This window comes from Haliotis rubra, unplaced genomic scaffold, assembly GCF_003918875.1.
Source record: "Haliotis rubra isolate DU_JTF1 unplaced genomic scaffold, ASM391887v1 Scf476, whole genome shotgun sequence".
Taxonomy (NCBI): domain Eukaryota; kingdom Metazoa; phylum Mollusca; class Gastropoda; order Lepetellida; family Haliotidae; genus Haliotis; species Haliotis rubra.
The window spans coordinates 430,535-502,623 of NW_025767164.1; the positions used below are offsets into that span (position 1 = coordinate 430,535).

At 39.7% G+C, this 72,089-nt stretch overlaps 3 protein-coding genes across 4 annotated transcripts; all 3 read left to right on the plus strand.

The window, feature by feature from the left end:
- The first annotated feature begins 21,910 nt into the window (after positions 1–21,910).
- On the plus strand, positions 21,911–25,824 carry LOC124290842. 2 transcript variants are annotated; one of them, XM_046727687.1, is made up of 2 exons: positions 21,911–22,218; positions 25,450–25,824. In XM_046727687.1, the coding sequence occupies exons 1-2, from the start codon at positions 22,182–22,184 to the stop codon at positions 25,728–25,730; spliced, it is 318 nt and encodes a 105-aa protein (XP_046583643.1). In that variant the 5' UTR covers positions 21,911–22,181; the 3' UTR covers positions 25,731–25,824. The 2 variants fall into 2 exon arrangements, 1 of the variants encoding a protein (XP_046583643.1); XR_006902053.1 differs by lacking the exon at positions 21,911–22,218 and adding an exon at positions 24,097–24,124.
- Positions 25,825–41,908: 16,084 nt separating this feature from the next.
- Positions 41,909–42,826, plus strand: LOC124290833. Its single transcript, XM_046727661.1, has one exon. It carries the CDS (start codon positions 41,909–41,911, stop codon positions 42,824–42,826), a length of 918 nt encoding a protein of 305 aa, XP_046583617.1.
- Positions 42,827–64,344: 21,518 nt separating this feature from the next.
- Positions 64,345–66,205, plus strand: LOC124290834 (adhesive plaque matrix protein-like). The gene is made up of 2 exons (XM_046727662.1): positions 64,345–64,775; positions 64,876–66,205. Exons 1-2 carry the CDS (start codon positions 64,345–64,347, stop codon positions 66,203–66,205), a joined length of 1,761 nt encoding a protein of 586 aa, XP_046583618.1.
- The last annotated feature ends 5,884 nt before the right edge of the window (positions 66,206–72,089 follow it).

Genomic DNA, 72,089 nt, shown 5'->3' on the forward strand with positions numbered 1-72,089 from the left:
GAACGTACTTTGACGTACTGAAATACTTCAGAATTCCGTGAACGTGGGTTAAAAATTCAAAATACATGCATTATGATCCTTGGTAAGTCGACTCCAACAGACTATCAACAAAATAGTAAAACCATCATTGACAAACCATTTTGTTGGGGAAGCCTGGTATCTAGGTGTCTTACAATCAATTAATGTTTTAGAGCCTCTTCCTGACGAGAGGGGGCGGTGAGGTAGCCTAGTTGTTAAAGCGTTGGCTCGTCACGCCGAGGACCCGGGTTCGATTCCCCACATCGGTGCAATGTGTGGAGCCCATTTCTGGTGTGCCCCGCTGTGATATTGCTGGAATATTGCTCAAAACGCGGCGTAAAATCAAACTCACTCACTCACTCATTCAATCTAAGTAAACATTATGAATGAGTTAGTATCAATCAAGTAATAAACATAGATTTTGGAAATTGCGCAAAAAGCAGGAAGTAGAAGACGATTACCATTTTGCAGTACTAGTATATCTCCATATTATATAATGTCAATAAAGTTAGAAATTAAAAACCTTTTAATTATATTAAAAACCTTTTGACAAAGAACAGTAAAATTAATAGTGTATCACAGATATCCATTTAAAACTAGTAATTAAATATTAAATATTGGAACTATAAATGACAATACAATAAAAAGAACAGGGTATAGATTGCCAACAACTAAAGGTAGATCACCATACTAGGGACCATTGGGACGTACAGTACATTTGCTTCCTGCATGGACCCTAGCTGGATTTACACCATCTGTTCAGCCGTTAGCAACGTAGACAAATCTAGCCATACATTTAAAAACACACATATTCTACGATTAAAACTAGTGGAGAGTTTCAATTTCCTTTGAATGTTTGTGGACTTACGTATCCTCTCAGGAGGACAATAATTCTTCAATACTTTAACCCCCTTTGAGGATACAGCCACTAACAATGTGAGTTACTAAATTAAACTTCCAATCATAAAATATTTATCTATTTACAAATCATTTAACAAATCTAGCTAACAAGTCATTAATTAAATGAGAGCTTATATTATTAAAAAGATCCTTCATAGTTCGTGATTTGAAATAGTTATCCCTTGTGATGGAATATTCAATACAGTCAAGCAAGACATGCTTGACCGTGATTCCTTCATCACAAGGGCTGCACAACGGATGATCCTCACCTTTTAATAGGTATTCATGAGTATATCTTGTGTGGCCGATGCGACATCGTCGTTGCGTATTGGATATCACCAAACATTAAGTTTATTACACTAGCTACTTTTTAAAATGTCAAGGCTTCAAAGCGCATGACATCAAATATATTCCATGTAAAGAGTTATAGAAAAGTGTATGCGAGAGATTTATCTATAATATACTCTTCAAAATGTTGGGGAACGTCATTTTTAATTTACGATTGAAACAATTGGGAGATATATCGGAGTCCGTCTATGTTGATTTGATAATAATAAATATCTTGAGAGTGCATTACCACTTGCACTTCTTTATGACAATAGTTGTTTGTACAGCATTCGCTCTTGAAAGATGATTGGTGTATGACGTGAAATTTTCATGTTTACGGTTTTCATTTTTAAACAAAAACCCGGCTTGAAACACTCACGACTGTGTGATGCAAGATGATTGTCAAAATTAATCGTCTACAGTTTAAAATAAAATCAAGAATAACATCCCAAGCACGTGTAAGGGGCTACTGCGTTGTGCACGTGCATCCCATGCGTTGTATTTAGGGGTGGTGATAAAGAGAAATGGTGGTGCGTTCATAAGATGTCTGTCTTTGAAAAGTTTGTTAACGCTATACTTCCTATCCAAATTGAAAGTTCAGGTTCCCCTACTTTTTTATAGGAGGACATTTTTATTCAAAGCAAAACGTTATTCTGACATGGGCGTTTTTTTATTGGTAATCATGGGAATGAACCTTTGGATTGGAATCAGAGACAAAGTATGTCAATATCATCCACGAAACAGAACCAAGCAGTTGTTCGAATTTTGGAAGAAGCAGGACATATTTGATGATGATAATACCCGTGAAGATCCGGGTCAGAATTGGTCTTCAGCAACCCATGCTTGTCGTAAGAGGCGACAAACCTGCTCGGGTGGTCAGGCTCGCTGACTTGATTGATACATGTCATCCTGTTCATACTGCATAGATCGAATCAACAAACAAACAATGAGGATGATTATTTGGAGATTTTACATGCGCCTTCCGATATAATGTATATATCGCATACGATCCCTCCGGGTCATTTATTGTTTGAACGAACAGCATGAAAACCAGAAAGAGGAGTTAGGATTGCATAATTGATTTTCGTATGAATTTTGAATTTGGTAATTTCCCAGAAGTTGTAGGGGAGCTGAACTATTGTTGGTATTGCTTTTGTTTTTGTTATCTATTGGGCTATACTGGGACTGGTTCTATATGTCGATTATACATGGGATTATACCTAGAAGGCCGGTTGTGGTTAAGAATATACATAATTGTGTAGCAGCACATATACAAGGGGAGGGAGTACCCAAACCAGCATAACCTACTACTGATCCTTTAATTACATTTGTTTTCATCATTTACTGGGGATATCCATGCAGCAGCAGCACAAGATAACATTATCAGTCCATATAACGGTCAGTTGGCAATAACAAATAATTGCATTGAAACAAACTGATATCGTTCAATCTATTTGAGTCATTTGTATCGCTAACCACAAATGCCAGTGTTCCAAACACGCAGTGTCTTCTTCCCCTTTCCTTGATTTGTACTCACATTAGTGGCATAATGATTCAGACTCCATGTTAAATGTATGGCATAGTGTTAGTATGTTCGTCCTAACTGTCATCTGTGAACCATTCCTGTGTTAAATATATAAACATCATTACATAAGGGTTGATCAAAGGGCTTGGTATACGTGACGCTTGGCTCTTAAACATAAAGAAAGGTCCATTCCTCCTTTGTACAGTAACTGGATTCCAAAACAACAATAAAACTCTGCACAAGGAGAGATATAGTTGTGGTTCCACCAAATGTACCACCCAATCCCTGTCTCAAAGATTACCCATAACTCTTAATACTATTAAGGAAGGATTTGTTTGATATTCACAGAAAGTTTTTGAGGCAAGCGGAATGAATACAATGTGGATTCTCAAAACCTCAAAGGATTTGCTTACATGTTTACAATATATCAGAAACGGACCGAGTTCCGTTCTGTCAAAACATTACATTTTCAACATTGTATACCATTAATCCACATTACAAACGTAAGAAAAAACTTCATTCCTTGATCCATGAATTGATCCATTGGTAAACAAACGTGGTGATCAAAGATGTGCTTTAATATCTGTTTTCAGAGGTTCAGGACGATCTGTCCAAAAGACAGCAAATGTCATTTGAAGTTTACCGAGAAAACAATGTGTGAAATGCAAAACTTTCTCATTGATAACATCTTTGTGAAATTTGGTGGTAAAACATTTCGCCAAGTAGGTGGTGGGTGAGGTGAAATTGGGTTTAACGTCGTCCTTGAGTCGCCAAGTAGGCATCCCCATGGACACTATTTGTGATCTGTCTCTTCATTCACATGAATAAGAATTTATACATGGGTTGGCAAATTCAAGACAAGGTAATCTGGCCAACAAGTTTCACTTAAGCATCCGGTACTTCCATGATCCAATATCGTTCAATAACCATCATATATCCAATTGCCTTCCGCTGATTTACCCACCTGAACTTGAAATAAAGGAGACAAGTGAGACCACCTCAACATATTTAGACACATCCTATCACCAAAAGAGTATTAATACAGATTTCCGTAACTGTTCCGTAGTCTCATTTTTTAATCTGGGCCAGATTCAGTTGTGTCGCTATCTAATGCAGAAATAGTTAGGGGATCTGCTCAGGACAATGCACAATCTACCAAGGATGAACAAGTCATACGCTGCAGTACATGGTTTTATCATCTATGTGGTGTTATCGGTGCAATAAAGCAATCTGATAAACTTGGTATCAAAATCTGATAACTATGCAAATTACGTCAATCCACGAACTACTTTCTCAAAACTCCATACGTGTCATGCTAATCCTAAAACGTTTTAACATTTCATTGATGACGTCGTCGCGAGTTTACATTGGGAGTTACATTGTTTGTAAACAAACATGGCTGTCCGCATTATCAAACTTGGTGATACTGTAAGAATTGATGACAGAGGTTCTGGAGTCGTTACTGCAGTAATTGACTTTGGAAAACATGAAACGGAGAACTCCGTTCAATTTGAAGGTACGGATTATTAGGCACGAATGACAGGCGATCGTCTAAAACAGGTATTTACCAAGGATTTCGATCTATCGATCACAACAAAGAATACGACGAATCGATTCTGTCAGGTATGAGAAACTGATATTGATGAGCTGATTACCCGCAATGAAAATAGACACACTGCCAGGAAAACCCTGCCTGGATTTGTTGCTCTTTTTAGACAGAAAGATCTTATTGTAGGCATGAGTTATGTTTGGAGTGTTTTAGCGACTAGTCACAACCATATGCCGCCGTCATGAACGACCTTCACCTTGGTGTACCGCTAAGTATTCTAACGCGAATGCTCGATTCTCTTGATATAAAAAACGTACGATTTGCTGCTTTTTTTAGAGTAATTTTAAGAATGACATTATATGATAAAGAGATTATTAACCTCGTGTGTTTCCGTATCATTAATATCATATATTAGGAATAAAAAATAATCTCTATGTCCCTTCTGATCCACATCCATCTGGTTGGCACTTAATGTTATATAGTTGCTCATGATTTGTGGCTTCAAGGGTAGTTGGGGAGTGTTGCCGTGGGTACAACTTCTTACCAGAAGGTGAAAAACAGAGGAGATGCTGACAGAGTGAGTGAGTGAGTTTAGTTTTACGCCGCACTCAGCAATATTCCACCGATAAGGCGGCGGTCTGTAAATAATCGAGTCTGGACCAGACAATCCAGTGATGAACAGCATGATCTGCGCAATTGGGAACCGATGACATGTGTCAACCAAGTCAGCGAGACTGACCACCCGATCCCGTTACTCGGCTCTTACGACAAGCATAGTCGCCTTTTATGGAAAGCATGGGTTGCTGAAGACCTGTTCTACCCCGGATCTTCACAGGTCAGATACTGACAGAAGGTGGATGGAAGTTGATTGAAGTTTCTGATCCTAAATATTGTTCTTGCCTCTCTCTCCAAACCAAAGTACATTTTAGTGAAGCATAGTTTTCCTTGCCATACATGGCTCCTCCCGCAAGCTGATTGGTTGTGAAAAAGGATCTATTCAATAAGAAGCCCAACTGAAACAGATCTGGATCCTGCATCATGTATTGATAGGCAGTATGGTTTCGATGTCCAAAAAACAGAGCTGACAGTGTCACATTCAGTCAGTCAATAGACTAATTGTAGCATCTTCTGTTGATCCATGCTGAGCAGATCATATAGCGTTTGTTTTACATGTGAGGGGGTATGGATAAGTAATTATCACTTTCTCAAATACATCCCGATAAGGTCGTGACCGAACACACGCACACACGAATGCACTCACACTCACGCGCACGCACACACACACATACATACATACACACAATGGCGTACTTTACCTGCTAGGGGGTAGGGAGAAGAAATTAGCACTTTCTCAAATACATACTGATGATTTCGTTTTGAAGCACACATAACGGCGTATTTTACTTGCCTCAGATCTGGGTGTTATTTAGTAGGCTGTAGGAGTGTTTGTAATGCTAGATATGTGTCAGCGTCCAGCGAACTCTGGAGCACCATTCTGTGTTTTTGGTTGTGTGTGCAGTGTTCTAGGATATGTTCGGGCGTTTCTGTTTCGTTGCAGAGTGTTCATTCGCCTGTTTGGTGTGGTTTGTTTTATTTTATGTTAATCGGGATTTAATTTTGCGTGACCAGGGTATCGCCCTGTCAGTATTTTTAGATTTATGGCAGATCTTTAGTTTTTTAGTGATTTTGTAATCGTGTTTTTAGTTTAGAATTTTTTAATTTGGTAGTTACTTTGAAAAGTTTTAGAAGATGTTTTGTTTCCATAGGCCTTGATTTCGTAGTTTTTAGATAATGGTATGTGTGTTAACTTCTGAGAGTTTCAGTACCGTTTTGGCTGCTTGGTCGGCGTGTTCGAGAATAGAAGGGCGGTGGGGTAGCCTAGTGGTTAAACGCGTTCGCTCGTCACACCGAAGACCTAGGTTCGATTCCCTACATGGGTACAATATGTGAAGCCCATTTCCAGCGTCCCCCGCCGCGATATTGCTGGAATATTAATAAAAGCGGCGTAAAACTAAATGGCAGCTATATGCGTTCTGTCGTGACACCACCCGTGTCCGGGTTAGAATCGACCCTCAATAATACATGCTTGTCGAAACGGGCGACTAGCGGGATCGGGCGGTCAGGTTCGCGGACTTGGTTGACACATGCCATCATATCCCAATTGCGTCGATCGGTGCTGTTGATCCCTGGATTGTCCGATCCAGACTCGATTATTTACAGGCCGCCGCAATTTGGCTGGCATTTTGCTGAGTGCGGCGTAAAACTAACCTCACTCACTTTCATGACACACGGAAAAGATGAAGATGAAGATGAAGAGATAAAGGTGTGCTTCATACCTTGCTGCGTGGCGTTACTTGTAGGACTGCGCAATATAACGGGTTTACCTGTATTTACCGGTTCAGACATGAAAACTATACGTATAACGATACACTGATCGAAAACCGGTATTTTGACTTGCATTCGGAAAACTTCGTAACACTCGGAAATCTTCGGATATGTCTTTGTTTCATTTGTGTCAAATATTATTCATATTTTTATTTTATAATGATTAAAAGTTGTTATTAAAGCTTAATCAAGCCTAGAGATTTTGTTGTGTTTTTGCTCTATAAATCAAGAATTAACTCGATTATAAGTAGTTTTTGTTTAAAATAGTTCATGCAATATATTGCAATACATATCGCAATACATGCTTTCGCATCGCAATATATCGCAATAAGAGAATTCTCTGCAAAACCAACCCCTAGTCACTCACCCATCCAACGTCCATGGAAGTTTGGAATTGGCAATTTTGTTGACAACTTGTTTGAGACTCAGAGGCATTAAAGAAGTTCGAGCAGTAAGGAATGATAACAATAGATGGATGAACATCTTCATTACAGTGAGAGCGACGTTTCGGTGTAGGTTCTAACACCATTATCAAGCAAGTGATGAACAAAATGAGGGTGGAGAGGTATATGTACAAGCGTGAGGAGATGATTGTGCAATGGGGATTATAATGCAAAAGCAGGGAAGCCAGTTAACAATAATCACACATAGCCCTTGGTAGATGGAAACGTTGACACATGAAGCCTGTTGTATATCGAAATGATAGTGACACGCATGTAGTGTACACCAAGGGATTATAAATGATGGGGATATTTGATTAATTGGTAGTGAGTGAGTGAGTGAGTGAGTATTGTTTTACGCCGCTTTTAGCAATATTCCAGCAATATCACGGCGGGGGACACCAGAAATGGGCTTCACACATTGTACCCATGTGGGGATTCGAACCCGGGTCTTCGGCGTGACGAGCGGACGCTTTAACCACTAGGCTACCCCACTGCCCTGATTAGTTGGTAGTAAGCAGGAAGTATGTAATAGCATTTGTCACGGTTGATTGATGGTTAGAGTTTTCTTAATGTAGACAGCTTCTTGCACTTTCCTGATTTTAAATCCATCCTCAAAGACTTTAAAATCAGGAAACTCCAAGAAGCTCTCCTTCCTTAATTATGTTGACTTTTTCAGCCAAAGAATCAAGTTTCAGACTGTCCCGCAGTGGCCTCCCACCACTAACAACACTGTATCTTTCTTGTAAATATGGGGCGGTGGGGTAGTCTAGTGGTTAAAGCGTTGGCTCGTCACGCCGAAGACCCGGGTTCGAATCCCCACATGGGTACAATGAGTGAAGCCCATTTCTGGTGTCCCCCGCCGTGATATTGCTGGAATATTGCTAAAAGCGGCGTAAAACCAAACTCAGTCAGTCAGTCAGTTCTTGTAAATATAAATATGTATTACACTTACATGTAAGGTTAATATATGTTGTGCAATGACATAATGTTCACTTTATCAGCCATATGTGATGTACAATCGGGGTGATGTGTGCATACTTCCATCACAAACGAAAATAATTTAACAGAATATATGTAAATGGTACACTGCCTGTATTTAGTATTTAAACAATGTCATCAAACATACATATAGTTTAACCAAGTATACATACCAAACAATTATGTGAAGTTCCTGTTATTTTCATATGGCCGAGTAGGTCAGAATCGTTTCATCTATAATCTGTTTCATTTTGGGGGAGACAAGAAAAGATTTCGCAGCAGTGAGATGTGAGTGCGGAAACTATCTTATAGATTGTCTTTGTTTGTAGGCTTGTTGATCAACGTTGCATACCGCAAAAATCCTAACATTCTCCATCAGATATCGAATGGTTCTTATGATATTATGACCAACGGACCCGCGCAGGTCCGTGTAAGAATTGGTCTTCATTAACCCATACTTGTCGAAACAGGCGACTAACTGGATCGGGCGGTCAGGCTCGCTGACTTGGCTGACACATGCCATCATATCCAAATTGCCTAGATCGATCAATTGCCTATATCATAAGAAGTCTCCTTGTGAACATTTACGTATAAGTGCTTACAAAACATTTCTAATTACAGCAAGTCTGACACAGTCGAAGTAATCTTCCGATTTTTCTAAGCAATTTCACCTATTCCATGTTTCAGCGTTAATAAACATGTCAAGTGATTCTCAGAAGTCTTTTTTGAATCAAAATAGATGAGTATGAAGTAATCCGTCAATGTCAAAAAGAATATATGTTAATTGAACATATTTTCACAGACCTACTCATAGATCTTAAGATGGTAATATTGATCCACTCCAGGGCAAATAATCGTTAACTGATGGGGTACCATAAAGCTGTCAAACGTTTAAAAAGTGGGACCAAAAGATGTAACCTGAGCGTATATAAGATGATAACAAGTTGCCATTCTTCACCTTCGTCACTTCGGCGCAAATCTGGTAAGTCTGGATTTCTTTCAATCAATTTCAGTATTGAAGTTAGTCTGCTTATTTCACAGAGAAATATCACATCATTGACATTCGTGTTTCATATATACAGCATGGTTTGCTGAAGGCCATTTCTAACCCGGATCTTCGCGGGTTTCAAAGATACCGGATATTTTGGGATTTTCTGCTACAGTTTCACAGCAATCTATACTAATAAGCATTTGTTTTATACTGTATGTATAGAGGAAACTAAACGACCTTCCGTGTAATACCAATTTTATTAAACGAGTTAATGATTTCACTTTCACGAGTTCAATAAAATTGGTATTTCACGGAATCGAGTTTAGTATTCTGTTTATTACACTCCAACATAAATTGAGAGAAACTGTCTGCAGCGTGATGACTCTCATATCCATTTTCCGCAAGTCAAGCAAGGTCTAATACCATTGCGACAGAGGTATTAGCATTGTGACGCCATAATTGTAAACATTATGATATATCTAGCGGTATGAACACCAGTGTAATATTGCCGTAAAATATTACACTGCAGTATTTTCTACGGTCGAGTAATAATAGGCTTTATTAGATAAGCATGAAGGTTTTAATGAACAATCAGCACTGTTATTTCCAATATCATTGACAGTATTTCCGTATTTCATATGTATTTAAAGTATTTCCAAAACCATCCTATCAAGGTTGTTATTATTTTTGCGTATGTGTTTCAATTAATATGTACCACTATAGAAATTACAAGAAAACGCGGGTGTTGGGTCAAATAGTTAGAGTGTTATGGATTATAGTTGCAGTTGGGAGATTTGGGATGAACATATGTCTCGAACAGAACACAACTGATCCATTTGAGGTGAGGTGAGGTGAAATTGGGTTTAACGTCGTGCTTGAGAATATTTCGCTCATATGACGACGCGCATGCGTGTGTATGTGTATGTGCGGCTGCTTGTACTAGCCCAGACTGAAGCTGGTTTTATAGTGCTAGCCCACTGAGATACCATGCTGCAGTGAAGCATGAATACCCCACTCAGACACAGTATACTGACTCCGAGCCGACCAGTCCTTGTTGTACCCATTAATGCCGAACGCCAGGCAGGGACCAACAAGTACCATATTTTAACGTCTTTTGGTATGACGCGGTCGGGGATCGAACCCACGACCTTCCGCTCTCCGGGCGGACGCTCTAACCACTACACCACGGAGGCGGTCGCTATTCGTAAGAGGTGACTAACGACATCGGGTGGCCAGGGTTGTTGTTTGACACATGTTCCGCTCTCCTCCATTTGAGAAAAGGGTTAAAATGTGTGATGAGTTGAACTTAACTGAAAGTATGGTATTTACTTGAAAGTATTTATTTTCTTTGACGCAGAAATATCAACCATGAAAAGCTTTGCTGTAGCAGTCTGTTTGGTCCTGCTGGTGGCGATGGCCTCAGCCACATATCCACAGCAACCATACGGTAGAGGCTCCGGAAGTTCATACTATCCAGGAAGCGCCTATGGAGGAAATGACGTATGGAACAACCAAGACTTCAGACAGTATGCCAACATTAATCAACAACAAGACAACAGGCAAGCCGTCGACCAAGATTTCTATGGTCGTCGACGTGGTGGATTCTACTACGGCGGCAAGGGCTATTGAGGATAATACGATTGTCCATGCACATTGTCCATAATGCAGGACTATAATCTTTGCTTATGTGACTAATATGACCCAAATAAAAAAGTATCGCAAATGTTTGGGATGTTTTGTTGTATCTGATTTTCTAAGATTTTAGATCCGACAAAACATAACTATGAGTTTTGTGAAATTGATCCGATATCTTCAGCTAAAATCCACTGGTAAGCAAATTCTTATTTGGTGTCACATCCACGAAATCAAGAATATCGACCCTCCCCATTGGCTGTATCAGACGATGAGTTTGACGTTGAGGTATTGCGTTTCATTCTGGATGGATGACTTGATCCACTACATCAAAATTTCGTAGTTGAGGATGTTGGATTCTGCAATCCATAATGTCCTAAACATGCTCTATGGACTGACATTTGGACTCAAGGTAATGTTTCTATCGTCTCACGACGTAGGAAATCACCAAGGGCACGTGCACGATGTGTCCTGGAATTGTTGTTCAGTAGGTGGTCGAAATATGGTGCAACAACCCTGTCAATAATGTCAGCGATGTCAGATTGTGTCTGAGAGGAGGGGCACCCCCACACCATCAATAAATCTCCGCCAAATGGTACTTGCTCTAATATATTCTGTTATGCATCTGCAGTGTTTGTGAAGAAATCAACTTTCGTCCGACCAGTGGACTCTTCCTGATGACCTGGGGCTCCTTTCGCGAAGCAACCTTTACTAAGGTTAACCTTAACTCCCATTCTTTAACATTGCACTAAGGTTACCTTAGTGCCTTACGATCACCTTAGTGCTTCTTGAAAGGGGCCCCAGCTTGAAACCAAGCTGATCGGTCCGCTTTATGCTCCGCCGGTAACAACGGACGAATGACAGGTCGTCCGGCTCTATGCCCGGCCGATTGAAGGCGATATCGGTGGACAAACGACGATGTGGAGCCGCTCTGTTATTTCACACGCCACTTGACATCAACGGGTGAAGTCTTATGGTTCTGAGAAGTGCTGTATCCTCCCTTGGACTTCTTACTCATGGTCTACCTGAACCCCAACGATCTCTAACGTCATGAGTTCACCGATATTTGTCTATCCAATCGACTGCTCGTCGATGGATGGCAGCCAACATCTCTTAAAGCAGGCGTTCATTTTTTTAAATAAAAAAGTCAATTGCCACAGGGCAAGTGACTTTAAGAAAGTAACTTTTCCTGACTAATTTTCCACTTGCCCTGATTTTATGACATAATCATGATCATGTAATTATGAAAGAATAACTCAACATGGTATTTGATGTTAATGTTAACAGAACTATTTATTAAAAAGTGATAAATAGCAAAGCAAGATAACTGTACTTTATTATCATTGCGAAATTTAATAGCGACATTTTGAGCAGATATGAAATTAAATCCAAGTTTATTTGCAGTTTTAAACCATAAGTGGAAATTATCTAGTAGCCCACGGTCAAGTAGGATAACATAATTTGATTGCCCGAAATGAAGACTGACTTGTCCGGGCGTCGGGCGATGGGATTTTTTAACCCCTGCCTTGCTATGGCCCATAAGAACATGCCAGCAAACCGCATACAAATAACTTCCCATCTTTGATCAGTTGTCGGTTGAGTAGGCCCCAGATTTGTTTATCAATCGAACTGTAATCAGTTTAATAAAACTTGATATTTCCTTTTTGACAGGTGTGCGTATTGCACGTGATGCTCGCCTTTGACCGTAGCAAATGCATTTCTAAAATCAATGTATTTTGAAACCGATGTCTCACAATAATGATACACACAAACATAATTATGATATGGATATATTTGAGTGGTTGGGGACTTAAAACAATAGGTGTGGCGATATTTTTGTCATTGTGTATAATTTGACATTCTCTGTATGATTACGCATTACTATGTCTAAATGTTAGCATGTTCAAGTGCTATACTGGCTAATCTGTTCATAGCCTCTTTGATAGCATGTTTTCATGCTTCAACTTTGGGAGGTATTCTAACACCAAATATTAAGCCACCAGTAACGAAGATCGATGTATATAATGCCAATCACTAGATGGTATGGTCCAGACTCGATTACTTACAGACCGCCATCATACAGCTGGAACATTGCTGAGTGCTATGTTGAACGACAAACTAATAAACATAAGATCTCCAAGCACTCTATGACCAACTTCCCAACTCCTGTTTCACCATCGGTCATTTAGAATGGCCACAACCCCATCTGGGCAGGTACACATATAAGCAATAAACGGAAAGTACTGGAGGGCTTTATTTCTAATAACAATACATTATCTATGATGATAATTCCCACACCTATTTACATCCTGGTACAGGGACATACTCTTCCCTTGATTTATCCGTCACTGTAATCTGTAATCTGCTGGTCAATAATGTTAATAAATTCAAAATCATAAAGGCTAAAGCGCGGCGTACATTTTAACAAAGTAAACGCCAGTGTGTGCAAAAGTATGGATCCAAAATAAATTCACGAACTCCCATGTCCAAGGTATGGAACATGGTACAGAGAAATATAGGTAAGGGTACTATATCAAACGTCCACCATCTTAAACATGGAAATCAATTACTTACCGATAAATCAGACATTGCAAATAAACTGGGTGAAACTCTTGCTAAACACTCGTCCACCAATAATTATGTACCTAAATTCCAAAAATATCAAAACAGCAAGAAAGGAAAACTATTGATTTCAATTCCGATAATGGGGAAGAGTACAATATAATATTTTTCCATTAATGAGCTTCATACTGCCCTTGACGACGGCCACAAGACTGCTATAGGAGCTGATGTCATACATTATCAACCCCTTAAGCACTTACCAGAATCCTGTTTAGGGACTTTTTTACATAGTTTTTCATGATATTTGGACGTCGGGGAAGTTCCCTTCGTTGTGCCATGACGTTATACTAGTGCTAATACCTAAACCTGAACGTAATCATACAGATCCGTCAAATTACCGATAAACTGGCAAAACTATGATGAATAATTGCCTGGTTTGGTACTTAGAGAGCAATAACCTGTTAAGAGATATTCATCGTGGTTTCCGTAACAACGGAAGTACCATAGATCACTTCGTGGGTTTAGGTTAATTTGTAAAAACGCCATAAATAGTAAACAAAATGCAGGGTCGATGTGTATCGATCTAAAAACATACATCAGAAGGTTGTGGCAGTACTTTTAAGAAACGAAGCAACTGTGCAGGGCCCTTATTCTCGAAACGTTCTTAGCCCTAAGAATTCTTAACTTTGATCGCAGCCAATGTGTTAAGAATGGGCTGAAGAAGTTCGTAGGGATACGAACGTTTCGAGAACAGCTAGCCAGGTGAGCACTCTTCTTTCTCAAAAGACTGTTCGGTTTGGAATGGATGAGTGAGCGAGTTCAGATTTACAGTCACATCGGCAATATGTCAGCCATATCGTGACTTACACAAGTTTTAAATACATGATAGATACAGAGTTGAAGTATATACACCAATCAACGAAGGACAATAAATACCACTAGAAGATCACAGATATGAATATAAAACTAGCTTGCAAATCTAGAATTGTCTTACTATTAATACAATACAATATAAAAACAGGATATAGATCGGCAACAATTGAAGGTAGATGAATACCTTCCAGTACCTTTAATACCATCCTGGACCCTAGCTGGAATTACATTTACATTAGAAATTATTGAATTATATAATGTTCGTGCTAATGGCCAATGCGACATCGTCTGTTGTTGCTTACCCAGTCATGTTGGGATTTCTGGTAACAGAATGACTGATTTTGCTGCTAATCTGTGACACCACTTCTAATTCCATGCTCTGATTATAAAGCTATCATCAGATCTTATATTCGTGATCTGATTGAGAATATGTGGGACACCCAAGTAGGTATCAAATGAAACGGTTACACCTACTTGGGTTGTCAGTCCAGATTAAATTTTCATTTAATATTATTGTTTTTTTTAAAAGAAGTAGTTTAGATTACCAACTGGGGGTTTTCAGGGCTGTATCCTCAAAGGTGTTAATGGACTGTAAAATTGTTTTTCTCCTGAGAGGGTACGTAAGTCCCAAAATGTTCAAAGGAAATTTTAACTTACTTCTTTTTTAACCGCAGTATATATGTCATATAATTTATGGCTAGTTTGTCTAAACTTGCACATAGCTGAAAGATGGTGTAAACCCAGCTAGGGTCCATGCAGGAAGCAAATGCACTGTAAGTCAGCATTGTAATCTTTCCCATAATCTGAATTCATTTCTTGCTGTTTTTGATATTTTTGGAATTCAGGTACATAATTTGATGAGGAAGAATGTTTGGCCAACGTCTCACCAAGTTTATTCGTCAATTATTGGTTCTCATCTCTCAGATGGTGAATGTTAGATTAAGAGTCCTCAACTTTGATTTACTGGATTATCAACATTGAAAAAAGGTTTATATGAAAGTTTGTTAGACGTAGATATACGACGTGGAATCAACGTTGAAGTTTGACCTATTATCAACATTGAAAAAAGGTTTATATGAAAGTTTGTTAGACGGAGATAACCGACGTGGAATCAACGTTGAAGTTTGACATATTATTGACGTGGAAAATGGGTTGTTCCGTGGTTGTGTATGGGAGGTATTTTATATATAGAAATCTAGCGTAAACACGTGAAAATTTAACCAAGAATACAACACGGATATTCCGTATTCCTTAAATAACCTCGCATGTCAACTTTAAACTACACTAAGGTAGCACTAAACTCCTGCATCCAACTAAAATACCAAAAAAAGCTACCTGCAATAAACAGTGAAACAGAAAATTACGGTCAAAATATTTACCTCATAAAATACTTTCACGTTCAATACAGTGTTCATTTAAGTTTTATGTCAGTTGGAAGTACAATTTCAACAAAGTATGAATGTATTCCAAATTAAGAAAAACTATTTACTGTTGTATTGTTACCTTGAAAAGGTGGAAATTGTCCCGAGAAGACTATTTTTCTGAATTTCAGCTAGTAGACAGACCCCTGAATAAACACAATGCAATTACTTTCACCATGAAAGGAATCCAAGATGACCAGGAACTATACCTGAAGACAGCACATAAAACAAGTCACTTTTCATGAAATCTTCATACATGACATTCTGTAGGTGATCTCTGTTGGTGATGATAACACAATATCATCTGCGTTTAGCATTAAACTGACATTCACTCCACCAATTTCAATGCCAAAGTTCAGATCTTTAAACACAATAATAACTCCACAAACACAATTATTAACTCCTCTTCTTTCTGCCACCCCCACCCTGAGGGTCAAGTGCATACTTCAGAAAGTTTCCTAACTCTTTTGCTCTTTTGAAATTTGCTTCGGTTGCATTCCCATCCTGAGATAGGACCCATTCTGAAAAGTCCTTTTATAATGTAAACAATTTATATTTTCAACTATATGAATGGAAGAAAATCCTCAATTGCAAACTGATTATTCAATTAGACTATGAATTATAATGAATGACACGATGCTTACTGTCATATATTGTTTGCTATGGTCATGGTGAAAATGCTGACAAAGGGCATTTGGTAAATAACTTACCAGAGATGATTGAATACCACCTTGTATTTTTAAAAGAAAACTTGCCGTTTCGCCCATCAACATTCATTCTTGACATCAAATTGTTTGACATTGTCCTGCATAACAATCGCAGTTTGTTGTTACTCTGTCAGATTTTGTTTTCTTTAGAGATTCCCGGAAATGATTAGTTAAAATTAGATAGGTGTTGTACTGAAGTACAGGAGTCATAAATTGTAACAAAAGCCATTTATTACATTAGATGATGAGAAAACAAAGTGTGTGGTTTTATAAGTGCATCATCATCTTTCTCTTAATCTTTGTGATGGAGATGACTGGTAAACAAGGGAAATGTTAAAAACTTGTTACCTTAGCATTGTTCTTTTCATGTGATCCACAAAATTGATGCCACCCAATCTTCGAAGATTAGATTCCTGCAAACTCAATTAAAGATAAATCGTATTTTTCATAATTAAATGTTCCTTTATATATTATTTCTTTTATATGTAACATTTTAACCATTAAGGAATGTAAATCATCAAATCCATTCCAAATCAGTGTAAGAATTAAAGTCTATGGGTGCAGTTTTGTTAATTGTCCAATCAAAGAATCATTAGTGAAGTTACATATTTTGTAAATAAATAAAAGTTTTAAAAACTTATATACAATTTCACCCTTCACAAAGACATGCACAAATATTTTGTTGAGAATTTTCGTTGCATGATCTGAGAAAGATTTCCTTTCGCCATTCTCCATCCTCATCCCCACCCCCAAACCTACAATTACTATACATACGCTGACAGGGTTCAGAGCGTGCACTGGTCAATGCACAATTTACTGTTAGATTTATTCAAAGGAACATATTTTCATAATAATGTGATATATTATAAAATATTAAAGGATTCTATTTGATTTTGTATAGATTTATCTAATAAAATGTCAAATAAATGCATGCAAATATTTTGAAAAATAACAAAACAAGTTCATGGAAAACATGGGCTTCCACGAAAGTGAGAAACACGTACGCGACATACCGGTAACCTTCCGAGATAAACATGAACCCTAACTCGGAGCTTCCTGCTACATTAACATGATAGATTTAGACATGCTTACGTTTTCATTATACATGAATGAAATACTTACCGAATAAACACCAGCATTCCGAGAAGCTGTTGAAAATAAAACGATATTGCGGTGAACTTCGCCAAAGTGAAACGACGAACTGACAACGATCTACTGCCTTTGCGCATGTCCGGATATGATCAAACGAGGCGATCGAAAGTTTCAACATCTGGCGTTTGACAACAAATTGTCGGGAATTATAAGATTTTGACTTTTTATGGGAAAATATGAAATTTAATGCAGTAGGAAGACTGATGACATTATACCTAAAATCATTGATTTTTCATTTTCAGTTACGATTTATGCAACATTTCCGTCCGTTGATCGACGCACAATCATACAATATATTATATCATATCTGGGCCTAGGTCGATCTGGATCTTTTATCAAATTAATGTTCAGAAATGATAGTTGCTAAGTTGGATACCTATTGCCAATATATGGAACAAATGTACCCAGGAAACAATGGGTTGACATTTTGTTGGTTCCTTACGTTGAAACAACGTTGACAAGTGAACGAATCTCGACTAATTTTCTTTGGTCGCATGATAAACGTTGAATCAACGTTTATGAAAGGTTGATCAGCCAAACAACCAAACGTCCGTTGACTCAACGTTGTGTGTCCGCTGGGATACCTTTGATATTGAAGTGAATTAATGTTTGATACGTAGTTTCGCCAAGATTGGACCATTCAAATTCACTCAACAGGTTGAAGTCAGTAATTGACTAATCAAGAGCAGAATATGTGCCTTTTTCATGGTGTAAATATGTGTTTGAACAATCATTACTGATGCATAAATAATTATTTGAAAGTCCTTCAGCATTATACCTTTAGCGTTCATAGTTGCACCATCCGGCCAGAGTTGGTTGTGAAATTGTCTGTCTGCTTTAGATACGTGTCATACACGCAGAATATGATGAGTCAAGACAGAAAAACGTGTTATTTCAGCTTAAGTCGTAGCACCAAAACCCTGTGTCAACGGCTGGATCTCAGATGGAAAATCGTCACGATCGTCTAACAAACACACGGACATGGCTAGTCGGTAAAAAGAGAAACGAAAAAACAGACAACTACCGTCCCTTATCCTTCAGCGGTTACTTTAGAGAACCATTTGAACCTCTACACATGGGCAGATAAGAAGAGATATACTCACGAATACCTGTTAAAAGGCGAGGATCCTTCGTTTTGCATCCTTTGTGATGAAAGAATCACGGTCAAGCATGCACTGCTTGACTGTACTGACTTTTCCATCACAAGGGGTAACTTTTTCAATGTAAAAACGATGAAGAATCTTTTTAATAATGTACAAGTTCATTTAATTATTGACTTTTAAAACGAAATCGAATTAATTAATAATTTTTGTATATGTATTGTAAATAGAGTATGAATTTTCATTTGTGATAATGAATGAATGACTTTGACTGTTAGTGGCATTACCTTCAAAGGGTGTTGAAGTAGCGTAAAGTTATTGTCCCCCTGAGAAGGTATGTAAGTCCAATTTCATTCAAAGCCTTTTTTCATACCATGTGCTTTTAATCGTAGAATACGTGTTAGTTTAAAGTATGGCTAATTTTGACGACAACCGCCAACGGAGGGATGATGTATATCCAGCTAGGGTCCAAGTAGGCAGGTAACAAAGGTACTGTAAGTCAACATGTTCGCTACTATGGTGACCTGCCTTCAGTTGTTGGCGATCTATAGCCCGTTTTTTGTACTGTATTGCATTTCATATTTAAGATGTTTTTGATTTTCATCCTAGTTTTACAATTATATATCTGTTTACCAATAGTTTAATTACAAATATTCAGTCTGGTTTCCAGAAAAATCGAAGTACTATTGATCATGTAGTACGATTAGAATCCGATGTTAAAAATGCTATTATAAATAAACAACACGTACTATAAATTTTCTTCGATCTTGAGAAAGCATATGATACTACAACATGATCTTGGTTTAAGAGATCCTTTACCGCAATATATCACAGCTTTTAACCGACAGACAATTTCAAGTTGTCAAGTGTCAAAAAATTATAATCAGAGCGTTCCACAAGGCAGTAATTTGTCTGTAACATTATTTAGTATTTATATTCATCTTTCAAATGTTTCAACTGATTCAGTTGATGGATCCCATTTCGTGGAATATTTTAATGATTCTTGTCATGGTAAAAATATGCATGCAAATCTGTCTCAACAGAATTTACAAGAGTCAGTGTTAAAAAGGTTATTAAATTTTCTGAATCAGAAACTATTTCTGTGGAAAATATAAACCGTACAAAGACCCATAACATTTTAAAATGACACACCCATCAAAGCTGTAAAGGAGGCCAAGGTCCTGGGTCTTATTTTTGACTCCCAATTAACATTCTTACCGCACATTTATTAAATGCTTGAAAAGGAAATGCCTGAAGATAGTCGATTTGGTGAAAGTCGTTTCAAATTCTAAGGGGGGAGGGGACTTATGCAGATCACTCATTCGCTCAAAACTTGATTACGGCTCAATTGTATATGGAGGAGCCTGTGAATGAAACATTAAGAAACTTGATTCTATCCACAACCAATGTCTAAAATACTTTGTCTTGGGGCTTTCCATGATGTCTCCTATTGACAGTATTTACATTGAGGCAGACGAACCTTCTATTAACCAACTCAGTATTAAACTATCTTTGCAGTATGTTACAAAATATTATTGAAATGAGCTCAACCCTGCATACTAATGCGTGTTTATTGCCTTCAATAATTATCTCTGTGATAAAAAAAAATGTTCACTTTCTCCACCTCTCTGAATACCTATAAACAGCTAACACTGAGCTGGAAAATATATTTCTGTTCCGCCTGCTTTCGTCTCCTCCTTGGCACATAGTAAGGCCACAAGTCGACCTTACATTGTCCACATTAAAAAGATCAGAAACAAACGACTTACATTTTAGGCAAGAGTTTAATCAATTAAGACATGAATATAATACGTACAAATCCGTATTTACAGTTAGGTCCAAGAACAGTTGCTTGTGTCAATGGATCATGAAAAATATCCTCATGATTTTGTTGTAATCTTCCCCATTATCTGAAGAGAAATTAATAGTTTTCATTTCTGGGAGTTTTTGATGTTTTGTGGAATTAAGGTACATATTTAATGAGGAAAAATGTTTGGCCAACGTTTCACCACGATTATTGGCAATATTTATTAGTCAATAATTGATTTATTAGTCAATAATTGGTTTCCATCTTTCAGATGGTGGATGCTAGCTCTAGAGCTTTTACATATGATTTTCTGGATCAAGTACCATATTTTTTATGTCGGCGTCCCCGAATTGATTTTTGATAAATACAGTCGCCAATAATGGCGCCCAGACGGCATTCTCAAGACCAGACATGTCTTGTAATACGTGTTACGGCGTCATCTGGGGTGACGGGTTAGCCAAGTCGTATCGGCGAAAAACTCGGTTCCACACATGTATACAATAGGTGAAGCCCATGTCTGGTGTCCCACGATGTGAATATATTTCGAAAAGCGGCGTAAAACTAAACTCAATCACCCGTGAAGATCCGGGTTAGAATTGATCTCATCGTACCCCAATTGCGTAGGTCGATGCTCATGCTGTTGATCACTGGATGGTCTGGTCCAGACTCGATTAGTTACAGGTCCCTGCCATAAAACTGGAATATTGCTGAGTGCGGCGTAAAACTAATCTCAACCTTGAGGTTCAAATGTGTATATAATAATATTGCTTTCAGCTGTGGTTTTGTGTTTATACGGAATCGTTAATACACTCACCAACCAAAATCATAAATCTTTTCACAATATTACAAACATAAATATAGTTAATAATCCATAAATCGAGTCATTAACTGGCAGAGTAATTGCAGTTGTTTTAATGTGGTAATTCACTTATTTCGTAACAATGAAATCTGAGGCCAATTTCTTGGCCTCAAACTTCATCTTCGAGTTCCATTGCTTTATCATGTCACATAACATTGCTTCATCTTTAGATAAAAACACAGATAATCTAATTCAATTTTTTTCGATTAATTTGCATATAGAATAAGATATATGAGGGGATATCAAAAGTTCTAATTATCACAAAGTCTTATTCAGGGTACGAACTTTATTTTGCTTTCTTGTCCTTAGGACTTCCCAACATAGTCACCATCCCGAGTTACAATTTTCTCCCACCGTTTCTTGACTTTGCGCAGACCGGCTGAGTAGAAGTCCCCTGATTTAATAGAAAACCAACCCTCCACTTCTTGAATGACCTCGTTCTTCTTGTCAAAACGACGTCCACGAAATGGGTTCTTCATCCTGGGAACAAGAAAAAGTCACTTGGTGTGCCCATGGGTACAAGACGTCTGAAGAAATCTTCTTCATCCCTTCCAGAATCTCCAATGCCTGTCGTGACATGTCCCGTCGAGTCTGTCTTTGAAGAGGAGTCAGTAAGTGAGGATCCCAGCGTGCTGACACTTTTGACATGTGCAGCTGTTTATGAAAGATGCTCCATGCACTGCCATAGCTCAAGTCGGTCTCATGCATAACCATTGGTATTGTTAAACGGCGATCTTCCTGAACCAGCGCCTCGACTTTGTTCACTGTGTCCATATCATCAGTAAGTGAGGGGCGTCCACTTCTTGGCTCATCTGTGAGAGACATGTTACCGGTTTGGAAATTCCTTTTCCATCTCACAACAGTGTCATAGAAGGGACTATCATCACCATCAACAGATTTCATCTCATCGTGAATTTGTCTTGCAGTGCAGCCCTTCAAGTGAAAGAACCTAATGACACTGCGCGCTTCAGTCTTCTTCATACTTGGAGGTACTGGTGTGTATGATCAACTAGCACAAGACTGAATTTAATGAAGTAGATTGTTCTTGGTCCATTAACTAGTTATGGATTACTGATGTTACAGTCAAACTTTTATCCTGATTACTCAGTATCTTCTTGGTGATACTTGAAACTTCCCCTCGTATATTGTGTTTAAACTCCTTGATGCATTCGGGATCTTCATGTAATGTGTTGACCTCACACTTCATTTTCCGTCTTGTTAAAACTTGTTTTACACATCTTTTAGTTTTCAGTTTATATATATATGGAATAAGAATCAAATTGTTTTACCTATTACATTAAAAACGAAGAGAGACACAGTTACTGCCGAATCGCATTTAGGATATCTATATATTGTACAAGATTTCTGATCTTCTTACCCTCGACGATACGGGTTAGACTTGATCTTCAGTTACCCATGCTTGTCGCAAGAGGCGACTGAGGGAATCGTCAGACTTGGTTGACACATGTCATCGTATCTCAATTGCGGAGATCCATGCTCATGCTGTTGATTATTAGATTGCCTGGTCTAGACTCGCTTATTTACAGACCGCAACCATATAGCTGGAATAGTGCGACGTAAAACTAAACTAACTCACTCACTCCCACTCCTTCCCTACAAAGACTGCAACCTGCAAACAAGTGAGAAAGTAAGTTAGTGAGTTGAGTTTTACGTCGCACTCAGCAATATTCCAACTATATGGCGGCGGTCTGTAAATAATCGAGTCCGGACCAGACAATACAGGAATCAACACCATGAGCATCGACCTGCGCAATTCGGATACGATGACATGTGTCAACCAAGTCAGCGAGCCTGACCACCCGATCCCGTTAGTCGCCGCCTACTTCAAGCATGGGTTACTGAAGATCAATTCTAACCCGGACCTTCACGGGAGTGTTGAGAAGACAGCCCCGTGATGTGGAGTGTGGACCATAGTGCCACAATATCGTGTTTACTTAATTACCCGATCGCCGATATACAGACCCGTGTCAGTTATATTCGGACACTTGACGTCATTTCCATAGACTTACATGTTATTTCAGTGTAGCATAAATAATTTTCATGAGATGAGTTTAAGATAGATCCTTATAAAATTTGACAGGCAAATTTGAAATCATCTCTGTGCACATAATTTCAGTTCAATTTTCCGACCACTATTAAACTAATGACATCACATTTATCAACTTACGTATAGTTCCACAATGCACAATCCCATAGGCCGCAATGTTAAAGGAATTCACGGCACTGCACATATGTTGATTAAATTGTTGCCATTCGATAAATAAGCACCGGAAAATTAAACAGAAATTATGTGTAACATATGTTATGTGATTGTAGGTAAGATGATTCCTCACAAATGTGCAACATTTAACTTGAATCATACGAAAATTAAATTCCTGAAAATTATATATGCTACACTAAATTAACATGTAAGTCTATGGAAGTTACGTCAAGTGTCCGAATATAACAGGCACGGGTCTGTACCTATTTCTCCAGGGCACATGGTTCTTTAAGCATTGCCTGTACATAAACCTGTCACGTGTGCGTATGGACTTTCGCTGTTGACAAAATGAAAGCAAAATCTTTATGTTGCACAAATAACATTCCGATTAAAATTCCTTTGATGTCCAAAGCTAAATGTCTTTCAAACAAGTATGTACCTCGTTTCTCCAGGGCAAATAATTCTTAAATCATTGAGCATTATCACATCTGTCCGAGCTGTAAATATATCAAACAGTCTTATGCCTCATTTCTCCACAGCAAACAATTCTTAAATGATTCATTATTGACACACCTGTTAAATATATGAAAAAGGGGGACCACACGATGTATCTTGAGCGTATATAAGACGAAATCCAATTGCCTTTCGTCACTTCGTCACATCCTTGCTGATTGGTAAGTGTGGTTTGCTTTCAATACGTTTAAGCATTTTCAAGTAGAATTATAAACAAATGTTATCACTGACAGATTGCCCAGGGATTTCACTGAGAAGTAGCATTGCTACATCATTGAAATATATCCATGTTCCTCGTTTTACAAGATAAAACGATTTGGCATGCAGCTTTCATTCATTGTGGCTGAACGTGAAACGTGTCAAAAAGGCATGAGATATGTATTGGTGCAAAAAGGTTCTTTGACGAAATTCCAAATGAAGGGTTATCCAATATACTAAATATACGGAGATTATATGCGGAATATTCATCGATTGTTCGCAATTTTACTGCAATTATGATAAAATGATTCTGTCGTTCTGCACGTTAGGCCAAACAAGATAAGCATGAAGTTGCAAGGGCACAATCATCAGCGATGTTTCACTGGATACTGATCAGTTATTGAACCCTCAGCTCGGAATATGTTACAATCATCCTTCTTCAACAAAGACAATAATTCTCGTCATTGTGAAAATGTTTACTCGCTCAATCCATGTCCATCTTGACCTAACCGTAGGGCCAAGTGTTTGTGAAATCTCTCTATTTAGTTGTAAGTATATACCAAAACAGAAATCCCCGAAGACACAGACGCGAGGGACGTAAATACCAGTGAGGAATACATTACGGATAATATCACCGAATGATACACTTAAATCCAAGAACGATCACTACTGGTCCCGTTCGACATGTTGCAGATATACACCAAGAACGTAAATTAAGCACCCCTGTATTTTTGCAGTGGGTTTTTCAACACGTACATAAAACTTCTTGTGGTGACCACGATGGAAAAACATGAGTTTCTTTGAACAGTATGACCCCTTGACTCATGAAAACAACAAAATGATTGGGATCCATGTTGTTGTATTATGATAATTGCTCATTTAAAGAAACACACACTTATTTTCATACAAAACCATGTCTGTACAAGTATGGCCCTTCACAAGTCATGCTGAATATATTGGTGAATGTCATTTTGCGTGTCTTACACAATTCAAGGTCAATACCGTGTGACTGTATGACAGCCAGCACTCTCCTTATAACCCCTGGCGGCCTCCTGATACTCTGAAAGGCCAGACTACGCCATTCCTCGTGTAAAGCAGCTTCCAATTGTGCCAGGTTCTGTAAAGGAGGATCCCTTTGTTGCACATAACGACCAATCATATCCCCGATATGCTCCAAAGGGTTAAGATCGGGGTTCATTCAATCGTGAGATATGTCAGGGGGTGCTTAACTGAGTCATTTGTGTATACATCAAATACATACCTAAAATTGCATTGTCTTTACCCACAGAAATATCCACCATGAAAACCTTTGCTGTAGCAGTCTGTTTGGTCCTGTTGGTGGCGATGGCCTCAGCCACATACAGACAATACGGCGGAGGCTACGGAGGATATGGAAGTGCATACTATCCAAGATACGGATATGGAGGAAATGATGCATGGAACAACCAAGACTTCAATCAGTATGCCAACATCAATCAGCAACAGTCCAACAAGCAAAAGGTCGACCAAGATTACTATCGTCGTGGTGGACATGGATTCTTCTACCCCGGCGGCAAGGGCCATTGGTGATAATATGATTGTCCATTCACATTGTCCATAATGCAGGACCATAATCTTTGCTTATGTGACTAATATGACCTGAATAAAAACGTAAGTGCTATAATTCATTCAGTCCTTTGTCATACCAGTTTTGTTTGATTTTTATTTATGTTTGGTTTTTTTGGTGTGTTTTTGTGCTGATCTTTTAATACGTTTCTGGGCTACTTCGCGCCCCTTCATCAGGTAGCTTTTCGAAACGGGCTCCAGGTCCTCAGAGGTGTCTTGTCTGTCGGAAACTCTTTGACGGTCATAACACACATTGCAGGTTAATCAAACACTTAACGGACAGACTAAGTACTCAGGGGCAATGACTAGCTTTCTTAATTCTAATCGTCAAGACCATTATCGAAAATGGACTCAGACATTACATCATTCATCCTGGGCAACAAACAGTTGAAAGATTGTCCAAACATTTACTCACGGGAACTTTAACAATAATTGATTTTATAAAGCCTGCAATGACTGAGTGAGTGAGTGAGTTAGTTTAGTTTTACGCCGCACTCAGCAATATTGCAACTATATGGCGGCGTCTGTAAATAATCGAGTCTGGACCAGACAATTCAGGAATCATCAGCATGTGCATCGATCTACGCAATTGGGATAAAATGGCATGTCTCAACCCAGTCAGCGATCCTGACCACATGTTCCCGTTAGTCGCAACTTACGACAAGCATGGGTTACTGAAGACCAATTCTAACCCGGATCTTCACGGGTGCCTGCAATGAAGCTGGTATAGTGTGTCTCGTTCATAGTGAGTAAGTGAGTTAAGATTTTTAGTCACATCAGCAGTATTTCAGCCATATAGTGACTAAACCAAGATATACATTCATGACACATACACCCAAAATACATAAAAACGAAGAACAGTAGAAACAACTAAAATATAACAGAAATAGATGTAAAACTAACATGTGAATCTAGAGACATTCAGGGTAAAAATCTCTATCACAAATGGAAACTTTAGAGACATCAAGTGTTCCATAGTACAGTGATTGCGTTATGGATGAAGGTTCAGGTATAATAATATCTTCTTGAAAGGATACGTTTTCAAGCAAGATTTGAAACTTATGAGAGAATCCGAAAGTTAAATGTTGACTGGAAGAGAATTCCACAGACCAACGTGGTGTTCTAGTGTGGGAAGGAACTTCTCATGGTCAAATGTATCAAATCTGGCACTCAAATCCACAGCATCTGGGGTCATTAATAACTGTGAGAAAAAGTGCCTCAGTGGAATGATAAGCCGACTGAAAGCCATCCTAAATATTGCTCGCAGACAAATAATCCATGAGCCGCTTCCTTCCACTCAATCAGCTTTGACAGGAATGATAGATTTGGAACTGGTCTGTCCTTTTCATGATGTTTAACTCCCACTTTCCGTTTTCGATGAGAACTGGTGCATCCTTCAAAATATTTGGAAAGGCGCCACAAAACAAACTCTTGTCAATGGTGGCAGTGCACGTGATTACTGGAAGTAAGTTGTCGAGATGGTCCACCACAGGTTGAATTTAAATCACTCTGACACGTTGTCATTTTAGCAGATTTAATCAAGTCATTGACGTCAGACTGAGTAAAGGGTTGAAATTCAGGTAGACCTGATCCCATGAAACACGACTTCTCAAAAGGAGTGATCTGCTGACATTATTGAACATAGTTTCTGATTTAGATTCACAGAGTGTGTTGAACTGATCAGCCAGATCAGAGGCACTATCTGACTGGGGAAATCTACCTTTGTCCTCTCACATATGAGTGAGTTCATGAAGTTATGAAACTGGCGTGGGAGTTAGTCCTTGAATTCCCAGGTCTGTTGTTTTGACGTTTTCACTCGCGAATGAGTTTAAAAATTTAGCCTGATGATCTACTCCTAACTTAGACCTACACCATTTCCGTTCAGCGTGACGTCTTGTCTCTTTTGCCTTATTTGAACGAAAGACCTCACTTTAGAGCATGACTGTCCAATATATTTCTAAGTTCAAATTGTATTGGTGTGTCAACTCCTTTTTGTCTCCTTTAGTTTCTGAGAGATAAGAGCTAGCGGTGTTATCCCTGAACCTTCCTTGTCAATTCCTGCAAGATTGCCACAAGGTTTGGTGTTGATTTTGTGCGACAGTCTCAGGACATTTAGAGTCATTAAAATCTTTGATTGATGACATAAGCCTACCCCATACAGATACACTCGGATAAGGCCTGCTCACAAACCAGTCCAAGAATATGTCCAGACCTATGTATAGATAAACGTGGTGTTCCAAGGAATGCGATTCTAACAATGTGATTACTGTACTTCAGGCTTGTCACTTTCATTGAAATGCGAATTAAAGTCTCCAACAAAAAAACATGTCTTTTTTTTGAGTGCACAGAACATAACGTGGACAAATAGTCAACGAAATTTGATTGACACGGTTTGTTTTAGGTTGATGTGGGTGGTCTATATAAACACAGGATTCCTACTGTTGTGTTAAAGGGTGCAAGTGTCAGATCAATGTCCTCAATTGAAACATTTGATGTCTTAGATTTGGCGAGAACCACAAAAGTCCTTCCTTATGTAGCAAAGCGACACCACCACCCCTTCCCATCCTGGGGACGTGTGTGACGAAAACCAGTTGTTGTCATTTCTGATGTCAGTGCCTCGTCATCTGTATCCAATAATCAGGAGTTGTAGAGATCTTAACGCCTAAAACCGTTTGCAAGCCAATGTGTGCACAGATTCAACATAATCATTCTGACAGAATCCCCAGACCTCGGCACCATACAGCAGAATAGGAGCTATTTTCATATCAAATATATCTTAAAGTATAATTCATGAGATATATTACCAAGCTTACTTATAATTTTAAGAACACCAAATAAAGCCTTTTTACCTTGCAAAGCTGCATTAGAATAATGACTAGACCAAGACAAGCCCCTTGTGAATGTTATACCTAGATTCTTATATGAAGTTACCGCTTCCAACTTCCTACCATTATAGGGGTGGTGGGGTAGCCTAATGGTTAAAGCGTTGGCTCGTCACGCCGAAGACCCGGGTTCGAATACCCACATGGGTACAATGTGTGAAACCCATTTCTGGTGTCCCCCTCCGTGATGTTGCTGGAATATTGCTAAAAGCGGCATAAAACCAAACTCAGTCAGTCAGTCAGTCCTACCATTATAAAACCAAATTTCTCTTTTTGATAAAATACCACCTTTCTGAAAAACGACAACTTTTGTCTTATCCAAATTGACCTCAAGACCATATTCTATACATAACTTTTCTAAAACATCGATGCGGTTCTGTAGCCCTCCAATAGTATCAGATATAAGTGCGATGTCATCCGCAAAAAGAAGAAGAAATATTTGAATAACATCAGGATGTAATTGAATACCTGGACCTGAATTTCGTTCTACCTCAACAACCAACTCGTTGATAAAAATCGAAATCAACAGAGGGCTAAGGACACAGCCCTGACGAACACCACGTGAACAAGGGAAAAATCCTGACAACACATTATCAAATTTTACGCTAGCCTTAACGGATGAATAGATGGACTGTATAGAGTTAACCATTTTGGGGGAAACACCTCTAGATTTCAAAACTGAACATAATTTCAAACGACTTACACTGTCGAATGCCTTAGCAAAATCCACGAACACACAATAAAGTTTAACCTTTTGCTTACTAAGGTATCTCTGGACAATAGCCTGGAGGGTAAAGATATTATCAATGGTGGAGTAATCATGACGGAAACCAGCCTGTGACTCTGCAATTTTACCATATGCTTCACACCAATACGTTAACCTCCTGTTTAGTATAGACACATAAAGCTTGCTAAATACAATAAGGAGAGAAATACCTCTATAGTTAAATTGAGAGTGTATATCACCTTTCTTATACAAAGGAACAATGACAGCCTCCGACCATGATTCTGGAAAGTAAGCATGTTCAAACATGACATTGAAAAGCACTGTAAGATGTGGTACCAGAATGTCTGTTGTTTATTTGAAAAATTCTGGAATTAATAAATCAGCACTTGAGGATTTGCCACATTTCAGTCCTTCAATGGCGGTTAAAATTTCTTCTTGTGTTATAGGAGTCTAAAATGGAGAATGTCATATCATCACAAATTTCAGAGTCAGTTTCATCGTTAACATTGACGTCTTCAGCAGTGACATCCTCTGATATAAACAGGTTTTTGAAATGATCAGCCCATTCAACAATGGTTATATTAGGAACACAAGTATAAGCAGTATGGGACAGCCCTTTTAATGTAGACAAGAATGATTTACTGTAATGGAGACATGTTGAAATTGTATTGTTTACAAGTTCATAATATGTTTTTCTTTTATTTCTAAGTAGAGATGTGTAGGCATTCCGGGCTTTAATATAATTATTTAGATGAACATCATTTATGTGACGACGAAATACTTTAAGAAGTCGTTCCCTTTCTGATCTATGGAATCTACATTCCGCATCAAACCATGGTCCGGAGTGTATGGGTTAATTTTGTTATGGCGGTTCATACTACCGGCTGCTTCACATACCGCTTCTGTAAACTGAGTGACAACCTCATCAATGTCTTCAACGAGTAGTGTACATTTCTCAAATATGTCAACAACAGCAGGTAACAACAAGTTCTCCCTGAACTGTTGGAGATACCCCATGTCCCATACATAGCGGTCCGTCACACGTATTGCAAGTGCTCCTTCAGCTCTGTCGTCGGTGGCAGGATCACGTGACTGAACTGAGCACGTTAACGGTAGATGGCATGACTCGGCTCGTGAAACAACTTCAAAATGTTTACAATATGGAAATAGGCTATTAGATACAATAATATAATCGATTACACTAGATCCACTCTGATTAATGAACGTAAAGTCGCCGATACTGGAATCTGCACCACAACGGCCGTTTAGGATGGACATATTAAGAGCAGCACATATATTCACCAGACCACGACCAGCACTGTTGATAATATCATCACACGATGACCTATCAATGTTCACACTATCCTCCAACGAAGACATATCCTCATCCCCTAAAATATCAGAGATATCATTAAATGATACCTTTTTAATATCCAATGAGTAAATTTATTCGGTAAATTGTTATTATTCAATAAACTGAATATTTATTGTAGTGTCTGTATAGGATTATTTTCAACCAGCAGGAAAGCTCAAGTGCGCCTTGTTCAGAATGGTCTTCTATCAAGAAACTCAAGACAGAAATTCAAGAAGATCCACGAGATCCTTCTTCACGTCTAGACACAGAACACAGACAATTTCTCCAAGTTCATTCCTGCCCAAGGCAGCTACTTGCTATTGTTACTGAAGGACGTCACCCGATCCAACACTATGAACTCATATAATTATTGAAACAATCTGTATATGCTGTTTCGACACTATACATAGATGAATAAAATATTGAAACAATTTTATAGTTGATAATAATAAAAAAAATTGCTGGGGTGAAACAACCTCTAAATGGGGTGAAACAACCGGGTGAAACAGCCTGGGGTGAAACTGTGCTGGGGGTGAACGTGTTTTGGGTGAAATGACCCGTTACCATACAGAGTACATGTGTGGCGCAGGAGGGGAAACGTCATACCGAGTAGTGTGAGGTTAGCCAATTTCAAGGAAGCAAAGTGTAGGCTTTGGTAGCATTTTGTCCTCAAACGATGGAAGTAATCTTTTGGAGCGTGACTGATTATAAGCATTACTGTCAGTTGGGTTTCTTTTAATAAAACGATGTGCGTATTAAGTTTCTCTGTTTGCAATATCAAAGCAAATAGTTTTCTTTATAGGAAACTATATTCCGATTGAAAATCCTTTGAAACTATTAACTATAAATATTTCAAACAATGTTATGTCTCATTTGGCGGGGCAAATAATTTTAAAATGATGAGTATTTACACAGCTATTAAATATGTTAAAAAGGGGACCAAAAGATGTATCTTGAGCGTATATAAGACGAAACTAAATTGCCATTCGTCACTTCGTCACATTGTTGCACATTGGTAAGTATGGCTTGCTTTTAACCAGTTTACGCATTTTGATGTAGAACCAAATATTTCCAGGCTTTCCCGATAAAATAGTAGTTAGTTCGAGTATTCCATAGAAAATTACAATAGCTCTGACAGTGACGTGAGATACAGAGATGTATCATAAAGCATATATTTATTGAGCCATTCTCACTAAATTGAGTTGAAGTGGCGTGACAGGTTTATTAGCGTGACAAGGTCCTGTGTCACCGATCATGGAGATCTGACACCAAGCATTTGAGACTGTAGATACAAGGGTGTCCTCCCATTCTTCAGACAGCCATTCTTCGGACAGTCATTCTTCAGACAGTCATTCTTCAGACACTTCAGACACTTAATTACCCTCATCCCACAGCTTAATTAGCCTGACCCGTGAAGATCCGGGGTAGAATAGGTCTTCAGCAACCCATTCTTGTCATAAAAGGCGACTATGCTTGTCGTAAAAGGCGACTAACGGGATTGGGTGGTCAGGCTCGCTGACTTGGTTGACACATGTCATCGGTTCCCAATTGCGCAGATCGATGCTCATGCTGTTAATCACTGGATTGTCTGGTCCAGACTCGATTATTTACAGACCGCCGCCATATAGCTGGAATATTGCTGAATGCGGCGTAAAACTAAACTCACTCACTCACTCACTTCATTAGCCTACTCAGACTCAACGTTTTATTCCGTAACTGAAGAGGCCTTAGACCTTTTGTACATAAAACATACATAAAATTATATTCGCCCGAGTAGTAACTTTTACCTTTTTTCAAATATTACTATTTTTCTTTCTTTGCAATGTGGCATGGAATATAAACATTGCTAAATTCTGAAATATATAAATGTTTGTACTTGTTAGTAATGATATAAATTTAATAACATTGAGATATATATAAAAATGATTTGGTAAATATTTTCTTCTAAGATCTGAATACAGAAAACAAAAGAAAGATAGACAGACAAAAGTATACGTCCTTTTCTGAGCATTTTTAACGACGGATGCTACCGGTAGGGTAGTACATGCTTGCTTTTTTTTGCGAACACCTGGTGTCATCACTGACTTTTTTTAGATAGCGTAAAATTATTGTCCTCCGGAGAGGGTACGTAAGACCCAAAACTTTCAAAGTAAAATTTAAACATACCAAATTTGTTAAACGTAGCATTTTTGTTATTTTACGGCTTCTGCTAAATTGTCCTACAATCGCCAGTGGCTGAGGGGATGGTATACATGGGTCCATGCAGGTAGCAAAGGCACTGTAAGTCACCATGGTCCCTAGTATGGTGATGTACCTTCAGTCGTTGGCGATCTATAGCCCATTTTTACATTGTATTGTCCAGAAATAATGTTCTACTTTTAAAGATATATGCTAGCTGGTTTTTACTCAATCTGTGATAATCTAGTGGTTTTACTGTCCTTCGTTGACAGGGTTTTATATATTATATGTATGTATTAGGAATTTAGAACTAGTTTGAGTCACGATATGGCTGAAATATTGCCGATGTGACTTTAAAACTTTACTCACTCACTCACTGATCTTTTAGGTGTTTATTCGTATGATTATCACAGCTATTATTCCCTTTTACACCAAAATGATTTTTGTCTGTGGAAGGTCAAGACTGGGTATACTTTTGCGTTGACTTTCTATGATCACGGCCAGATTAACTTTTTTGGAGTTGTCAGTAAACATAATATCTATGAAAAATATTGACCGACTTATTAAATAAACGCAAAGCAGATCATCATACTTGAAACAAAGCCATCAGTCATAAAATCGTGTTTGGGTATACGTGAGCAAAGGAGTGGGTGAGTTTAGTTTTACGCCCCAGTCAGCAATATTCCAGCTCTGTGGCAGCGGTCTGTATATAATCGAATCTAAACGGTGACGTGTGTCAAGCAAGTCAGCGAGCCTGTCGATCCGATCCCGTTAGTCGCCTCTTACGACATGCATGGGTTATTGAAGATCAATTCTACCTCGGACCTTCACGGGTACCGTGAGCAAAGGGATAGTGAAAGGGATATGTCATGGTATAGAAGGTAACATGGGTGTACAAAAGACAAGATTAATACAAGACCATTCTCTTTCCGATTGGTCGTCCGTCCGTCCGTCTGTCACACCAAGTGTCGTCACACTAATTATGTAGGGTTATCCATGATACAACCTTTTTGAGGAAATTGTTCTCAAATGCTTCTAAGAATATCTGCGGAATGTCTACCGATTATTCCCAATTCTACAGCAAACAAAGATAATGAAATGCTGTACATTTTTCATCCGTTTGGCCAGTCTGCTGTAATTGCCAAGTAATCACGTTATCAAATTATCTGATCTGTCCTTTTACTGATCAAAAATCTCCAGAAAGGGATCGGGACAATTGCCGCCCAAGACAAATGCCACCCAGTTAATTTTACTACAATAGTGAGGACAACTGCCATCAAGAATTTGTATGTAATTTTATTTGAGAAAATGAATGCAGGTTGTCAATAAACACAACTCTAGCTGATGAAAGTCAATATATTCATATTATATTCATATTCTGACTTTGATCAACTTGTCACCACGACGTAATTTTGACTTTGGTGAAGACCTGTTGATTTAAGACATATTTACTAAAATAATTGAGAGAATGTATTGAAAGAAAAAAGTGAAAACACAAATGTTGGGAACAGTGGTGTAATTAACAGGGATGCAGGCATTATGGACATTTGGGCAAAAATACTGATGCACTTTGGAACTTGAGCATAACTGAAGTTGTATCATTGTCTTTACCCACAGAAATATCAGGCATGAAAACCTTTGCTGTAGCAGTCTGTTTGGTCCTGATGGTTGCGATGGCCTCAGCCACATTTGGAGGCAGAGGATACGGATACTATCCAGGATACGCATATGGTGGAAATGACGCATGGAACAACCAAGACTTCAATCAGTATGCCGACATCAATCAACAACAAGACAACAAGCAAAAGGTCGACCAAGACTACTACTCTCGTCGCGGACGTGGATTCTACTTCCCCAGCGGCAAGGGCTATTACTGATGATATGATTGTCCATTCACATTGTCCATAATTCAGGACCATAATCTTTGCTTATGTGACTAATATGACCTGAATAAAGCCGTCAATTCTAAAATTTGCATTGCCAATTTTGTTTGATTTTTGTTCTGACAAGTGTTATCCTGGTAATTTCTAATTAAATGTTAGAGGAGATAGTGTAAACTGAGGTTCTCTCAACATCCTGAGCTGACATCCATAGCTGACATCAGGTCACTGGAGGTTTCTCAAACTGTTTGGCATCACAATACACAATTATTGACTTCTAGTGAGGTTCCTTATCTAGCGTGACGCACGCAGTGCGGAGTTCACAGATGAAATATCCCAATCTATTTTTAGCCACGGGTTCTTGGATTGTTATATCAACCTCTCGCGACGTGTCGAGGTTGACATCGCTTAGCGTCAAAGCTGTCATGTGACCAAGTGGGCCAATCAACAGGGCGGAAATCTACCCGTCATATGATAATATACATTGCAGATTAGGTATGTAGCCAGAGGCAGTGAGGAGATTTGATAATAACAATTAATAATTAATTTTTATAGCGCCTAGTATCCATCTGACTAGTTTCTTACTGGACGCCGTAATAGGAATCTGATTACCCAAGCTGCCAGTGAGGCGCTGGAAGGTTAATAGTCAAATAGTTTTCTGCTGAGTGAACAGAGCCAATTTTGAACAAACACACTTGCCTAAGGTAAAGACATGTGTATCATATGTGCTTCGTTGTGGGTCGTGACTTTAGTCCTAGAAGCTCTCAGGGTTCAAGATGTCAAACAAGGTCACCCATCAAAGTATGTCCCTGAGTTTCAGAGATATCAGAAGCAACAGGAAAAGACAAAACTTAATTTCGAATCACATAACGGTGAAGATTATAATGAAGTGTTTTCATTACATGAGCTACATACTGCTCTTGAGCAAGCTCATGACACTGCAGCGGGTGATGACAATATACATTACCAGCTACTGAAACACTTACCTGAACAATGTCTGATGACTCTTTTAGATATATTTGACCAAATATGGACGTCTGGAGAATTTCCTCCTTCATGGCGTAATGCCATTGTAGTCCCAATACCAAAACCTGGCAAGGATCATACAGATCCGTCGAATTACAGACCAATATCTCTAACTAGCTGTGTCTGTAAAACCATGGAACGTATGGTGAATAATAGATTAACTTGGTATCTTGAAACCAATAACCTTATAACAAATATTCAATGTGGTTTCAGGAAAAATCGTAGTACCACTGATCATTTGGTACGATTAAAATCCTTTGTTAAGAATGCTATAGTAAATAAACAACATGCTGTATCAATTTTCTTTGATCTTGAGAAAGCTAATGATACGACCTGGAAGCATGGCATTTTGAAGGATTTACATGATTTTGGTTTGAGAGGCCGTTTGCCTCTTTTTATATCACATTTTTTAAAAGACAGGCAATTTCAAGTCCGAGTGGGTTCTACCCTGTCTGACCATTATAATCAGGATCAGGGTGTTCCACAAGGCAGTATTTTGTCTGTCACATTATTTAGCATTAAGATTAACAGTTTATCCAGGGTTTTAAACGATTCAATTGATGGATCACTTTTTTGTGGATGATTTTAATATTTCTTGTCGTGGTCAAAATATGCATACTATTGAACGGCAATTGCAGTTGTGTTTAAATAAAATAAATAAATGGTGTCTTGAAAACGGCTTTAAATTCTCTAAATCCAAAACTAATTGTATACATTTCTGCCGTAAATATAAGCCTCATAAGGACCCAGAACTATCTTTAAATGGCACTCCCATCAAAGTTGTAAAGGAGACCAAATTCTTGGGCCTAATTTTCGATTCCCATTTAACATTCCTGCCACATATTAAATCCCTTAAAGCTAAATGCCTGAAGGCACTCGATTTGTTACAGGTTGTTTCCAATTCAAAGTGGGGAGGGGATCAAACTACCCTCCTTCACTTATACCGATCATTGGTACGATCTAAACTTGATTATGGCTCCATCGTATATGGTGGAGCCTGCAAAAGCAACCTTAAACTACTTGATTCTGTTCACCACCAAGGTCTAAGACTCTGTCTTGGATAATTTAGAACTTCTCCAGTTGATAGTCTCTATGTTGAGGCAGATGAGCCTTCTCTTTCCCAACGCCGTATTAAATTATCTTTACAATATATTACCAAACTATATTCTAACGAGTCTAACCCTGCATTTAACTGTGTCTTCAATCCTCTTTATGAGGATTTGTATAACAAAAAGCCTTCTCTTGTTCCGCCTCTTGGGCACAGAATTAAACCATTCCTTTCTGCTGCTGGCATTGAGCTGGAGAATATATCTCCTTCTCGTCTTCTTTCTTCTCCTCCCTGGCAATTGGTGAGGCCAGACGTTGACTTAACATTAACCACATTTAAAAAATCCGAAACTAATGATTTACAGTATAAACAAGAATTTAGTCAATTAAGAAATAAATATAATACATATTAATCCTTATATACAGATGGATCCAAGGATGGTGGCGCGGTTGCTTGTGCCACTGTCATTGGGTCTGAAACAATATCTTCCAGATTACCCAATGACAGTTCAATTTTCACAGCAGAAGCAAACGCAATACTAACAGCTCTTAAATATATTAATAAACACCGTAAATATAAACAATATATCATCTTTTCAGATTCTCTTTCTTGTCTTCAGGCTATTAAAAATCTTTCTTGCAAACATCCACTTTTATTAGAAATTATTGAATTGTACAATGAACTTGCTACTGGCCAATGCGACATCGTCTTTTGTTGGTTACCCAGCCACGTTGGCATTTCTGGGAACACAATGGCTGATATTGCTGCTAAGGCAGCACTCAACAAATCTGTGACACCACTTCTGCTCCCATACTCTGATTACAAAGCTAGCATTAGAACTTACATCCGTGATCTGATGCAAAAGAAGTGGGATGCCCAAGTAGGTATCAATAAATTACATGCAATCAAACCAACTATCGGTTACACTTACTTCGGTTGTCAGTCCAGATTTGAAGAGGTCATCATACGACGATGTCGTATTGGCCACACGAGATATACGCATGAGTACCTATTAAAAGGTGAGGATCCTCCGGTTTGTATCCCTTGTGATGAACGAATCACGGTCAAGCATGTCTTGCTTGACTGTGTTGAGTACTCCATCACAAGGGATGTCTATTTCAAATCCCGAACTATGACGGATCTTTTTACTAATATAAGTTCTCATTTAATTATTGCATTTTTAAAAGCATTAGATTTGTTAACTGATTTGTAAATAGATAAATATTTTATTATTGGTAATTTAAATTAGTAACTGAGATTGTTAGTGGCTGTACCCTCAAAGGGGGTTGAAGTAGCGTAAAATTATTGTCCTCCTGAGAGGGTACGTAAGTCCCGAAACATTTAGTCAATTTAAGTATACCAGGTTTTTAATCGTAGAATATGTGTGCTTTTAATTTATGGCTAGATTTCTCTTCTGTCGCCAATGGCTGAAGGGATGGTGTAAATCCAACTAGGGTCCATGCAGGTAGCAAAAGTAATGTAAGTCCCCATGGTCCCTGTTGTGATGGCCATCACGAAGATTTAAATAATACTCCTGCATTTTAATTACAAAATTCATAAGTTATAAAAGCTTGTAAATGATTAGGCATCATGACATATCTGTTAGGTATTTCCCATCTGTATTTTTGATAGTTTATGGCAGTGCAGAAATTGTTATTATAATTATCGTGTAATTAGTTTTGCAGCTATATACGAGTATTATTGGCAACCTCGTTTTCACTTAATTCAGTGTTTTGAAATCTGTTTTGGTAAGAAATCTAGCAAAAGATCGTAGCATGTTGTTTTGAGCATTATAACATGTATTGCATTCGTAAAACATCATAAGCTAGTGCCATCACATTACGCTATTTGTTTAGAACACAGTTGTACTTTGTAAGAGTCAATGTCAACAACGTCTCCTGTCAGAACGATCTTGTTTACCTTTTCAAGAGTTTTTGAATTGACCGTAACTTTTTGACATTTCCTCGCTCTAAGCGTCCAGTTACGAAAACTAACTATCCGATATGGATTAATCTTACCTTGTCCTTCGACAAACTGATCATAATCCCTTGACACTCGTTAATTATCCATTCTTTGGTGAATTTGTGATCAGGGCCGAGCTACATTGTCATGTTTTGGTGACGCCCGCCATTTTAACTTTGTGACAGCCAGTCTATTTCGCAACGGGGTTACCGCTACTTTTGACTCAGCTTAGTGTTTTGCATTGTAAAGTTTATGTAATCTTGTGAATTACGTAGAGGAACCCAGAATTGTACTTGATGATGTATCAGGTCATGTTTCAAAGCCGATGTTAATTCTGACAACGGGAACTATGTGATTCTCACTGTTGTATTCATACGCGATGTTCAGCATCATTATTTATGAACGTGTTTTTCATAAATATGACTTCCAGTGCCACTGTCAAATTGTATAAGGGGCTGAGTCATGTTTTTAAACATCTTATGTGTCAGATAAACTCCAATTGCCTCCTGACATCTGTAATCTTCCTCTTTGAATTGTCCATCATAATTCCCAGCCGATGCTACTTGTTGATATTACGTCCCCTCAGCAGGCAGCAAGGACGTAGCAAGACGTAGAGAGACGCAATTGTTGATCTTATGACATTGGAAGGCAATTAATGAATTAATTACACATAATTAATTGGTTGGTAAAAATAGTCATTTTCCTACCTGATTACCTCCTGAGATAATTCGCCTTCCTCTTTATTTCAGTGGTTTCATGTTGTGAAAGTAGATCCCTCAAAATAATAAGGACGTAACGGGACGTAATATCTCGTAATTTGATTGGTCTAGAACTGACATGTGACCATTTTCTCACACCTATAAATACGGTGAGACCCATGTTGGGTCATTCTGACTTTGGCAGTCTACAGGTCAGTTTCAAACCAAGGGCAGATAATTCAGCCCAAAAGTTCCCCTTGTCCTTACATAATTATAATAGCTGATGCTATAGATAGACTGCACTTTTCGAACACAGACGCAAATTAATATCTTAGTAACTATCAAGTTATTCAGATTACCCAGATAATTAAGCCATCACTATATCTATATAACAGTAAAGTCAAAGGTCATACTTATATTGCCCTAACACTGGTCCATGCACATAAACCTTAAGCTTGAGAGGGATCTACTTATTAGAAATAGCATTGTGCTGAAGTACATTTATACCCATGAATAAAAAGCTATTTATTCATTGAAAAGAAGTGTTTGACTCTTCCTGAAAACAAGACTGACAAGGTTTAATTGAAGTGTGAGTCCCGGCCGCCACACTGGTATGGTGATCTACCTTCAGTCGGTGGCGATCTATAGCCCATTTTTATATTGTGTTGTCCCCTATAGTTAAAATGTTTTAGACTCTATTGCTAGTTTTACATGTATATCTGTGATATTCTAGTTGTTTTACTGCCCTTCGTCGGCAGGTTTTTTATAATATACATATATTTCATTTCAATATCGAATGTTAAATATTAACTCACTCACTCACTCACCCATCAAAGAACTCTCCGCGCTCAACGTTGCTTAAATTCAACATATTTGTGACCTGAGGCTCTATGCACAGGACCTAACACTGGTCCATGCACATAAACCTTAAGCTTGAGAGGGATCTACTTATTAGAAATAGCATTGTGCTGAAGTACATTTATACCCATGAATAAAAAGCTATTTATTCATTGAAAAGAAGTGTTTGACTCTTCCTGAAAACAAGACTGACAAGGTTTAATTGAAGTGTGAGTCCCGGCCGCCACAAACTGGTGTCAGAAGTGGGATGTTTATATATTTAAACATCCTTGATACGAACCAAAGGACTCACAGTAAGGACCAGTGACAAGATGGCTACAGTATCTCCAGACGCTGAAGTTTCTTTTGACAAATGTCAGCAAACTGCAACACAAGAGGGACAAGGGGACATCTCTTTTGAGGAGGAGATACTTGATGAAGTTATTGAAGAGGCTGAATCAATTGATGAAGAGCCAAGCAATTCCAGTGGAGACATAAGGGTACGCCACAGAAGTGATATAACACCAAGAAGGCCAATGGCCATACCAAGAAGAAGGGCACCCTTCACAATTAGACCAGATTTCTATGATGGGACAACAGACTGGGAAGAGTACCTGTCCCATTTCAGGAATTGTGCAGAACTAGGTGACTGGCCCACGGACCAGCAACTCTTAGTGCTTGCTGCCAGCCTGAAGGGGGTTGCCAGGACGTTCTACATGGGACTGGCACCACATCAGAAGAGGTCACTGCATATGCTTGTTAGGAATCTCAATCACCGGTTTGGGAGTGAGAGACAACAGAGCTTATGGCTTTCAAGACTAGAAGTCAGACAGAGGCAGACTGCAGAATCAGTTGCAGCTCTGGCCGATGACCTGAGACAGATGACCCAAAGGGCATATGTAAACTTGGATAGCAGAGCACAGGAAGCTATTGCCCTTAATCAGCTGTATAAAACCGTTTCACCATAGCTCAAGTTTCATTGCATTGATAGAGGATGCAGGACACTTTCAGAAGCCGTGGAAGTCATTGAAAGGTTTGAAGCATTAGTTGGTGACCACCGAGAAAAGAAGAGACAAGTCAGGGCAGTAGGGGATAGAAATCAAGGAGAACTTGCTGCTATGCAACATGGAAGCACACCAAAGCCAAGAGATTGTGATTCAGGGTGATTGTGTACTGAACAAGATCATGGCGAGGTTAGAGAAGTTGGAAAAGGGTAACAACTTCAGATATGAAAAGAGAAATGATCGACCTCAAAGTCAACGGACTTGTTTCATCTGCAAATCAAGGGAACACTTTATGAAAGACTGCCCGATATACAAAAGATGCCAAGAAGAGATGTCCACATTTAATGTTGGGACTGGTAGGATGCAGGGATATGCCTTCCTGTCGACTCAGTAGGCCATGGGGAGACAGGAAATCCAAGGCCTGAAGATACTGGTATCCGAGTTGGATTGACTGGAAACTCTCAAGGGGGGTGGGATAATGGATTCTATATTCGAGGTGTTCTGTATGGTGTAGAAGCAAATGTCCTTATTGACAGTGGGTCAACCATGACAATTTTATCAAAGAGGATCTTTGACAAGATCAAGTTGGATGACGCTCCATTTCTGCAGCAAGGGGCCATCAAAGTTACAGGAGTCAATGGAGCAGGTTTAAAGGTTGAAGGGCATGCTGTCATGGACATTATTCTTGATGGACACAAATACACACATCCTATCTTTGTGTGTGAAGTTTTTCCAGATGCAATACTGGGTCAAGATTTCCTTTTGAAACATGTGAGTGCCATCGACTACAAACGTCTGAAACTAAATTCAAGGAATTCTTCATTAAGCTGTTGGATTGCATCTGAAGCTGAAATGAGCTGCCGTGTTGAAGTGAGTGAGACCACAGTTATTCCACCTCATTCTGGAGCCTGGATCATCATGAAGATACCCAGAGCAAATAAACTTGCCCCAGTTGGTATGATAGCGGGGAAAAGGGATCTTCCACCAGGATTAAATATACCTGATTGCATAATAGATACATCTGAAGAGGTCCAGAAAATAAATGTCCTCAACTTCAGTCCTGATGAAGTAAAGCACCATTGTAACATGGTTTTGGGATTAGCCGAGTCGCTGTATATTCATGAGGGTGTACATGACAGATGTGCTTCAGTCTACTGCGATGCCAATGCGGATGCTTCAAATTCACAGTCTACACACCTGCCTGGGCACCTCAAGGACCTTTGGCAAAGAAGCTCCAAGCATCTCTCCATTGATGAGAGTGCAGATTTGGCAATTCTTCTTGCGAAATACCAACAAGTCTTTGCAACTTCATCAGCTGACCTTGGTAGAACCTCACAAGTGGAACACCGCATCAACACTGGGACAGCCTGTCCTATTAGGCAACCTCCACGCAGGCAACCCTTAGGAAAACGGGAAATTGAAAAAAGAAGAGATCCAGAAGATGCTGGAACGGGGAGTAATTGAACCTTCAACTAGTGCCTGGGCATCTCCTGTGGTCCTTGTGAGCAAAAAAGACGGAACTATGCGCTTTTGTACAGATTATCGCCATTTGAATGATGTCACTGTTAAGGACGCATACCCTCTACCAAGGACTGATGATTGCCTTGATGCCTTAGCAAATTCAAAATGGTTCAGCACGATGGACTTAAACTCAGGATTCTGGCAGATTGGTATGGCAGATGAAGACAAGGAAGAAAACTGCATTCACGACCGGACTTGGACTCTATCACTTTACGGTGATGCCATTTGGACTGGCAAATGCACCATCGACTTTTGAGAGACTCATGGAACAAGTGCTTCGAGGTCTGCAATGGGAAGAGTGTCTACTCTTCATAGACGACATTATTGTTGGTGCCATGAGTGTGCCACAAGCTTTGCAGAGGTTGGAACGTGTCTTTGAACGACTACAGCAGGCCGGTTTGAAGCTGAAACCATCAAAGTGCATCTTCTTCCAGAAACGAGTGAGATTCCTAGGTCACATAGTGTCTGAGAAGGGCATAGAAACAGATCCTGAAAAAATAGCTGCTGTACAGAACTGGCCAGTGCCAAATACAACCAAGCAGATAAGAAGTTTCCTTGGCCTATGTTCCTATTACAGGAAATTTGTGGAGAAATTTGCCCAAATAGCCAAGCCATTGTACCAACTAGTAGAAAAGAAGGTAACATTTACCTGGACAGAAGAGTGTTCGAAAGCTTTCCAACACTTGAAGGAAGCACTGACTTCAGCACCGATTTTGTCGTACCCCATTCCTGGAACCAAATTCATTTTAGACACGGATGCAAGCGACAAAGCAACAGGAGCTGTACTCTCACAAGAGCAGGATGGAGCAGAGAGGGTCATTGCCTACATGAGCAAGTCCTTGAACTGTCATGAAAGAAAGTACTGTGTCACTCGCAAGGAACTCCTTGCCGTGGTGAATGCTCTTAAGCACTTCCATTCGTACTTATATGGGCAGGAGGTCTTAATCAGAACGGATAATGCAGCTGTCAGCTGGATGCGCAACCTGAAGAAGCCAACAGGACAAGTGGCAAGGTGGCTTGAAGAACTAGGGAGCTACAACCTTGCAGTTATCCACAGGCAAGGTAGGAAGCATCTAAATGCTGATGCTCTGTCAAGGAACCCCTGTAAAGCCTGCCTCAGACAGGAACAAGAACAGGAAGTGGAAGACTCTTCGGATGAAGAGGGAAGACAAATGGTCACAGATGACAGTAGACTGCAAGTGAGTAGTTTTACTGCAGTCAACCGAGCGGTCACAAGGAGTCAGATGAATCAACCTTCTGAGCCGTCAATTTCACTCGAAGGATGGACGCTCCCAGAAATCAGGCAGAAGCAGTTAGCTGATGAAAACATTGGCATTCTCCTTGCTGCCAAAGAAGCAGGAGCAAAGCCAGAGTGGAAGGAAATCTCACATAAGTCATCCATAGTCAAGACTCTTTGGAGACATTGGGATCGGCTAAATGTTCACTCTGGAGTGCTATATCGCACATGGTTTGAGGATGACGAATCCAGGTTGCAGTTGATTGTCCCCTAAAGCTTGAAAGATGATGTCTTGAAGTACTATCATGACAGTCCATCTGGTGCACACCTAGGCAGAGAGAAAACTCTAGAGAAAGTCAAGTTCTCTTTCTACTGGCCAGGACTCAAGGCTGAAGTAGGGAATTACTGTCAGACATGTGATCGTTGCACAGCAAAGAAACAGCTCAAGGGACCTCTTAAGGCCCCTTTAGGAGAATACATAGTGGGTGAGCCCATGGAGCGAGTTGCTATGGACATCCTAGGACCTCTCCCCTTGACAAAATAAAGACACCGCTTCATCCTTGTCATAAGTGATTGTTTCACTAAGTGGGCTGAAGCTGTTGCCATTCCAAACCAAGAAGCTGTCACAGTTGCTAAAGCGCTTGTAGATGTTTTCATTAGTAGATTTGGTGTGCCAATGCAAATACACACTGATCAAGGCTCCACATTTGAGTCTAAGCTTTTCAAAGACATCTGCGACTTTTTTGCAGATCCAAAAGACCAGGACCACTAGCTACAGGCCACAATCAAATGGAGCTGTGGAAAGGTTCAATAAAACTCTTGCACAGATGCTGACAATGTATTGTGAGAAGGATCAAAAGCGTTGGGACGAGTACTTGCCTCAAGTTATGATGGCTTACAGAGCTTCGGTGCATTCCAGCACAGGGCGCTCACCCAACAAAATGGTCTTTGGGAGGGAGATAGTCCTACCCATGCAAGCAGTCATTGGGAGGCCAGAAGAACTTAGCGATCAGTCTGATGTTGAAAGTTATCTCTTAACATTGGAAGATAAACTGAAACAAGCTCATGAAGCTGGCAGAAGATCCCTGAAACAAACAGCAGAATATAGGAAAAAAGAACTATGATCTCAAGACCAAGGGACGAAGTCTTAAAGAGGGACAAGCTGCATGGCTCCACAACCCTGTCCGGAAACGTGGCGTCTGCCAGAAGCTCACTTCAAGTTGGAAAGGACCCTATCTCATAGAGAAAAGGATAGACGATGTCACCTACCTTGTGAGAAGGTCCCTCAAGCAACCTTCCAAGGTGTTCCATGTGGACCGGCTGCTACTCTACAGAGGGAGGAACCTTCCCTCTTGGATCAAAAGATGTCAGCAGTCAATTTCAAGAAACCAGTAGATTGGCCCTTGAGAATCTGTCTCAACACTTTTTGGAAAAGTTCAGAAGTTTATCTTTATTGTTAACAATGTTGGTGTTTTATTAACATGTAAATATATAGTTGGATGGAACAAGTTGTGTCCTGAAGAAGAATCTTGAACTGATGTGATGAAGTCATTTCTTGCATGGATTGCTCTAATAAGTCGTAGGGAGCTGTACTAGGACTTAAAACTTCTAAGGGTGGAACCTTAACTTGTGTCATCATACAGCGCCAGATATCTGCAAGCAGGAAGAACATGTTGATGAAAGTGCTGCAGCGGACGACGATGGATCCATCACGTAACACAGTAAGACTAGGCCTGATCACCCTGGAACCTGCTGACTTGATGTTGTTTACTGTTCTTTCCGTGGCATTTGATCTGGGCATCGTATGAGAATGGAGTACACAGAACGGATGTAGGTGACCCACGTAGAGATTGAAGCTGTGATGTGTCCTGTGATGCTTAACATTTATTAGGGATCCATGCAAACCAGAGTCAGGGTTGTAGAGTTGACCTTACAACATAAACTTTAGTGTAATTGAATGTGATGGCATTTAAGACAGAATTGTATGCTGCTTTATTGGGTGTATGGGACATCCTAAAAGAAAACATTTGTGTTACAGAATACACTACCTAATTCAAGCAAGTATGGCAAGCAAGTATGCATGTGGAATTGGAGCATGTGACAAGTCATTCCCAACGAAGAAGGAACTGAAGAACCATTTTGCCGCTGCACCTCATCGCAAGCTAAAGGTTGCCTGCATCCTATGCCCAGTGTTCCAGACCTTTGCAGGGTATCGGAGTGGAAGCGACATTGTGAAGCCAAGCATAAAGTTCAACTGCTGGACTTGGATCCCGACTTCTCATCGGAGAGCAATGCTGCTTGGTTCTCACTTAACCCGACAGTTTACAAGAGGGTGGTGCCTGCTCCAGCTTGGAATACACCTCTGTCATGTTCCACGCAGGAAATGGTCCTCCTTTGGGCATCCACCCAAGGAGGTGCACTGAGGACTGAGGAGGAATGGGAAGAGGGTTGGGAAAACCTGAAGACTAACACCATCAAGGCTGTACCTGCTGAGTCATCTGAAGCTCTAGACGATGTCTTGTCCATCATCACAGAGGGCGACATTAGCATCGGACAGGAGGAGGAAACACCAACCATGGAATACAATCCCCTTAGCAGCCAGTGTGATGCGTCAACCCAGCTCGAGCTGAAGAACATCACCCTCCAGAGTAGCAATGCCACGGCCATGTTCTTCACGCCTGGAGGTGGATTCGTTTATGAGGCCTGCATTTCTGAAGAGGCGATCATGGATGCTAAGTCGTTCGATAATCTCACTAGACGGATGAGGACTCTTGGAAGGGCTGAACCCGTTCCTCGACCCAGTGGACAGGGCAAGCAATTGGAGGGAGGCCAGTTGGAGACAAGAAGAGCCACTTTGGCATCGCTTCTTGGTATAAAGAAAAGCCTAATCAACAATGTCACGCACTGGACCTCTCCATTCGCATCGAGAATGTCACCAAAGTCTCGGGAGACGAGAACCCCAGAGAGACAGCAGAAAAGATCTAGGAATGCCAGCAAGTCCCCGCTGAAGGTTTCTTCCAAGTTTCCTAGAAGAGTTGAGGGTACAGGCCACCAACGAGCCAGCTCTCCCAGGAGGTCCAGAGAAGAAGATACGTCGAGGGAAGCTAGAAAGATTCTGTCTGTCGGCTGCATGCCACTCTTGCCACCAGCTAGAAGAGACTGGACGAATCACATCATCCGTCTCCCCGCTGGCAACAGAAACATCACTTGGCCTCCTAGGAGCTGGGAGACCCTCAGCCCTGACCAGAGACTCCTCCAGTGGGAATTCGCGGCAATGACTCTCGAGGAAGGCCTACAAGGACGGATCCCAAGGATGGACAGAAGTCTCCTCCACGACAAGTGGAATATGCTCGCTCTTCCTGGCACAGCTCTAAACACTGAAGACCATTCACCCTCCAGAAAGTCGCGGCTGTACAACTATCGTACCTTGCTAGACATCTCACAAGGAAGGATCTGTGGTCAGACTGCCAGAGCCACGATCCTGATGTACCAAGCTGCCCAGTGCCACAGGACCACCGACACCAACAGAGTTGTTCACTGCATTGAGGCAGAGAGGATCGGTCTTCGTCTGGAGGCAGATTTATAGGTCAGGGGACCTGACCTTTGAAGAGGGGGATGTTGTGATGGCCATCACGAAGATTTAAATAATACTCCTGCATTTTAATTGCAAAATTCATAAGTTATAAAAGCTTGTAAATGATTAGGCGTCATGACATATCTGTTAGGTATTTCCCATCTGTATTTTTGATAGTTTATGGCAGTGCAGAAATTGTTATTATAATTATCGTGTAATTAGTTTTGCAGCTATATACGAGTATTATTGGCAACCCCGTTTTCACGTAATTCAGTGTTTTGAAATCTGTTTTGGTAAGAAATCTAGCAAAAGATCGTAGCATGTTGTTTTGAGCATTATAACATGTATTGCATTCGTAAAACATCATAAGCTAGTGCCATCACATTACGCTATTTGTTTAGAACACAGTTGTACTTTGTAAGAGTCAATGTCAACAACGTCTCCTGTCAGAACGATCTTGTTTACCTTTTCAAGAGTTTTTTGAATTGACCGTAACTTTTTGACATTTCCTCGCTCTAAGCGTCCAGTTACGAAAACTAACTATCCGATATGGATTAATCTTACCTTGTCCTTCGACAAACTGATCATAATCCCTTGACACTCGTTAATTATCCATTCTTTGGTGAATTTGTGATCAGGGCCGAGCTACATGTTTTGGTGACGCCCGCGATTTTAACTTTGTGACAGCCAGTCTATTTCGCAACGGGGTTACCGCTACTTTTGACTCAGCTTAGTGTTTTGCATTGTAAAGTTTATGTAATCTTGTGAATTATGTAGAGGAACCCAGAATTGTACTTGATGATGTATCAGGTCATGTTTCAAAGCCGATGTTAATTCTGACAACGGGAACTATGTGATTCTCACTGTTGTATTCATACGCGATGTTCAGCATCATTATTTATGAACGTGTTTTTCATAAATATGACTTCCAGTGCCTCTGTCAAATTGTATAAGGGGCTGAGTCATGTTTTTAAACATCTTATGTGTCAGATAAACTCCAATTGCCTCCTGACATCTGTAATCTTCCTCTTTGAATTGTCCATCATAATTCCCAGCCGATGCTACTTGTTGATATTACGTCCCTCAGCAGGCAGCAAGGACGTAGCAAGACGTAGAGAGACGCAATTGTTGATCTTATGATATTGGAAGGCAATTAATGAATTAATTACACATAATTAATTGGTTGGTAAAATAGTCATTTTCCTACCTGATTACCTCCTGAGATAATTCGCCTTCCTCTTTATTTCAGTGGTTTCATGTTGTGAAAGTAGATCCCTCAAAATAATAAGGACGTAACGGGACGTAATATCTCGTAATTTGATTGGTCTAGAACTGACATGTGACCATTTTCTCACACCTATAAATACGGTGAGACCCATGTTGGGTCATTCTGACTTTGGCAGTCTACAGGTCAGTTTCAAACCAAGGGCAGATAATTCAGCCCAAAAGTTCCCCTTGTCCTTACATAATTATAATAGCTGATGCTATAGATAGACTGCACTTTTCGAACACAGACGCAAATTAATATCTTAGTAACTATCAAGTTATTCAGATTACCCAGATAATTAAGCCATCACTATATCTATATAACAATAAAGTCAAAGGTCATACTTATATTGCCCTAACACTGGTCCATGCATATAAACCTTAAGCTTGAGAGGGATCTACTTATTAGAAATAGCATTGTGCTGAAGTACATTTATACCCATGAATAAAAAGCTATTTATTCATTGAAAAGAAGTGTTTGACTCTTCCTGAAAACAAGACTGACAAGGTTTAATTGAAGTGTGAGTCCCGGCCGCCACACTGGTATGGTGATCTACCTTCAGTCGGTGGCGATCTATAGCCCATTTTTATATTGTGTTGTCCCCTATAGTTAAAATGTTTTAGACTCTATTGCTAGTTTTACATGTATATCTGTGATATTCTAGTTGTTTTACTGCCCTTCGTCGGCAGGTTTTTTATAATATACATATATTTCATTTCAATATCGAATGTTCTCGTCACGATATGGCTGAAATATTGCCGATGTGACGTTAAATATTAACTCACTCACTCACTCACCCATCAAAGAACTCTCCGCGCTCAACGTTGCTTAAATTCAACATATTTGTGACCTGAGGCTCTATGCACAGGACCACATACAACCATTTGATTGTCAGATCCATAATTAAAAGTGTGTACAGAGCAACAAACCATGGTGTCATGGCATACTCAGACGTTACGTTTAAGAACAACGATGGAAATGGGCAACATTCCACTTGACCACTTCGCCAATAGATGGCGCCTATCCTAATTGTACTTTCTGTATATTAATGATGTTCAAAGATTCTTGCACAGTCGATTTCAAAATATCAGGACCCGTGAAGATCCGGGGTAGAATAGGTCTTCAGCAACCCATGTGCTTGCCATAAAAAGGCGACTATCTTGTCGTAAGAGGCGACTAACGGGATCGGTGGTCAGTTTCGCTGACTTGGTTGACACATGTCATCGGTTCCCAATTGCGCAGATCGATCCTCATGCTGTTGATCACTGAATTGTCTGGTCCAGACTCGATTATTAACAGACCGCCGCCATATAGCTGGAATATTGCTGAGTGCGGCGTAAAACTAAACTCACTCACTCAAACTATCAGCAATTACGATGTCTGAGTCGCGCCGGTGTGTCATAGGATGTTGCAAGAGAGGTGGTTCAACCAAGAGGTCAACTCTTCCTGAAATGACGGTTGATTGCTATTCGAAGTAGCGACGAATCAAGCCAAAGCGAAATGAGTTAGCTGGCAGCCCTCACTGGTCACAGTGTTGTGTATCATTTCCTCTTCAGACCGTCTGATTTCATTGCTGTAACTAATTTTAGTAATTATAAGAACCACACATTTGATAACTTATACTTCTTTAAGAAATGTTTGGTGTTATCATTACAAGAATTAGTCAAGTGCAAGTACATTGTACCTGCATGGTTTTACACGATGCAGAAATGTGAATAGGATTCAGGAAATGGAAACTCTTGCTTCCAGAAGGACACCCAGCTATATTCACTGTACCTACCTCTTCATGAGAAACATTAGGGTCCTCTCACTGTAGTAATTAGGGGTGACCATTTGGGGTGAAACAACTATTGCGATAGCAACATACTATTGTGATAGCGATAGTCTATTGCGATCATCTATTGCAATACTATTTAAATAGTTTTCTCTCCTTGAATTGTCTCATTTGAAGTCATTTCCCAAATGAATGTATAGTGTTTATGAAATAGAAACAAGTTCAAGTAGTTTCAGTCTCTTTTAATAACTGACAAGAAACTTGAAACCCAGATCAAGAAAACAGTTAAAACATAAACTCAATGAAGCTGCAAGTCTGCACCCAAACATCCTGTATTTTGCACTGCTCATCTATCAACGGAAGTCAATCACTAAACTATCGATAGTCACACATACTATCGATCTATCGATAGTTTTTCGTTTCTACCATCGATCAATTGCTATCGGAGACTCAACAATTGCAATCCATCGATTGTTAGATGAATCGTTACAACTCTAGTAGTAATCATCAGCCTTTCCGCTTTACAAAGGGTGCAGCACCTCAGTAAAAAGCCATTTTTCGGCATCATCTTTCTGATACGGTACCCAAATAAAGATTAAAGCGATTTCTGTAGTAGTCATACTAATTATATATTCATTGATAACATCGATTCAAATTAGCCAGAGACCGATGATGATGAGCAGAGGCCGTAAAAATCAGCAGAACATTGGTCACGGTTCTGTTGATTGAGCAAATGACAAGACAGCTCTCATATTGAACTTTTTGCAAAATCTAAGGGTGTTCAAGTCATAGCCGCTGAGGTTAAAAATATCAAACGATTGCGATCAGGTATTTTAGTAATAGAATGTACCAGGAATCAACAATCCACTAACCTCAGGTCAATAGTTTCGTTTGTCGGCGTTCCGGTTTCAGCCACAGCTCATAGAACACTCAATACCAGCAAAGGAATTGTACGAGAGAGGGATCTATTGTTTACGAAAATTAGAGTTATGTAACGTTAAATGATTCTCAACAATCCCAACCCACAAACACAAACATGCGGGTTTTCAATCTCAACTCCCTGAGGATCATACAATTCTTGCAGCCATTTAGGCGCACCAAGTTAATGTGGCTTTCCCATCTTTACGAGGTACCAATTCACAGCTGGGTGGACGGGGGCACATAGTCACAGCACTTTGACAACACTGAAAGAGTCTGCGTACAATGTTGACTCCAACGTTTTTACACCCGGTCTTAGATGGGCTCGATCCCGGCACCTGAAGCTGGCTGGATCACTAGCCTGGCACCTTAGATCGCTCACCCACCGCGCCCCGTGTTGACATTTTGTGTGCAAGATCTGTCACATGTGCTCACTGCAGTGAGCAAACTCATACAGCGTGAGACTCTGACAGTAATGCTAAGAACTGTACCAACTGTTCAGGGAGTCAGCCATTCTACTCTATAGTCATATCTGGAAACAACAAATGGAAATAAATATAATTAAAATTTCCAGAAACTTCGGTTTCTCTGATGCAAGGAAACCTATGCAGTTTCAAGAAGGTACATAACACTATACAATTATACACTGGTGATGAGATCAATATTGCTTTGTCCATAAAAACAGGTATTGACCAAATTCACCAGTCCATAATTGTTTTATTATGCTTCTTAAAACCAAAACATGTCCATTTAGTCAAGAAAAGTAATTCTATTTTCGTTACAAACCAATAACATTATGTCAACAATACTGTGACATGTAAACAATAGAATGACGACATAGCTTGACGTCAAAATCTATTTTAGTAACTCAAGTCAATATGACTTTTGGTTGGACCTGGGCTGGAGTCAGTATGCTTTTCTGTCGACGGTCACGTGACCACCTCTAAACCAACCAGGTAGCCGGAAAAATATGCTTACATAATAAATGCGTATATTGTTAGGACAGCCCCTGAAATAACCCTCAAAGTAAAAACATCATCTATTAACTGCTAAACAGACTTGACTTGGGTGAACACTGAAGAGCCTCAAATTAACGCAATCAACGCAAACTGCGAAATCAATTTCAGACATTAAAAGTCTACCTGAAGATTATCTCTCACCCAGATTCAATCACCAGCACAAAACCAAAAAGGTTTCAATGTAATGTGAAACAAACCAAACCAAGAACCGAATCTTTTAAAGGACATCGAAGTGACTGGGTCTCAAAGGGATGAGATAATCAGATCCAACTATTTAATAAGTTTGGATCCTTCGAAAGTATGGATGTGGTCGAAAACATCCAGTAACGGGCGCATAGCCTGTTGCCCTCTGAGAAAGTACGGGGTAGATACCCAATTAATCCACCAAGAAGATAGTTTACCTAAACAATATTATCCAGTGAAATTATCGAGGACTGAAGACCAACTTTAACGACTTACAAACTTTAGTCCATCATATTCTGCCTGCAAGACACGTATCTAAAGCAGACAGATAACTTCACAGCCCACTCTGGGATGGTGCAACTATATGAATGCTAAAGGTAAAAATACTGAAGGCGTTCATTTCAAACAATGACTTATGCATAAGTAATGATTATTCAAACACATATTTACACCATGGAACAGGAACATATTCTGCTCTTGACTTGTCAACTACTGACTTCAACCTGTTGAGTGAATCTGAATGGTCCAGATTTGGCGAAACTATGCATTAAAACTTAACTCGGTAATATAAAAAGAATGCAATGTGTTCCAGAAATCAAAGTTAAGGTCTCTGAAAGATGGGTACAAATTATTGACTAATAGATCACATATTATGAATAGACTTGGTGAGACACTGGCCAAACATTCTTCCTAATCTAATTATGTACCTAAATTCCAAAAATATCAAAAACAGCAGGAAAAGAAATCTAATGGGGAAACTTACAACGAAACTTTTTCGATACACGAGCTTCATAATGCTCTTGACCAGGCTCAAGATACTGCTTCAGGAGCTGATAACATATCTTATCTGCTTTTGAAGCACTTACCAGAATGATGTTTAGAGACGCTCTTACATACTTCTTGTGACATTTTCACATCTGTAAAATGTCATTTGTAGTGGCGTGATGCCATAATTGTTCCCTTCCCTAACCCTGGACGCGTCCATACTGATCCATCTAACTATAGACCTATTTCACTAACAAGCTGCGTTTGCAAAATCATGAAACGCATGATAAATATCATATTCGATTGGTACTTAGATACCAATGAAATTACAACAGATATTCAATGTGGTCTCCACAAAAAACAGAAGTACCATCGATCATTTAGTGCGTTTAGAATTGCTTGTCAATGATGCCATAATTACTCAACAACAACCAGTGTCTATCGTTTTCGATAAAAAAAGCATATGAAACAATAGTGAAATGTTGTATATTTATTTATGACTTTGGATTGCGAGGCCGTTTGCTTCAATATAAAACCAAGTTTTCAAATGACAGGCAATTTCAAGCTCGCGTTTGATCTACCCTGTCTGATCATTACAATCAGGATAAAAATGTCCCACAATACAGTATCTTGTCTGTCACATTATTTAGTATTGAGGTTAATAGTTTATCAAAAGTTTTAAATGATTCAATTGATGGATCGTTATTTGTGGATGAACTTAGTATTTCGTGTCGTGTCAAATACATGCATACTATTGAAAGACAACTGAATTTATTTTTTTTAAATTAGTAAATTGTGTTTAAAAACTGGATTCAAATTTTCAAAATCTTAATCTAACTGCATTCATTTCTATTGACAATATAAACCTCACAAAGACCCGGATCTGTGAAAGAAATCTAAGTTCTTGGGAATTATTTTCGACCAACACTTGATCTTTCAAGCACATATCACATATTTGAAGAATAAATGCTTGGAGGCACTTGACATATTAACAGTTGTTGTCATCCATAATCTAATGCAGAAGTGAGACACTGAAGTGGGTATAAATACATGTGACTCAAATATATATATATATATATATATATGTGTGTACATAGGTTTTAGTTAGGAAGATTCTATTAAGCATCAAGGTGGGTGGCATTGTTTCCACTTAATGACTCACTCTATTAAACAATAAGAACACCTGTAAGAATCTTAGTTATGTTTTACACTATATTTTACTCTTAGTCCATAGCTCTGCATAGTAAGCCTTGTAACTTACAGCCTAACCTCTTCTAATTGTCACACTGCATGCTTCCAACACCCTTTGCTCCAGCTCCCAGTCATTTCTATTGTTTTACTGATAGGCCAAGCTGGCCACAACTTAACAACAATGTTCAGATTTTAAACTCAGATGCCGTCTTGTACTTTTGAAGGAGACATATAGATAGAGTCATTGGAAGTTTATGATGATTTAAGGTTGGTTCATATTGTATAAAATGTTGTATATATGGACAGTTTCTTGGTTAATATAATTAGAAATAAAATGTATTGTGGCATGTATGTCAGACTTGGTTTACATGAAATATAATATGTCTTATAAATATGTATAGTTGAAGATGAACTATCAGATCACTGTGTTATTGTGAGTATATGTATTGTTTATGTATTGAACGCAATCCTAAACGTATATCAACTAAATATTAGGCAACTAATAAAAGTAATTACTAGTACTAGTTCGCTTGAATGCATGCCCGTATGTTTGATATGTGTTATATACATTGCATGGAATTATACCAACTACTGCTTACATCAACTTGGGTTGTCAGTCCAGATTTGAGGAAGTCATTATACGATGATGTTGTATTGGCCATTCAAGATATACACATGCATATTTGCTGAAAGGCGAGGGTCGTCCATTTTGTATCCCTTGCCGTGAAAGAACCATGGTCAAGCATGTCCTGCTTCACCGTACTAAATAGTTCCATCACAAAGGATTATTATCTCAAAGCTTCATCCACAAGGATCTTTTAAGTAACGTTACTTTCCATTTAGTTGTTGTATTTTTAAAACAAATAGAATTGATTTCCAAATTTTGATTGATATGTTTTGTGCATATAAATGCTTTATTCTAAAATAAAATTCACAACTAAGATTGTCAGTGGCTGTGTACTCGAAGGGGGTTGAAGTACCTTAATATTATTAACCTACTGATAGGGTATAAGACAACGCCTTCAAAGTATATTTAAGGCTACCACGTTTTTAACCGTAGTATATATGTAAGTTTAATTCATGACTAGCTTTGTCAACTTAAGTCCCCAATGGTCTCTGGTATGGTGATCTACTTTCAGCTGTTGGAGATCTGGAGCCCGTTTTTATGTTGTGTCGTTTAGAAAATGTCATTTTATGGTTACTTGCTAGTTTTAACTCTAAATCTGTGATATTCTAATTATGTTACTACCTTTTGTTGACAGGTTTTCATACCGTTGACGATTGATTTTGATCATGTGTAGGTTTCATAGCCACGGTATGTCTGAAATACTGCCGATGTGACTTTAAATTTTAACTTACTCACTCAAAGAAGATGGTGAACAGTAATAGACTACGAGGGGCGATCAAAAAGTATGTAGAATCACCAAGAAAACGATACAAATGCAGTTATTTTTATGTTTTATTTTTCTACACATTACCTGTCAAGCTCAACCAATTTGGTTTTGCTATGTTCCAGTCTCACGATCCCCATTTTGTTTGACCTTTTATCTTGGTTCCCTCAAAAAACGCAAAATCTACAATAAATGCATCAAAAACTTCAGGAAACAAAATATGCAAGAAATAGTTTGTGTGTTTGAGATTGATAGAATTCCCCTAGAATCACACTTAAATATTAAAGTTCATAAAAAAGCAATTTAAAATTACAATCGCTTGTTAAAGTGACTCCCCCCTTCATGTTGACTGAAAGAGCTTTTTTGGAGACACTACCCATCCCCCTTTCAGATGACGGAATCATAAGGGCATAGCTTATTCTAATGTTTTCACTTATGCATACATGATGCTAAGGGTTCAAACTAAATACTGGTCACACAAGTGTCAGCTCTCAATATATTGTAAACAGTGCCAGCTTGAATATCTGGACACAATGTTTTTGAAAGATTAAAATGGGGGTGTCCTTGAAAAATAGCCCCCGACTAAATATAAATCAAGCAATCCAAATCTTTGACTGTTGATCATGACGGGAAGTCATCCAATACTATACTGAACATATTTTATGATATACTCTGAGGGCATACCATTATCCAAGAGGAACCAAAAGACAAATCGTTTTTCATTTTCTGCAATTTTGTTAGAAATATTACACCCCAATGTGTTGTGATGACAAATATCAGGTTAACCACATTATCCACACATGTGAACTTTTGGATATTGCTTTGCCAACGATCCTTCAAAATAAAATGGAAGCATTTCAAACATTGGACATCGAGAATATAGTTAGGCTACTTTTTGATCGACGCTCGTATATTGGCAGACTATATGTGCACAATATGGACTTCGGATTTAATCAGTATTGTTACCAAACAACATATTTTGTAATAATACCTCTCTTCTGCCATTCAAAGAGGTCTGGTTGGCTGGTGTTAGAATCCCTTGAAAATAGACCGTCCATCTACATTTTTTGTTAATTAAAGGTTTCTTAGGAGTGGTAATTCTGTACCCCAAACTGAGCGAAAAATTGGTTATTTCAAAATGTTTGATTCTGTTTTAGGCCATGTCATCCGACACTTATCTAGGGTGAGTGAGTGAGATTAGTTTTACGCCTCTTTTAGCAATATTCCAGCAATATCACGGCGGGGGACACAAAAATGAGCATCACACATTGTGCCCATGTGGGGAATCGAACCCGGGACGAGCTAACGCTTTAACCACTAGGCTACCCCACCGTCTCGACACTTATCTAGATCAGTACCTAGATACACTAATTTAATCCGAGGTAAGGAACAACCAGTCTCTTAGACAAGCTGCCTTGGGCAGTTAATAATTCGACATTAAAATAGCTGATAAAACTACCCATGTTCACGATGGCGAGTAACAATGTCAAGAAGGAATGCGTTAAATAGTAATTATTAGTAAGAACGATGCTCAATGCGCATCATTTATCAAAATGTCAAACGTACATGTTACCAGTCTAAATTTCAGAAATATATGACATTGTTCAGGATAAAATGGCAGAAAGCACTATTATTATTATTATTATTATTATAGGATATTTTTATAGTGCACAAATCCACGCACTAGTGCATGCTCACGCTGGTATTTTTTCCCTCGATCATTGGATGTCAATCTCAACGGCACATCGCATTATCAATCTCAACTCCCTGGGGAGTATACAACTTTTGCAGCCACTAGGCGCACCGAGTTAATGTGGCTTTCTCATCCTAACGAGGTACCCTTTCACAGCTGGGTGGACTGGGACACATTGTCACAGTACTTTGTCCAAGTTCACTGCACGTTGCTGTGCCCGCAACTAGGTGTTTGCACGTATTGATGTGGCCACCATCTGGTCAAATACCAATGGATTCGTGGGTTCTTTTAAGTGCACAGGGTTGTGTACTGTACACTAGGTTTTGTGACAACACTGAAAGAGTCTGCACACAAAGTTGACTCCAAGGTTTTTACACCCGGTCACAGGTGGGCTCGATCCCGACACCTCAACCTCGCTGGATCACAAGCCTGGCGCCTTAGCCAGCTCACCCACCGCGCCCCACTAAAATTATATATCAATAAAATGTGAGAAAACATTACTTTAGGGCGTTGCAAACGTTCCATAAAGAAGCCCTCCAAGTTGCTTTGAACAGGGTATATCGTCCCACGATAACCGTGTAAAGGTTATCGGGAGGGATAGAATGTTGATATCGATACGTGACACTGGTCATACCTTTCGAAGATCGGTGGAGGTACAGTGAATCTTTTCCTTCGTACGTGACATATAATACCAATAATGGCTTAAAAAACAGATACATTGTCAATGGGAGCATAATCTTTCTTAAAACCTCCTTGACAATCACCAACTGTTGCGCTTAACTCCAAGTAGTAGTCCAATCATATGCAAAAAAGTTAACTCATGACATTAAGAATGGACATCCCACGGAAGTCGATCATCTGGCGTCCTTTGTTGTGTGTTGGCTTTATGATAGCAGAACACTCGCTGTTGGGATATACGCCAGACCTCTGTATGTTATCCAAAAGTAAAAGAAGATATGATATAAGAGATTGTTTCACAGCTGTTTGGTAGAATTCCGGAGGATACTACCGTTCCCTGGAAAGTTTCCAGATTTCAAATGTCAAATGGTGTTGATGTATATCTCTAATGTTTGGTAAGCACCAGCATACACCGTGCACCCATATAAATGGGAGTGAGTGAGTGAGTTTAGTTTTACGCCGCTTTCAGGAATATTCAAACAATATCACGGCGGAGGACACCAGAAATGGGTCTTCGGCGTCACGAGCGAACGCTTTAACCACTAGACTACCCCACCGCCCCAAAATGGGAGTGAGCTACATATCAGAGACCTATGAAGATCCGGATTAGAATTGGTCTTCGGCAACCTCATGCTTGTCGTAAGAGGTGACTAACGGGATCGGGTGGTCTGGCTCGCTGACTTGGTTGACACATGTCATCGTATCCCAATTAAGTATATCGATACTAATGATGTGGATAACTGGTTTGTCTGGTCAAGAGTCGATTATTTACAGACCGCCGCCATATAACTGGAATATTGCTGAGCGCGGCGTTAAACAACAAACAAGCATATTTGACACAATGATACATCGTAGATTATAAACATTATTCTCAATTTTGCGCTGTCAAATCGTACGCGAAATGATGACAGAACGCGGAAAAATCAACTCTGTCTTAATGTATTTTTAAAAAATGGCAATTTCTAATCAATCAGTGGGACAGAGTGTCACGTCCTGCGGATAAAAGTATAGTTAAATCAACTTTACTTCATAACCGAATGACGTGTGGCACTTAAACCGTATAGGGTTTGAGACATTCATTCAAAGCAGATTGTGGTAAGAAATTTTATGTGACGGTTTTGTCGCTCGCTCTCTCTCTCTCTCTCTCTCTCTCTCTCTCTCTCTCTCTCTCTCTCTCTCTCTCTCTCTCTTCTCTCTCTCTCTCTCTCTCTCTCTCTCTCTCTCTCTCTCTCTCTCTCTCTCTCTCTCTCTCTCTCTCTCTCTCTCTGTGTGTGTGTGTGTGTGTGTTTCGGTTTGCTCAGTCGTACACTTACATGTATAGTACGTTGTAAAACAGAAACAAAACCGAAGCATACATGTAGGACAAACTGATTAGTTAGGTACAGGATTTTAGCGTACATTCATTCTACTTTATTCTTACTTTATTTTCTTCTTTATAGCACGTTACATCAAATTTACAGTTGCATTTAATTTACTGTTATATTTAATTTACTGTTATGTTTAAATTAACTCTATCCGCAATGTTACATGATAACGACGTATATCTGACTACGTTTGTTGCTGCATGAATTACTTCATTCTGCACAGAATGTTATATATCTTAAATCACCGTTACATGGTTTTTTTAAGGTTACTTTTAATTATGGTACTATTCAGTTTACCTTTACACTGTTAGTTGGTAGATACGTGATAAATTCGTACATCTCACTACGTTTGCTGTTGAAGTGCCTATGAATTACTTCATTTTTCACAGTATTTTAATTCACCGTTAAGCGGCGGTCACATCTTACGTCATGACTGACTGACTGACTGAGTTTGGTTTTACGCCGCTTTTAGCAATATTCCAGCAACATCACGGCGGGGGACACCAGAAATGGGTTTCACACATTTTACCCATGTGGGGATTCGAACCCGGGTCTTCGGCGTGACGAGCCAACGCTTTAACCACTAGGCTACCCCACCGCCCCCTTACGTCATGAACGTTGTTGTCCGTAACGCAGTTCACGGCAGTGCCACTACGGTGAACTAGATTGGAGCAGGGTGTAGTAGGTTGGAAGGAGTCGTAAACCGTAGTTTTATCGTAATGCAGTGTTGCCACGGTGTACCTCGGCCAACACAACGGTGCAGTAGGCTCAATTACGGTCTGCTGGGGAGAACTTGGGTCAACCACGTCCAACCACGTTGAAACTACGGTATCAGTAGGGTCTTGGCATTCAAGCTAACCGTAGAGATATTGAAGATGAAAATTGTTTGGTCTAACCACGAACAAATCATGGGTTTGCTGTAGTTCAAAGTACGGTCATAACTACGGTGATCTACGTTGAACTACGCTTAAATACGTTTAACTAAGGTCAAGTACGGTCTGCAACGGCCAACTTCGTTCATCCCCACTACGGTAAAATGTGATCGCCGCTTTATATGTAATTTACCGTTATATGTAATATACCGTTATATGTGATTTACCGTTACAACAATGTCAGATCGGGTCAGCTTGGCACACGTACCAAGGCTCCACATCTTGCAGAGAATATTGCACAATTGACTCATAAGTGTGATTTGGGCCATGGTATTGTCAGTTTGATGTATAATAATGGATAAGGTTCGACTGATAAGGAAGTGTGTTAAATGAAGCCAAATGAAACGTCATAAAGCTGGAATGCTATTGACTTCGAGGCGAAAACGACCAAACTATTTTCCTTTGAGTTCGAAACCAATGTCACTGTGCCTTACAAATATGATGAAAGGAAATTAGCATATATTTACGAAACATGCCCTAATTCAGGGATTGTTGATGCACACTGGTTTTATTTGCTTGTTTACAGTTGGAGACCTCGAGGCAGTATAAAGTATACTTAAGAAGGAAACGCGAGCAACTTCACATTGCCCAGGACATAACTGCAGGTTGGTAAGTTATTTCATTGCAACAAACATAGGTCTCATTCTTGATATGCCTAATCCATCTAGGGTCCATGCAGATAGCAAAGGCACTGTAAGTCCCCATGGTCCTGGTATGGTGATCTACCTTCAGATGCTGGCGATCTCTAGCCTGTTTTTATATTGTGTATTGTTATTATTTTAATGTTTATGCTTGTCTTAATTCTAACTGTGATATATTAGTTGTTTCACTGTCCTGTGGCGAAATGCTTATATGACTTACATGTCTATTTTTTATGAATGTTAAATTTGTTCTCGTCACTATATGGCTGAAAACCCGTGAAGATCCGGGTTAGAATTGATCTTCAGTAACCCATGCTTGTCATAAGAGGCGCCTGACAAGATTGGGTGGTCAGACTCGCTGACTTGGTTTACACATGTCATCGGTTCCCAATTGCGCAGATCGATGCTCACGCTGTTGATCACAGCAATTTGACAGACAGTTGATTGACAGACAATGAACTAGAAGGTTAATTAGGGTAACCTACAGGTATAATGGAACATGCCACTGTCTAGGGGTAGAGTAGGGTGAGCCTGAAACAGGTTCGTTACTGAGAAGTTTGATTGTGCGAAAATAGAACTTTGTTGTGATTAAATGCCTTCTCTTCTCAAAATTGTTTTTACCATCAATTACTATCGAATATAAAAACGGGCTTGTGACTGAGAGATGTGATTGTGTTTATTGATTGAAACATAATTTATCCATTCAAGAAAATGATTTGGCACAAGTTATCCAACTTAGTAAAGCCCTCTCCCAATAATAGAATATTTACAACAGAAGTTAACTGAGAAATAACGTTTTGTTTGAGAGATATAGACAAGTACAAATTTGAAAACATTCAGTAAATGAAAGATTTTCAGTAAATGAGAGACCTGCATTACCATGTAAGATAAGATGAATACCAATCAGTGTTCTAATTTTAATAATACTTTCTAAAGATTGTAACAGTTTATGTCTATTAATAATATACAACCCGTGAAGGTCCGGGTTAGAATATTGGTCTTCAGTAACCCATGCTTGTCGTGAGAGGCGACTAACGCGATCGGATGGTCGGGCTCGCTGACTTGGTTGACACATGTCATCGGTTCCCAATTGCGCAGATCGATGCTCATGCTGTTGATCACTGGATTGTCTGGTCCAGACTCGATTATTTACAGACCGCCGCCATATTGCGGGAATACTGCTGAGTGCGGCGAAAAACGTAACTCACTCACACACTGTATGGCTGAAATATTGCCGAGGTGACGTTGAATTTTAACCAACTCACTCACTTGATATGTATGTCTTTGCACATCACCTACAGAGAACTGCTAATGCACGTCGTATGTTCCGGTTGTCCTCAACCCTTCTCGTAGATAAAATAATACATATACAATTACGGTTTAAAGTATTTGTATATGTGAGTAAATATATTAAATGTCGCTTTTATATGTAAAATTGCAACAGGGTTACATGTACATACATTTGCATATACGTTTCTATATATAAGTCGGGGGGCGGCGTGGTAGCCTTGTGGGTAAAGCGTACGCTCGTCACGCTGAAGACGCGGGTTCGATTCCCCACATGGGTGCAATGTGTGAAGCCAATTTCTGGTGTCCCCCGTCGTGATATTGCTGGAATATTGCTAAAAGCGGCATAAAACCTTACTCACTCGCTATACAAGTCGAATCCCTGAGATGATCACCTTGATCACCTTTGTCATCTAACATTAAGCTGGCACACCGTGATTTAACTGAAACATGTTAAAAGTGGCGTTAAACCTCACTCACTCACTCTTTCACTCTCTCACTCTTTACACTCATTCACTCACTCTTTCACACACGCACTCAATCAATCAATCAAATGTGCAATCATATTTACATTCTTTACAGTTAATGACATATACGCACCTCATATTTATAGCTGGATAAAAAACATGCAATACATATATGTACATCGTCATAAGTTCCAATAAAAACAAATTAATGAAATTGAAATGCCCGCTTATACCCGCAGAAAGACATTTGGGTTGCACAGTTTCGAACGAGTGCGCGTCCTTTCAGACTCACAGTGCTTGATATCGCACCTTCCCTCAGAGGGGATCAATTTAAAAGTTAACATATGTCGTCAGCATGATCAGTTCTCATGCTGTTCATCACTGGAGACCGCCTCCGTGGTGTAGTGGTTAGAGCGTCCGCCCGGAGAGCGGAAGGTCGCGGATTCGATCCCCGACCGTGTCATACCAAAAAGACGTTAAAATATGGTACTTGTTGGTCCCTGCCTGGCGCTCGGCATTAATGGGTACAAGAAGGACTGGTCGGCTCGGAGTCAATATAATGTGTCTGAGTGGGGTATTCATGCTTCACTGCGGCATGGTATCTCAGTGGGCTAGCACTACAAAACCAGCTTAAGTCTGGGCTAGTACAAGCAGTCGCACATGCACATACACAGGCACACACGTTGTCATATGAGCGAAATATTCTCAAGCACGACGTAAAACCCAAATTCACCTCACCTCACCTCATATACTCACTGGATTGTCTGGTCCAGAATCGATTATCTACAGTGGGTGAGTCGAGTTTTAGCAATATTCCAGCAACATCACGGCGGGGCAACCAGAAATAGGCTTCACACAATGTGCCCATGTGGGGAATCGAACCCGGGCCTTCGTCGTGACGAGCGAACGCTTTAACCGCTAGGCTACCCCACCGCCTCAAATTATCGACATACCGGAGCAATATAGCTGGAATAATACTGAGTGCGGCGTTAAACAACAATAACAACAACAACAACAACCATACACAGTTAATGGACTGACTAATCTTTTGTCCTTATATGCTTTTACAGAACCGTCAACATGGCGTCACTGACAGTCGGTCTCTTCCTGGCTGCTGTGGCGGTTATGGTGTCTGGGGAAGGCGTCCTAGCTCGCCAACCTTTCTTCCGTACTGCGAACCACGGACCCTACAGCTTACACAAACCCTTCTACCAACCAAGTGCACATCACTACAACCAGAAAAGTAAAAAGCTACAGGACCACAACATCGGTACTGGATATAAAAATGAACATTACCCACCGCACGGTCAGCAAAAAGGTCACTATCTACCTCCCAATCCGCCACATGGCCACTTCCCACCGCACGTCAAGAAAGAAGGCCATTACCCACCGTACGGCAAGAAACAAGGCCACTATCCTCCGTATGGCAAGAAAGTAGGCCACTACCCACCGTACGGCAAGAAAGAAGGCCATTTCCCACCGCACGGGAAGAAAGTAGGCCACTACCCTCCGTACGGCAAGAAACAAGGCCATTTTCCATCGCACGGCAAGAAAGTAGGCCACTACTCACCGTACGGCAAGAAAGAAGGCCATTTCCCACCGCACGGCAAGAAAGAAGGCCACTACCCACCGTATGGAAGAAGAAGGCCACTACCCACCGCACGGGAAGAAAGAAGGCCACTTCCCACCGCATGGGAAGAAAGAAGGCCACTACCCACCGCACGGGAAGAAAGAAGGCCACTACCCACCGCACGGGAAGAAAGAAGGCCACTACCCACCGTACGGGAAGCAAGAAGGCCACTACCCACCGTACGGGAAGAAAGAAGGCCACTACCCACCGCACGGGAAGAAAGAAGGCCACTACCCACCGTACGGGAAGCAAGAAGGCCACTACCCACCGTACGGGAAGAAAGAAGGCCACTACCCACCGCACGGGAAGAAAGAAGGCCACTACCCACCGTACGGGAAGCAAGAAGGCCACTACCGACCGTACGGGAAGCAAGAAGGCCACTACCCACCGCACGGGAAGCAAGAAGGCCACTACCCACCGTACGGGAAGAAAGAAGGCCACTACCCACCGTATGGAAAGAAAGAAGGCCACTACCCACCGCACGGGAAGAAAGAAGGCCACTACCCTACGCACGGGAAGAAAGAAGGCCACTACCCACCGTATGGAAAGAAAGAAGGCCACTACCCACCGTACGGGAAGAAAGAAGGCCACTACGCGCACGGGGCTCAACAAGCCAACCAGTTGACCTACGGACACGAGCAAAACAAAACACAACATCACATCAAGAACCCGACCAAAGACAAGAAACAAGCACAGAAACCTTCCTACCTGAAACCTGGGCACCAGCAACCTTACTACCCTCCACAAGGTCATGTACATCCCAATTACCTTCCCAAGGGACAGCCCCACTACACTCCACAAGGACACGTGCATCCCAATTACCTTCCCAAGGGACAGCCCCACTACCCTCCACAAGGACACGTGCAACCGAATTATCTTCCCAAGGAACAACCACACTACCCTCCACAAGGACACGTGCATCCCAATTACCTTCCCAAGGGACAGCCCCACTACCCTCCACAAGGACACGTGCAACCTAATTATCCTCCCAAGGAACAACCACACTACCCTCCACAAGGACACGTGCAACCTAATTATCTTCCCAAGGAACAACCACACTACCCTCCACAAGGACACGTGCAACCTAATTATCTTCCCAAGGAACAACCACACTACCCTCCACAAGGACACGTGCAACCTAATTATCTTCCCAAGGAACAACCACACTACCCTCATGAAGGACATAAGCAGACCCACTTCTCATCAAAAGAGCACGACAAAACGCATGAGCCGCAAAAAGACAAAAAGAAGCACATCGAACCCCAACAGAAGGCTTCAACACCAAAGACACCTGTTCCTGGTGCCTTTTAACTTTGATAACTTTGTGATAAGTAAGGCAGCTGTAGTGGATACTATATGTGTTGTCCCAACAGTATACAATAATCGTCGACAACTGAAATAAAAATCTCAGAATATGACGTATATTAACGAAGATTGGTGTATACTATTGAAAATAACTAATTAAAATATTGAAATAACTGGAATGTTTCATTTTATCAAATATCTTTATGCCTCGAATGTGGCACCTTTACATTATAATTTTACAACATACAGTACATTTATAACGAACACGGTTATATCGAACAGTTTGGGGGTCACATGTAATATATTTTAGTCAACATACTTATAACAAACTACGGTTATCACGAAATACAGTATTAAGTAATACTAGATTTGACAAAGACTTTTCGGTCGTTTTGAGCATGCACGACACTGATAAACTGAGGGGCGGTGGGATAGCCCAGTGGTTAAAGCGTTTGCTCATCACGCTGATGGCCCGGGTTCGATTCTTCATATGGGTACAATGTGTGAAGCCCGTTTTCTGGTGTCACCCGCCGTAATATTGCTGGAATATTGATAAAAGGGTCGTAAACCCCAACTCACTCACTCCCTCACTGAAGTCAAGATAGTGCTGTACGAACAGTTGACCAGCAGTTTTCTGAAGCAATAATGACATAATGATCAAGGTATACATCTTCGTTTGTTTGTTTGTTTGTTAGCGCAATGCTCCAGCTATAAGACTAATGAATAATGTACAATGTGATAACTGGATCTATCAAATATTTGGGTTTTTTTTTATTAATTTAAATACATCAGTTGAAATGGAGGCCACCACCTCGCAATAACACGTTACAAATTATAGTATGACCAGAAATTATTGAGAATTTTAGGAATATGTTTAATGGATTTCTAGTATAAACAACCTCGACCAGCTATCAAGTGCTTGGTTTCATTCAAGAGAGACAACTCCGTTAATCCGTCTTCATTAGTTTGTGAAGAGTTATCCCCCTTTGTTTACGTGTTAGCAGACGACATTTTCAGTGGTCCTCAGTGTGGTCGATTTAGAGAAGAGGAAGTTGATTTTAGAGTATTATAACAACGACATCAGATCAGCTAAAGTGATTTCAAGTAGAACAGGCATCCCTTTGTCCACTGTTTATCGTGTTTTGAAAAATATTGGCTTTGAGCACCTGGGAGGCGCAGGTAGGCCCAGAAAATTGACTGTCGGTGACAGGAGACGGCTTGGTATTCTTGTTGCTAAAAACAAACGAAGGAGTTTAGAAAACTTAAGGCTGGATATGATTGATAGAGGAACTGTGACAGTCTGTAGGGAGACAATTAGAACTGAGCTGCATGCAATGGGTTGACAGAAAGTCGAGGAATTCCATCACCGATCATGAAACCTGAACAAAAGGAGCGAAGGTTGAACAAGTGTTTACAGCATAGAAATTTTAACTGGGACAATATGATTTTCTCAGATGAAAGTTCTGTGTGGCTGTTTCCTAATACACTGAAAGTCTGGACCAAACAAACTGAAAAACCTTTGTATCAGCGCCCAAAGTACAGTCCGAAATTTAACGTGTGGGGTGGAATATGTGTGTTAGGGGCAACGCCCCTCTGTGTATTTGAAGGGAATATGAACAGTGAGCGATATACAGATATTCTCGAGGGACATTTACTTCCATCTGCTCACGTGTTCTATGGAAATTGGATTTTCCAGCAGGGCAACGACCCATAAGATCGTTCAAAGCATTCACAGGCCTGGTTTCGGACCCAAAATATGACATTATTAGATTGGCCAAGCTATAGCCCTGACCTAAATCTAATAGAAAATGTTTGGGGACTTAATATGAAGGAAAGTGTCAATAAGAAAAATCTGACAAATATTGCTGAAATGAAAGAAGAGGTGGTCCGATATTGGGACAGCATGGACCGCGACTTTCTAACTTCTTTGATCAGTAGTATGCCCCTCCGCATTGAAGCCTGCATTGCTGCCCATGGTGACTTGACAAAATACTAACTGTTCACCTGTCTTTGAATCTGGAGTTATGTTCTGCTAATATTCACATTTAATACGCGAGTAATGAGTGAAAAAAAAAAAAAAATTACAATCTTTAAATTCTCAATAATTTCTGGTTGTACTGTAAAATGGGGCGGTGTCGTAGCCTTGGGGTTAAAGCGTTGGCTCGTCACGCCGAGGACCCGGGTTCGATTCTCCACATGGGTACAACGTGTGAAGCCTATTGCTGGTGTCCCCCGCCGTGATGTTGCTGAAATATTGCTAACAGTGACATAACTACGCAAACGTACAATACAATATCACATTTTACGATTATGAGTTTAGCTTTCATTTGAAAAATCAATCTCTAATTAAATTTCAAATCGCCTACCATTGAGATGGGTTTAACACCATCCACAGTATTTAAGTTATAGGAAGGAGTGACTGAGTGAGTTTGGTTTTACACCGCTTTTAGCAATATCCCAGCAATGGGCTTCACATATTGTGCCCATCGAACCCGGGTCTTCAGCGTGACGAGCGAACGCTTTAACCACTAGGCTACCCCTTCGCCCCTATAGGAAGGAGGAAAGCAGGGTCTTAAACGTAGGCGATACCCACGATAATGAGTATGGTGCCAATAAACCATGACATGTCTACGGGGCGAACTTGGATTCGAACCCACATTCAGGTTTTTCAAGAAATATCATTGGGTGGAGTCTTGTTTAACGCCGCTCTCAGCAATATTCCAGCTATATGGCAGTGGTTTGTAAATAATCCGGACAAGACAATCCGGTCAATAAAAGCATGAGCATAGACCTATGCAATTGGGATACGATGATATGTGTCAACCAAATCAGCGAGCCTGATCACCCGATCCCGTTAGTCGCCTCTTTCGAAAAACATGGGTTACTGAAGATCAATTCTAACCCGGATTTTTACGTGTCTCTGGAAATATCAGCGAACAATAAATATCTTACACGAAAAACGCCAAGTGAAAAAACATAGAGTAACTATAGAGTACTGAAGAACGTCAGTAAACAAGAAACTATGTGCTAAAGGGCAAATTGTCATTACAGAACAGCGGTGGTGGGGTAGCCTAATGGTTAAAGCGTCCGCTCGTCACGCCGAAGACCCGAGTCCGATTCCCGGCATGGGTACAATGTGTGAAGCCCATTTCTGTTGTCCCACGCTGTGGTATTGCTGGAACATTGCTAAAAGCGGCGTAAGGTCACACTGACTCACTCATGAAAGAACACCAGATGGCGCTGCAGTTTTTCAACATCAACATTTCGAATTTAATCGGCTTATTCACACATCTATATAATAGATGCGTACTGCACAACACGGCGACGGGGTTCGCAACGTGTCACTCCTCGCTTACCCACTGTGTGACGTCATACACATTTTACGATTAAATGATTCAATTTAACTTTTTGGTTTGTTGTTTTTCGCCGCACGCAGCAATACCCCAGCTATATTACGGCGTTCATTAAAAAATCGAATCTGGCCCAGACCGAGCTGTGATTGGAACCATGAGCATGCAAGCAATTGGGATACGATAACATGCATCAAATAAGTCAGAAAGCCTTATCCCGTTAGTCGTTTCTTACGACGATGGGTTGATGAAGACCAATTCTAACACAGTTCTTCACCGTCTTTTTTTAACTTAATGAATGCCTGTAGAAGATTCAAGTTCAGAACGATAAAAGGAAGAACAAGTAGTTGCTTGCATTTTGAGACTTCATTAATTTCATTGGCCTATTTTGAGCCAGTCCGAGACAGGTGTCTATTCGTTCTCAAAGAAACCTGTACATATAAACTCGCTTCTGTGTATTCCAGTCTGGACACGTACAAATGCAGATTTTCTTGTGAAAGTGAGCATTAATATATAACGTCCCAAGCTCTGACTTCAGCATCTAAACAATGCAGATTTTCATGTGAAAGTGAGCATTAATATGTAACGTCCCAATCTCTGACTTCAGTGTCTAAAAAATGCAGATTTTCCTGTGAAAGTGAGCATTAATATATAACGTCCAAAGCTCTGACTTCAGTACCTAAACAATGCAGATTTTCCTGTCAAAGTGAGCATTAATATATAACGTCCAAAGCTCTGACTTCAGTATCTAAATAATGAAGATTTTCCTGTCAAAGTGAGCATTAATATATAACGTCAAAATCTCTGACTTCAGTAACTAAACAATGCAGATTTTCCTGTGACAGTGAGCATTAATATGTAACGTCACAAGCTCTGACTACAGTATCTAAACAATGCAGATTTTCCTGTCAAAGTGAGCATTAATATATAACGTCCAAAGCTCTGACTTCAGTATCTAAATAATGAAGATTTTCCTGTCAAAGTGAGCATTAATATATAACGTCAAAATCTCTGACTTCAGTATCTAAACAATGCAGATTTTCCTGTGACAGTGAGCATTAATATGTAACGTCACAAGCTCTGACTACAGTATCTAAACAATGCAGATTTTCCTGTGAAAGTTAGCATTAATATGTAACGTCCCAAGCTCTGACTTCAATATCTAAACAATACAGATTTTCCTGTCAAAGTGAGCATTAATAATATAACGTTCAGAGCTCTGACTTCAGTATCTAAACAATGCAGATTTTCCTGTGAAAGTGAGCATTAATATATAACGTCAAAAGCTCTGACTTCAGTATCTAAACAATGCAGATTTTCCTGTGAAAGTGAGCATTAATATGTAACGTCAAAAGCTCTGACTTCAGTATCTAAACAATGCAGATTTTCCTGTAAAAGTGAGCATTAATATGTAACGTCAAAAGCTCTCACTTCAGTATCTAAACAATGCAGATTTTCTTGTCCAAGTGAGCATTAATATATAACGTCACAAGCTCTGACTTAGTACCTAAACAATGCAGATGTTCTTGTGAAAGTGAGCATTAATATGTAACGTCCAAAGCTCTGACTTCAGTATCTAAACAATGCAGATTTTCGTGTGAAAGTGAGCATTAATATATAACGTCCCAAGCTCTGACTTCAGTATCTAAACATTGCAGATTTTCCTGTGAAAGTGAGCATAAATATATAACGTCAAAAGCTCTGACTTCAGTACCTAAACAATGCGCCTTTTCCTGTGAAAGTGAGCATTAATATGTAACGTCCCAAGCTCTGACTTAGTACCTAAACAATGCAGATTTTTCCTGTGAAAGTGAGCATTAATATGTAACGTCCCAAGCTCTGACTTCAATATCTAAATAATGCAGATTTTCCTGTCAAAGTGATCATTAATATATAACGTCCCAAGCTCTGACTTAGTACCTAAACATTGCAGATTTTCCTGTGAAAGTGAGCATAAATATATAACGTCAAAAGCTCTGACTTAAGTATCTAAACAATGCACAGTTTCCTGTGAAAGTGAGCATTAATATGTAACGTCACAAGCTCTCACTTCAGTAACTAAACAATGCAGATTTTCCTGTGAAAGTGAGCATTAATAAATAACGTCCAAAGTTCTGACTTCAGTATCTAAACAATGCAGATGTCCCTGTCAAAGTGAGCATTAATATAATAACGTCCCAAGCTCTGGCTTCAGTATCTAAACAATGCAGATTTTCCTGTGAAAGTGAGCATTAATAAATAACGTCCAAAGCTCTGACTTCAGTACCTAAACAATGCAGATTTTCCTGTGAAGTGAGCATTAATATGTAACGTCCCAAGCTCTGACTTCAATATCTAAATAATGCAGATTTTCGTGTGAAAGTGAGCATTAATATATAACGTCCCAAGCTCTGACTTCAGTACCTAAACATTGCAGATTTTCCTGTGAAAGTGAGCATAAATATATAACGTCAAAAGCTCTGACTTAAGTATCTAAACAATGCACAGTTTCCTGTGAAAGTGAGCATTAATATGTAACGTCACAAGTTCTCACTTCAGTA

Bases quoted from the DNA above. Each gene is read 5' to 3' on its own strand.
- LOC124290842 (XM_046727687.1), top strand. From the start codon at position 22,182: ATGACACTGCGCGCTTCAGTCTTCTTCATACTTGGAG. The intron at 22,219-25,449 runs GTACTGGTGTGT...CTTTACCCACAG, and splicing joins AGTCTTCTTCATACTTGGAG to AAATATCCACCATGAAAACC.
- LOC124290833 (XM_046727661.1), top strand. From the start codon at position 41,909: ATGACAATTTTATCAAAGAGGATCTTTGACAAGATCAAGTTGGATGAC.
- LOC124290834 (XM_046727662.1), top strand. From the start codon at position 64,345: ATGGCGTCACTGACAGTCGGTCTCTTCCTGGCTGCTGTGGCGGTTATG. The intron at 64,776-64,875 runs GTACGGCAAGAA...CCGCACGGCAAG, and splicing joins AAAGTAGGCCACTACCCTCC to AAAGAAGGCCACTACCCACC.